A 69,953-nucleotide genomic window follows, 5' to 3' on the forward strand; every position below is an offset into this window, starting at 1 on the left:
TTCTGAGCACAGGATTGGTCCTAGAACAGAAGTGTGGCTGAGGCAGAGGTAGGGCACCATGACCATCATTGAGAAGTGATAAGGGAAGGAGGGACAAAAACCCAGTTGGAGCCTTACCCAGCCTTCTCCAAGAAGTTAGATGAAAGAATGGGCCAAAAACATCATTCATCCCAGGCCCCAAAGACATAAATTTCATATCACCTGCTTGTAAAGTGAAACCCTTGGATGAGGCTGGAAATTAATCAAGACAGAATGGGATAGAACAACCAGAAATTCTGGGATTTCATTTATTTTAAAGAAAATTTAGAGAAAAATTCAGTCTTATTTGGGGGCCCTGGGAACCATTTGGACATCTACAGACTTGGTCTTTAGCTTATGTCTCCACTAAAAATATGATCTTCATCCCCTTTGAGCTCACCACTCCTCTCTACCTACAACTCCATACTAAAATATTATATCCACACTAATAGCAGAAGATTCCCTCATGACCTCTGGCAAGAACTTAGGCACTCAACTCCTCTTAACTTTATTTCTGACACTCACTTGCTAGGTGATATTGAGTCAGCATCTTCACTTCTCTGGGCCATATGATCTCTATCTGTGATTTGAGGAAATGGGATTGATGGGCCTCCAGGGTCCTTCCACCTAAGTATTTGAGCGTTCCACTCCCCTGGGCTGAGTTTGGGAGAATGCAAGTAGTAGAATAAGAGGGACAATAGTGCTTAAGACATCTTGGTTGTTCATTAGAAATTCTGTTCCCTAGTCTCTTTGTGGGATCTAGTGAGATTGTGAAGTTGGTGGGAAAGGATTCTGTAGCATAAGCGCCTGACATTAAGCTTTTGATTGCTGAGGCATCCATTTCAAAGACATCCCTCTTGAATAAACAAATTGCCAGCTGTTTGACACAGCTACTAGCAAAAAAGCTAGACAAGGAACCGGGCTGTACCCATCTCTGAAGTTCCCCTTTTAGAAATCCCTGAGTAACTGAACTCGTGTACATGTCCCTGTGTCCTTGTCTTTTGAAGTAAAATGTTGACTCAAGGGTTAATGATTGGGAAATGTGAAGATGTAGAAACAAAGAATAACTGTTGGGCTGGGGAACTGGTAACAATTTAGACTATAATTCTGCCACATAGCAGAATCACCAAACTCCCAGGTCCCTAAAAGATATAAATAAAGGCCTGACACACATTCCTAAGTTGTTTTTATAGGGAGCAGACCCCCTCCAGATGAAAACTGCTGACCACAAGAACATAGACCCTAGACTGGTTGAAACCAGAAGGTTGTTGATGCTTGAAACTTCACCCTGATGCCAACCAATCCCAGAATTGTCCACAAGCTGATCACACCCTGCTCCTTGAACCCTGTAAAACTCCTCACTAGCCCCTCCAGGGTGGGTCACATAGTCTTGAGGGTATTAGCTCACTGTGGCCCCCTTTGCCTGGCAAAGAAATAAAAGCTACTCTTTTCTACTTCACCCAAAACTCTCTTTTATTTATTTATTTATTTGGTTGCACATGGTCTTAATTGCAGCACATGGGCTCCTTAGTTGCAGTTCGCCCGCTCCTTAGTTGTGGCAGGTGGGGTCCTTAGTTGTGGCATGTGAACTCTTAGTTGCAGCATGCATGTGGGATCTAGTTCCCCAACCAGGGATTGAACCTGGGCCCCCTGCATTGGGAGCGTGGAGTTTTATCCACTGCACCACCAGGGAAGTCCCGCAAAACTCTTGTCTCTGAGTTTCTATTCGGCACTGGCGAACAAAGGCCGAGTATCGGCAACAAAACCTAGATCAGCGGTCCCCAACCTTTTTGGCACCAGGGACCGGTTTTGTGGAAGACAGTTTTTCCACAGACGGACGGTGGGCGGGGGATGAGGATGGTTCATGCAGTGATGCTGGGGAGAGCTGGGGAGCGGCAGGTGAAGCTTTGCTCGCGCTCGCTCTCTGCTCACCTCCTGCTGTGCGGCCCAGTTTTTAACAGGCCGCGGACTGGTATCGGTCTGCGGCCCAGGGGTTGGGGACCCCTGAAGATGACTAACCACTTGAGTGACCCTGTTTCTCCCTTCCATGTCCTCATTCCCACTTTCATGCTTTAAACTCACCAATAAAGAGTGAACCCTTGAAACCCTAGACACTCCATGTTGAACACTAATAAAGGCAGAGCCCCAGATTTACACTTTCTTCTCTCTCTGCTTGTGACCTTACTGTGTGGCCCTTGGGCCTGCCATGTACCCTCTAGGACTTGTGAGTAATAAATCTTGTTCTGCAAAGTTCTGTTAAAATATAAAATTCAACTGAGTAAATTTGAAGATCGAATTGGCTTTATTAAATGATTGATGAATTGGGTAGCATCCCATTTTAATAACTAGAAGGCGATCTGAGGGGTTGTAAAAAATGGAAGGTTTTTATAGGAAGAAGAGTGGGGCAAGGGAGCTATTAGCAAGAGAAAAGAAAGGATTACTTTTAGGCCAGGATGTACTTTTTGGAGGGAAGAGAACCAAGGGTCTTATCATGCAGTTTGCCTCTTCTGGGGGGGCAGGGGGAGAATGGAGAAAGCCCATGTGACAGATTACCTCATTGGTGCTGACCTGAGAATTCCAGACTGATTGATTAATACTACATTTCTGGTGAAGGTCAAAACTGCAGTTGGGTTAGGTATTAAATCTAGGCTTGGTATCATGGGCTTTGGCATAAGTGATGCCATTTTGGGCCTGTGGTTTTTCTCTTTAACAGTTCCTTGAGGGTTTTGCAGAGATGGGTCCTGCAACCATCACAAGAACCACAAAGGCTGGTCCAGCCACAACATTGCCCTGGTGGTGGTGGAAGGAATGTCTGTGGGGCTCTGCATGAGTAAACATGGGCTGTGTGAGTGCCTCAGGCATTCCTAGCTAAGAATATTACTGTCAGTAGGATGACACCCACATGATAGATTCCATAGGGACTCTATCTGTGATCCTAAATTTTGTGACCATAGAGTCAGTCACTGATGATAAGGCTGGTTTTTGTCTGGCTTCTCCATCAGGTAAGACAGTTGGAGAATAAAGCTTTGCCCCAAAGTGCAGCATCTATTTAGGGAAGGAAATAGGGACCCTACAGATGACATTTACTCTTTGAAGAATGTCTCTACCTCAACCAGGACTGATTGGCTTGTGTCGTGGGTTCTGTGGCTGAAGGAAAGCTGCAAGTCCTCCAGCACTCTCTCACACTCTCTTTCCCACAGCCCCTCGTCTAGTCCAGTTAGAAACCAGAACGTCTGCTGTGTTATTGACCTTTATTGAATTGTAGTCTCTCAGGCAGGTCTCCTCCCTTCAGAGTTCCTCCTCAGACAACAGGGAGTTTGCACCAGATGGTAGACTCCCCCTGCAAGCTCTGACATTCTCTCCTGCTCTCAGAACAACACAACCTTGACAAACACTATCTGCAAGCTCTGCTATCAGCCTGCTTCCTCCACCCCACCTCACTCTGTGGCAGTATCTTTACTCTTGGGTCTTCGTTAAAGAATATGAGCGACCCAAAGAGAAAAGAAAGGGTGGGAGGCAAGCGTGGGAGAGGGAAAGAGACATAGGGACCATGGGAGACCCACAGAAACAAAGAGATACTAAGATATCAATAGGGACTTCCCTGGTGACTCAGTGATTAAGAATCCACCTGCCAGTGCAGGGGACACAGGTTCGATCCCTGGTCCAGGAAGATCTTACATGCCGCGGAGCAACTAAACCCATGCACCACAACTACTGAGCCTGTGCTCTAGAGCCCGTGAGCCACAACTACTGAGCCCACGTGCTACAACTACTGAAGCCCACGCGCCTAGAGCCTGTGCTGTGCAAAAAGAGAAGTCACCACAAGAAGCCCGCGCACCACAACAAAGAGTAGCTCCTGCTCGCCTCAACTAGAGAAAGCCCTCACGCAGCAACGAAGACCCAACACAACCATAAATAAATAAATAAATAAATTTATTAAAAAAATAAAAGATATCAATAGACACACATTGATCAAACAAACAAGAGTGGGTGTACCAGTTAAAATGGAAAATGGAGAATGAGGATATTCTACAACTCTCAAAGTTATCAAGATAGAGACCTCTGATGGTGACATTCACTCCTAAGGTAGCCTGGAAAGTGAGATAAGCTTTGCCCACTTTCCCTGGTTGACCAGAAAGCCCACCCCAGCTGAGGGGGCTAAGGATGAAGAGCCATCCAATAAGAGACCCTAGCCCAGGGCTGTGGGCTGTAGATGACAGCTAGTCACATTGATGATCTCAAGAACTCGGTGTTCCCATCAGGAAAGGAGGTGGCTGGCTTGACTCCAGCCCTCATATCCAAGATACTGACTGCTGAAGGACTAGGTTGGACAAAGGCAGCCAGACATTTTTACATTCTGGATCCACCGGACAAGACAGCTTTCCTTCAGAATGGAGTCTTCTGGACTTTTGAGCATCCTGGTGCTATCCATCCTTCTAGTGAATGTCCGGGGTCATGGTCTGACTGACTGGTTCTTTCACAGTAAGTACTGGGGCCTCAGCCCTTGCCCTGGAGCGAAGGAATATTGCTGGGAGGAAGAAACAAACACCTCAGGCTCGAGTTGCTTTCCACCACCTTAACCCTGGTCCTGGGTTGGGAGTGGAGGGAGATATTTGGGATATTTCTTCCTATTTCCCTCTCTGCGGAAGATCCCTTCCATGAATGCAAGACTCCGGACCTGGGGCAACACCTACCTTTAGCACCGTTGAAATGGAAGGTCTTTCTTGGTGGAGAGGGGGAAGAATCACAGGATCTAGCATTTTTGGGAGGGGCTATAGGAATCTGGGAAGCCTAAGGGACCTTCCCTTCACCCCACAACAAAAATAGAATCAACTCCTGATTCTTTCAAATGTAGTCCTATAAAGTGTCCCTGCCTCCCCAGGGGTTCCTTGACTTTGGGCTAACGGATAATATCCAGAAGTTCCTTTGAACTTAAGAAAGTAATACTCCATGACTATATAAAAATAATGATAATTGCTACCATTTACTGAACATTCAGAAAGTAGGGATTTAAAGAGAGGGATCTGGAGTCATACTTGGTGGGTCCAAATTCTGGTTCCACCACTTAGTAGTCAAGTTACTTAAGTTGCATGTGCTTCAGTTTCCTCATCTGCAAAATGGGGATATTAATAGAATTTACCTCGTTGAACAATTATGGGGATTAAATGAGATAATCCATTTAAAACGTTTAGAAGAGTGCTCGGCTTATGGTAGACACTTAACTATATATATATCTATAATGTTAGCTAATATTACTGCGCATCCGTGACAATGATTATAGCTTTACACACTTTGTCTTATTTCTTCCTCACCACTCTGTAAGGCTAAAATGATTTTACAAATGAAGAAAACAAAGTTCAGAGAGGGTAAGTGGTAAATCAAGAGTTAGAATAAAAAAACCCAACGATCTGACTGCTAGGGTGCACAATATTTATCACTGCACAATAGCGCCCCCCAGAGGAACTCCCAAACACTGTCTCCTCAACCAGCCCAAAATGACCCCACTGGCTTAGACCAGTGGCTTTCAATGGGCGATTTTGCCTTCCAGGGGGACACTTACAGCGTCTGGAGACCTTTTTGGTTGTTACAAGTGGGGAGTGCTACTGGCATCTAGTGGGTAGAGGCCAGGGATGCTGCTAAATGTCCTACAATTCACAGGACAGCTTCCACCACCCATCAAACAATTATCCGGCCCAAATGCCTCTAGTGCCTAGGTTGAGAAATCCTGCCTTAGGGGGTGGGACTAGGTAGAGAGTGAGAGGTAGTTAGAAGGGAGGATGGTGCAGGCAGTGCTGGGAAATAAATGAAAGTCCCTGAGGAAAAGGACTCCTGGGGATGAGCAAAGTGAAAGCAAACTTCCCTGACTCCCCGGCATCGCCTTGGGTCTGGAGAAGGGTGGGCACTGTGACTTGTAAGACTCATGGTTATAAGTCCCTTCCCTAGAGAGATGCCCCAGAATCCAAGATAACTGTGAATTCAAAGAAAGGGATGAATGTTCGAAGGACAAAAAATGTCCAAGACATGAGAAGTGTTGCTTCTTCAGCTGCGGAAGAAAATGCTTAAACCTCCAACAAGGTAAGGTTGAGAGTCTCAGAGTAACCAACCCCTCTCCCCATACCCTCAACTTCTGCCCCTCTGTGCTGGCATTGTCCCTGGTTCACTAAGGGCTGGTCTCTGAGCAAGATTGCTGGACTTGGGAAACTTGAAATTCAGATTGATCACCGCCCCTAATATGATGTATGACATTAGGGAGTATCTTCATCTTGTTTGGGCCTCAGTTTCCTTGAACAAAAGATAGGTGTAGGGCTGGGATTGAACCAGATAGCCTCTTGGCTCCTTTTCACTCTTATTATTATTTTTTTTCTTTTTTTTTTCACTCCTATGATTTTCTTAGTCCCCAGGGGGCCATTGCTGGCCCATCATATATCAACATTGTTGCTGCAAGTGATAATTAAGATATTTGTATTTCTAACAAATGCAAAAAATAGCTTTTTGCTCCAGATTGACTGCCTCTCTGCCTATACAAATCCAACTTAGCACTAGGAAAGCTTCCCTGACCACTCCAGACCAGAGGGTTCGTCCTTTGCTGATGCAATCTTAACTCCATGCCCATCTCCCTGGGCTCCAAAAAGACTATCAAAGATACTTTTTTTTTTTTTTAATTGTAGTTATTTACAATGTTTCAGGTGTACAACAAATTGATATATATATATATATATATATATATAATCTTTTTCAGTTTCTTTTCTATTATAGGTCATTACAAGATATTGAATATAGTTATATATGTGCTATGCAGTAAGTCCTTGTTGTTTATCTATTTTATATACAGTAGGGTGTATCTGTGAATCCCAAACTCCTAATTTATCCCTCCCCCTCCTTTCCCTTTTGGTGACCATAAGTTTGTATTCCATGTCTGTGAATCTATTAAGACTATCAAAGATTTTTTATTCATTCAGTTAAGTATTTGTCGATTGTCTCTGAGACCCATAATAGGATTTGACGAGTGTGGTCAGGGAGGTTGAGGAAATCTTCCTTGAGAAAGCAGACCTGGAGTTGAGTTCCGAAGGATGTAGCAAATTTCGGGAAAAAATGGGTGGAAGGGCTTTCCAGGCACAGGGAACGTACGTGTACAAAGGCTCGATGGTAGGGCCTAGGGACGCCAGAGAGCAAGAGCAAATATGAGCATGGTGCGAGGAAAAATGATTCTTGGTAGGTAGGGCCTGATGGGCGAGGGTCTCACCTTGATCTTAAGATCAGTGGACATTCATTGAGGCAGGTGGGGACATGGTGTGGCTTTTAGTATGCCAACAGAGCAGGAATGGAGTGGCTTAAAGGACTTCAGGATGAAAGAAAATGGTAACTTGGACTAGATAGGTAGCTGAGGGGATGGAGAAGAGTAGGATATGTTTGAGAGGCATTTAGGAGGTGAAGTAAACAGGACTTGACAATGGAGCAGAGTAGACAGGCAGGAGGATAGTAAGTTGTTCATTTGCCTATCATTGAGGAATTCTGAATCCAGACTTCCTGAGTTCAAATCTTAGCTCCAGCTTGTACCAGCCTATTTATCTTGGGCAAATTAACAACTTTCCCTTGCGATGCCTCATATAACAAAAAGACTAATGTCAAAGGTTATTTGAAAGATCAAATATGTTGATGCACGTGAAGTGCTCAGAGCAATGCCTGGCATGTAATAGCCACGTGATACATATTAGCTCACATTATTCATCGCCCATGACTGGGAGCTCCTATATAACAGAGGCCGTGCCTTTTCTTTGTCTCTTTAAGCATCTAGCACATAGTAGGTGCTCAATGAATAACTTATTCAGTTCAGTCAGGATGTATTTTGTTTTATCCTCAACATTTGCAAAATCCTATACTGTGTCCGATCACCTGCTGGGAATGGGGTTCCAAGATGAAATCAGACACAATCCCCGCTCACTAGAAGCTCACAACATCACAGATGAGACCAAAGATGTAAACAAATGACAAACATGCACACAAGACTCAGAAGCACGGTAGAAAAATGCAGGATTGATTTAGGCACTTGTGAGGGTGTGGTGTGTAGAATGGAGTCCGAGACACCACAGTGGAGTTGATGTCCGGGAAAGGTTTTGAAGGGAGAATAAGAGTGTCACTAATGAACAACAGAGGGGTGGCAGAGGGAATGTGGAGCCAATGGTGTGGAGGTGTGGGGTGGCATGGTGGGTTGAAGATTGTGGGAGCTTGTAGCTCAGAAGGGGACTGTGGTAGGGGAGGAGGCCAGAGCCCCAAATAGGAGCGATCATGAAGGGTCTGTGGGTCATGGAAGACTTGGTCATGAAGTCAAGGTCTTAGCTGTGTAATAACATGATCAGCTTTGTCTCAGATCTACCAGGTCCTTCTCTCTGGTGGGCGATATGAAGGATTGATTGGAACAGCCAAGGATTGAGGCAGGAAGATCAGTTTGAAGCTAACTCAACAGCCCAGGCATGAGCCACTGAGACTTAAGTTAAAGAGAGGGGCAGACAGGTGAGCTATGAGAAGGTAAAAATCAGCAGGACTTAACTATTTAGCTGTGGGGATTGACCCTTGTGGAACTTATAGTTTAGTTAGCACCTGTATTAGTTTGCTAGGGCTGCTGTAACAAAGCACCACAAACTGGGTGGCTTAAACAACAGAAATATATTGTCTCACAGTTCTGCAGGCTAGAAGTCCAAGGTCAAGTGTTGGTAAGGTTGGTTCTTTGTCAGGTGGTGAGGGAGAATCTGTTCCATGCCTCTCCCCTAACTTCTGGTAGTTTACTGGCAATCTTGGGCGCTCCCTGCTTTGGAGATCTCTCTCTCTCTCTTTTTTTAAAATTTATTTTATTTTTGGCTTGCGTTGGGTCTTCGTTGCTGCGTGCGGGCTTTCTCTAGGTGCGGCGAGCTGGGGCCACTCTTCTTTGCCGTGCATGGGCTTCTCATTGCGGTGGCTTCTCTTGTTGCAGAGCACGGACTCTAGGCTCGCGGGCTTCAGTAGTTGTGGCTCACGGGCTCTAGAGCTCAGGCTCAGTAGTTGTGGTGCACGGGCTTAGCTGCTCCGCGGCATGTGGGATCTTCCTGGACCAGGGCTCAAACCCGTGTCGCCTGCGTTGGCAGGTGGATTCTTAATCACTGCACCACCAGGGAAGCCCTGGAAATCTCTTATCTTCACGTTCACATGGTGTCCTCTCTGGGTTTGGGTGTCTGTGTCTGAATTTACCCTTTTTATTTTTTATTATGTTTTAAAATTTTTACTGGAGTATAGTTGATTTACAATGTTGTGTTAATTTCTCATGTACGGTAAAGTGAAACAGTTTTACATATACATATATCCACTATTTTTTAGCTTCTTTTTCCATATAGGTCATTACAGAATAGTGAGTAGATTTCCCTGTGCTATACAGTAGGTCCTTATTAGTTATCTATTTGACTTTATCCTTTTTAAAGGACACCAGTCATATTGGATTAGGGGCCCACCCCATTCCAGTATGACCTCATCTTAACTAATTACATCTGCCACAATTCTATTTCCAAATAGGGTCCCATTCTGAGGCACTGAGGGTTAGGACTTCAACATATGAACTTGAGGGGGAGGGGGACTCAACCCATAACAAGACAGAAGCTAACTGCAGGAAAAAAAGGGGCTTGACCATTTGAAAAACTACCCCCTGCCTTCCCTGCATGGACTTGCCTTTGGCTCTGATCCCATATTCTCTTTCCTTGGCATGGTTTGGAGGGCAGAGTAAGTGGCTTATAATTTGGCATTTTCAAGGCACTCCATATCTTTTATCCATTCAGGATGTATTTATTGAGCAGCTACTCTCCGCCAGGCACTGTGCTAGGAGCTGCACATTCAGATACAATCAAGGAACTCACAACTTAGAGGGCCACAAGGGTGGTCTTACTTGCACCTCAGGACAGCCCTGTGCAACAAGCAGGGTGGGATTTTGCATTCCCATTTTACAGAAGGGGAAGTCAAGGACAAGACGGGTAACGTGGGAGGTTGATGTGCACACACCAAATTAGGAACAGAGCCATGAAACCAGAGGCTCCTCACTCTCAGGGGAGACACTGAGTCCAGTGACCAGAAGGGAAGGGGGAGACTGATGTTCCCTGGGGATGCAGACACCCAAACAGCTCCACTTCGGGGTTTCCCTGCAAATGTGCAAATACATCAGTGGAGCTAGGCTCCCGAGATGTGAAAAGGTGAAAGGAGCCTGTTCAGTTTCATCTGGACAATAAAGGTTGCTTTTTTTTTTTTTTTTTTTGGCATGGGCACTCTAAATTCTCAACTCTGGGGTCTCCCTGCAGACATATGCAGTATGCCCAAAGAACCTGGCCCCTGCCTGGCATTTCTCCCTCGTTGGTGGTATGATAAGACAACTAATACCTGCTCCAGCTTCATCTATGGCGGCTGCAAAGGAAACAATAACAACTTCCAATCCCAAGCCATATGCCAGAGCACCTGTCCCCCAAAAAGGTGAGTCCCAGGGGCTCCAGTCTCCCATCCTCGCCAGGGCCACACTGGGGGGTCTGGGTGTTGCTTGGTCCATTCTGGGATGGTTACATCCTTGACAGACGAGGTACTGACAGGACCAGCTCCTATCAGGAGGTGAGAATGCACCTTGCAGAGGGTTGGACAGTGGCTTTCCAGGAACCGAGGTTGGGAAGGGACGTGGTTGTGAATAAATGCTGGCAAGTATGAGGGGTGGGGGAGGATGCAGACGTGGTGAAATCCCAGAGGCCAGCTTCAGAGAGGTCACAGGACATCCAGCCTAGTGCCAGAAAGGCTGACCAAGCACCCCTTCCAGGCCATCAGTTTCCTGTCACAATACTCTTCACCAGCAGCTCACTCCCATCTACATCCCATTTTTCCTTTAAGGAGATTTAGAGCTTCCCAGAGCAAACCCACTTCCTCTTAATCTCCTGTGAAAAGATGTACAAACATAACTTCAAGATTAGTTCTGAAGATGAGATGAGCCCAAGATGCTCAGCTGGTCCTGTCCTTCATTCTCAACAGGCTCTAATTTCTGAATGCGTAAGGATACCTTGGAGCCACGACCAGGATTTGGCTCAGGACCCAAGGCTCTCTCTGTGTCCCTGACAAACGCTCCAGGCTGGCTTCCACTCCTCCACTCCCAGTGTTCCAGGGCCTTAGCTCTTCCCCAGACCGAACCCTGGGATCTCTCTCCCCTTTCTCCATCTCAGCCTCTTTTTAGACATAATATCCTTCTGTTTTGATCCCATCTCTATGCTTCCTTCATGTCCAACTTCTAGAACCCCTTGTTTATACCTGTGTAGCTCCCATTCTCCCCAATAAAGCACTCTGTTTAGTCCTGTGCCTCTGAGACTGAATAATTCACATCTGTTGGCACATCACACTTTGCAGAGAGTAACGGGTCATTGAGGTTTCTGGTGACACCATTAAAGGGAGTGAAGACAATCAGAACCTTGAGAGTTGAGAGTTCCATGGATGTCGTTATCTTCCTCTGTTTCTTCAAAACATCGTAAGACCCTTTTAAGACAAGGGCCCATGGGTGTTGCTTTAGTTTGGATCCCTTAGAAAACAATCCTAGGAGAAGGGCGTGGGTGGAAGTATAATAGTTTATTTGGGAGATTTCTTAAGAAACACAAGTTGAGGAGTGGGATAAGTGATACAAGGAGGAGAGGAGTTGATTATGAGTTGGTTACCACGGTGGGAAACTGCAGCTTAATCCCACTGGGGACCGTCTAAAGAACCATGTAAAACATGTCTCCAAATTTTCTTCATCCATCTCCAGTGATGGGGAAGCCGAGGTGTTTAGCCATTGATTCCCATCCCCTACTGGATATGTGGGGTTGTTAAATCCCTTACTCTTCCAGACTGTTCTGCCCTCAAGCTGAGCAAGCTTCCCAGGGAGCCAGAGAAAACTCAGAGCAGAGAAGTAGAGACTCCGACACTTGAAGTGGGAAGCTATCAGTGTACACCGGATATTATTCAGCCATAAAAAGGAATGAAGCACTAATACATGCTACACTGTGGATGAACCTAAAAGACATTCCGCTAAGTGAAAGAAGCCACACACGAAAGGTCATATACTATAAGATTCCATATACACGAAATATCCAGAACAGGTAAATCCATAAAGATAAAAAGTAGAATAGTGGTTGCCAGGGGCTGGAATAGGCTGGGGGGTGTGTAGAGTGACTGCTATTGGTATGGGTTTTTCTTCAGGGGTGATGAAAACATTTTGCAATTAATAAAGTTGGAAGTTGCACAATATTATGAAGGTACTAAAAAGCCACTGAACTGTTCCTTTAAAGTGATTAATTTTATTTGATGTGAATTCCACCTCAATTTTAAAAAGTGGATTAGGAAAAGAAAATAATGCACTAGAACTGTCTCCTACAGCTGCAGGTAAAATCAGAGGTGAGCAAAGAGTATGTCCTACTGTTGCTGAAAGCCTTAAATTGGAAAGTTCAACAGAACAATCTTCAGGCCCCACTGCTGCAGCTAGCTCTGAGGTCGTAACTGACATTTATTTTTTCCCTCCTGCATCACCTATTCCAAATTTCACCCGGTGATAGAAGCTCTCCATTAGCTGTAACATTCTCTCCTGCTTTCAAATCACCACTATCTTGACAGGTACTCTCTGAAGATTTGGTTCAACCTCGAATCAACCTGTCTCCTCCCCCACTCATGGCAATACCTTTACTCTCTGACCTTGATTAAAGAAAAGGGGTGGGGCTTCCCTGGTGGCGCAGTGGTTGAGAGTCTGCCTGCCAATGCAGGGGACACGGGTTCGAGCCCTGGTCTGGGAAGATCCCACATGCCGCGGAGCAACTGGGCCCGTGAGCCACAACTACTGAGCCTGCGCGTCTGGAGACTGTGCTCCACAACGAGAGGCCGCGACAGTGAGAGGCCCGTGCACGGCGATGAAGAGTGGCCCCGCTCGCCGCAACTAGAGAAAGCCCTCGCACAGAAACGAAGACCCGACACAGCCATAAATAAATAAATAAATAAATAAATTTATAAAAAAAAAAAAAAAAAAAAAAAAAAGAAAAGGGGTGGCCCAAAAAGAAGGAGGAGAAAGACAGAAGGGAGATGAAGGGCAGGGAGAAAGAGACCCAGACAGAGGGAGACGCAAAGAAAAAGAGACAAAGACAGGCAGAGTAAAAGAAAGGCACTGAGAGAAGAAACAAAAACAAAAACAAAAACAGTGTGAGAAAAATAAGCAGACAGAAAAATAGATAGGTCAGGAAAAGAGTAAGATTGGAAAGAGAGAAGAGAACTAGGATCCTCTTGATCTCCAAACTCCCCCTGGAAAACAGAAGACCCTGGAATTGAATGTACCCTTCTGCTAAGGGGGTCTAGAACCCCCGGACAAGCTTTGCCCTTCTCCCTGGTGGACCAGAAAGCCAGAGAGCCTCGGTGAGCTGAGGATGGGGAGCCCGTCCCCACAAGGGTTGGCGCTGTGGGTGTCAGCTAGTCCCAGTGATGGCCTCTGGGACTTGGTGTTCCCCAGAAGAGGGAGTGTGGCTGGCTTGTCGTCAGTGATGTGTGGTTCCTGGAGTGGAACCACCAGGACAGCCAAAATTCAGAAGCAGGAACTGCTGAGCAGGAGTTCCTGGTTTTGGTGCCACCAGCCAGGCCAGTCCCTCCTAATATGGGGTTCTCTGGAGTTCTGCCAATCCTGGTACCATTCATCCTCCTGGGGTGTGTCCAGGAATGTGGGCTGGTGGAGGCGTTCTTTCACGGTAAGTACTGGGGACTCGGTCTTCCCAGTGGAGAAATGGAACTTGGCTGGGAGGAAGGAACAAAGAATGTTAAAGATGAGGGATGCTTTCCCCACCTCAGTCTGGGATCCTGGGTGGGAAAGAGGGGAGCTATCTGGAGTCCTTCTTTCAGCCCCTTTCCTCCTGATAAGATGCCCTTGGTGAATGCAGGAACATGAGTCTGTGGCCACTGACTCCCCACCATCATTATGAGAGGAATTCTTCCTGGAAGGGTTTAGACCTGGAGCTCATGAAACAGACTAAGGGAACAGGGAAACTTAAGGGCTTTCCCGTAAGAAAGGCCACTCCCCTTAGCACTACTTTCATCAAAGCTTTCAAAGCTTTCAAATCTTCCCATTGTAGCCCTCCAAAGTCTCCCCACACCCACACCCGCACCTACAGGGGATCCTTGTCTTTAGGGTAAAGAATGGTCTTTGAAACTCCCCTGAAATGCTGATATTTGAAGACCCGCATAATTAGCAGCTATGATAAACTGAGCCCTCAGACAGCAGGGAAGCCACACATTGCAAGGCCAAATCTTGCTCCACTCCCTAGCAGCCCTGTGAACTTGGCAAGTTCACATAACGTCTCTGTGCTTCAGATGCTTCTGTTTAGAAAATGTGAATGTCGATAGGACTTATCCATAGAGTTGTAATGAGGACTGAGGAGAAAAGAGCAGGTACACCGTAAGCACTTCATCAGTATTAGTTATAATGATGATGATGATGATGTCCCAGGCAGCTGGACAATGGCTTTACAAGGTTTGTCACATATATGAATCCTCAAAACAATCCTACAGGCAAATGAAGGAATCGAGGTTCAGAGATGGTTCCTGCCAGACCAAGGGTTGCACAGCATTCGAAAGCCCAGCCGTCTGACTCCAGAAATGGAAAGCTCAACCACTGAGAGCTATAGCATCCCTGCCCCCACCCAGGCAACATCCAAATACTGGAAGGCCAAGGGACCAGAATAGTCCTAGGGGAGAGCATCTTTCTCCCCGGAACCTTATGGGTGGTGGGTTTAGGGATCAGATGTTGAGTTGTTATGGGGCTGGGGGTGGGGACATCATCGTGAAAATCCTGAGCCCCCTGAAGGTCACTACCTTCTGGGGACAATGAAATGAAAACAAGCCTCCCTATTTCTGTGGTGGTGCCCTGGGCCTGAGAAGGGAGGGTTCCAGCCCCTTCAAGGCCCCAGAGGAGTATATCTTTCCATCCCTCGGGGATGTGTCCCCGAGTCAGAGTAAGATGTGAAATAGAAGAAAGAAACCTATGTACGAAGAGCAGACAATGTCCAGAGAAGATGAAGTGTTGCAGGTTTAGCTGTGGAAAAAAATGTGTAAATGTCAGACAAGGTAACTCACAAATCCCCTGAATTATTCCACACGCTCACCCCTCCCCCCACTTTCTGCCACCTGCGCTGGCATTGTTAGGCTCCTCCCCTGGAGGCTGATGGCTGGTCTCTGACCAAGAGATTGGGTGCATCTTCAACTTGGCACAAATCCTAGCAGTGCTGGGCTGGGGAGGGTGTTCAGAGACATGGGTTTTATTTCATTTCTGCCTCTATTTAGGTATGTGATGTAACATAATTTTTCCTTTAAGGGTCTTGGTCTCCCCATCTGCAAGAAAGATGTGAGTATTAGACCATATGGTCTCTCTCTTTTTTTAAAATAATTAATTAATTAATTTTTTTGGCTGCGTCAGGTCTAAGTTGTGGCATGCGGGATCTTCGTTGAGGCATGCGGGATCTTTCGTTGAGGCATGTGGGCTCTTCGTTGTGGGGCGTGGGCTCTCTCTAGTTGTGGTCTGTGGGTTTTCTCTCTATAGTTGTGGTGCGCAGGCTCCAGGGTGCATGGGCTCTGTAGTTTGAGGCGCGCGAGCTCAGTAGTTGTGGCACGGGCTTAGTTGCCCCGCGACATGTGGGATCTTAGTTCCCCGACCAGGGCTCGAACCCACGTCCCCTGCATTGGAAGGTGGATTCTCTACCACTGGACCACCAAGGAAGTCCCAACCATATGGTCTCTTGACTACTCTTCCGTGATCCTCTGAAATGCCAAGTAGCCACTGAAGTCTCATCAAATGCCAGCATGGTGGCAGGTGGCGTGATAGCTATAAAAGACAGGTATATGATTTGTATTTCCTGGCTTTTTTTCAGGCCTCTCTGTCTATAGACATCCGTGACGCCTTCCCTAGCCACCTTTGATCTCCTATGCTCTTTCCTCTCTGCCCATATCATTGAGCTCTAAAGAAGACCATCAAGGGCCATTCATTCATTCATTCATTCATTCAACAAACATTTACTGGTGCCCCTGACACCCATGATGGGCTCCACTTGCTCAGTGTAGCCGGGGAGGACAGGAAAGGCATTCCTGGGAAAGGGATCTATGATTTAAGATCTGAAAGATGGGTAGTAGGTAGGCAAAAATTGGAAGGAAGTGCCTTCCAGGCACAGGTAATAGCATGTGCAAAGGCCCTGTGAGGAGACACCATAATCAGGCTAGAAAGGCCAGAGAACAGAGATGGGCATGAACATAGTGAGAGATGAGAATGATGAAGCTGGAGTAGGTAGAGAAGGTTCTGACAAGGCAGGTCCTTGCCAGTCAGAGTAAAGGGTCTGGTCTTGATCTTAAGAGCAACAGACTATCTACATTCAAGTCCCTTACTATCTATATGTGACCTTAGGGGAGTTACTTAGCCTCTCTGAGCGTCAGTTTACTCATTTGAAAAATGAGGACAATAAGAGGACCTACGTGTTAATATATGAAAAGTACTAAGAACAGTGCCTGACCCTTTAATAATTGTGTCCTTGTTGCGCTTTAGACTATGAGGTTCTGAAGAACTCTATGTGTATCTCATAGCACTATGAACAAAACAGTTGTTCAGTAAAGGCTTCTTTAAGTTCAGGATACATTTGATTTTTTATTGTAAACATTCCTGAAGCATCCACTCAATTAGGAAAAGTTCTGCATCATGCTCTAAAACTCTCATGCCCTTACACACTCTCCCGTGCCTTTGCACATGCCTGGAAAGTTCTTTAGGGAAGCGGGCACCCGAACAGCCCTGCCCCTCAATCTCCCTGCAGACATATGCACTTTGCCAAAGGAGCCTGGCCCCTGCATGGCATACCTTCCACGCTGGTGGTATGATCAGGAAAATGAGGTCTGCTCCAAATTCATCTATGGCGGTTGCCAAGGGAACAATAACAACTTCCAATCTGAAGCTGTCTGCAGGGCTATCTGCCCCAAAAGGAGTAAGTCCCAGGGGCCCCGATCTCCATGCTCATCCAGGCCACTCTGGGAGGCCTGGGTGTTGGCTGGTCCACTCCAGAAACTTGGCAGGCTTGGGGCTGACAGAACCGGTCCAATCAGGAGGTAAGAATGCAGCGCACAGAAGGGTAAGTAGAGGATGTTTTGGGAAAGAGAGGGTGGTGAGGGGAGCAGTGGTCAAAGGGATGTGGGAGAATACGAAGTGAATGGGGGGTACAGAGAGAGTAAGCAGAAGTGGTGGCGTATCTGAGACCAAGGCAGAAGAAGGCCCAGTGGACCAGCCCAGCGCTGGGCACCCTGTACCAGCCAGTCGCTCCAGGCCTTAACTTCTCATCAAACCTCATCACCGATTCTTTTTCTTTTTCAAGGTGATTATAGCCAGGACAACCACATGTTTTATTGACCAAACCAAGGCACTTTTAAGAGTGAAAGGAGATGCCGTTCATTATTACACTGGGAACAACAGGCATAAACTGGGACTCTACTGGAAAAACCAGAACACATGATCACTCTATGAGTCCCTGAAGTCACTCCACTTCTGTTTTCTTTCCTTGTGAAAAGATATAAAAATGATCCCATCTCCTTTTTTCCATTAATTGCAAGGTACGGTCCCTAAGGCGAGCAGAGCCCCAGCAACTCACCAGGACATCATTTTTTTGTCCTGTTGTCTTGCAGAGTCAACTAGCTTGCTGGGATAAAGAAAGCTGGAACAACCTCCAGGATTTGGCTCGTAATCCAGGGATCTGTCCTAGGTGTGGCTGACAGGTGTTCCGTATTGGCTTCCACTGGCCAAATCTCAGCTGCCAAGACCTTGGCTGTTTCCCCGAGGACCCCCCATGATTCGCTGACTCCCTTTTCTCCAGCTCAGCTTCTCTTCAAACATAATGCCCTTCGCCCTTTGACCCCTTCTCAGCGTGTGACCCTATCTCTTCAACTTTCAGGGCCCCCATTTACCCTTTGGAAACCTTCAATTTCCCCTAATAAAATGCTCTGTGAGGTCTGAGATCTCTGAGGCTGAATAATTCACATCTGTTCCCTCTGTGCAGAGAACAAAAAGTCATTGGCTCTCCCAGTGACACCAAGAGGGGGCGAGATGAGTATGAAAATCCTGCAAACAGAATGCTGGAGATACTGTTGTCCTGGTAAAATTGTCGTTAAGATGCATAAGAATAGAACCCGAGCAGATCCCGGTTTTGTATGGGCTAAAGCTTATAAAGTCTGGGGGTTCCTTTAAAAAAGAATACAAATTAAATTTAAAAGTGAACATTATTTCAAATGAGAAAGGAAATTGCACCAATTGCAAAATTTAACAAGCTAACGAATACTACAGATTGCACAAAATCCATTTAGATTCATTATTAATTAATTTTTTAAATTTAAGACATCAATTCTGTAAAACTCAATTTCTCTTTTTTTAAATAATTAATTAATTAATTAATTAATTTTTGTCTGTGTTGGGTCTTCGTTTCTGTGCGAGGGCTTTCTCCAGTTGTGGCGAGCGGGGGCCACTCTTCATCGCCGTGCGCGGGCCTCTCACTGTCGCGGCCTCTCCCTTTGCGGAGCACAGGCTCCAGACGCGCAGGCTCAGTAGTTGTGGCGCACGGGCCCAGTTGCTCCGCGGCATGTGGGATCCTCCCGGACTGGGGCACGAACCCGTGTCCCCTGCATTGGCAGGTGGATTCCCAACCACTGCGCCACCAGGGAAGCCCTCAATTTCTTTTTTTAATGAATTTATTTATTTATATTTTGTTTTTGGCTGCGCTGGGTCTTCGTTGTTGCACGCAGGCTTTCTCTAGTTGTGGCGAGAGGGGGCTACTCTTCGTTGTGGTGCACGGGCTACTCAGTGCAGTGACTTCTCTTGTTGCAGAGCATGGGCTCTAGGCATGCAGGCTTCAGTAGTTGTGGCACACTGGCTCAGTAGTTGTGGCTCACAGGCTCTAGAGCGCAGACTAAGTAGTTGTGGCACACGGGCTTAGTTGCTCTGCGGCATGTGGGATTTTCCCAGACCAGGGCTCAAACCCGTGTCCCCTGCATTGGCAGGCGGATTCTTAACCACTGTGCCACCAGGGAAGTCCAAAACTCAATTTCTATAGAAAGATAATTCAGCCTTTTGTTTAACATGGCTGATCAAAAAATGATTATAGTTTGATTTTGATTATGGTTGGAGTGCATAAATGCACAGCCATATTTTATATTTGTAGTTCTCCTACAGGTGTGTGCCCTAAAAACTCAGGGATTTAATAAATTCTCTTTTGTATACTTCCATCAAAAAAGAAAGCAATGCAGGGTGTGTTTAAAATTGTACATGTTGCATTATCAGGTATATTCTTCCTAGTGAAGAATATCTGTTCTGAACAGGCTTCCATAAGAACTGATTTTTTTTCTATTTATAAATTTATATATCCGATATTCGGAAGAACTTTCTTTTCTTTTTTTTTAAAATAAATTTATTTATTTATTTTTGGCTGCGTTGGGTCTTCGTTGCTGCGCGTGGGCTTTCTCTAGTTGCAGCGAATGGGGGCTACTCTTCATTGCGGTGCACGGGCGCGGGCTTCTCATTGCGGTGGCTTCTCTTCTTGCGGAGCACGGGCTCTAGGCACGCAGGCCTCAGTAGTTGTGGCGCACGAGCTTAGTTGCTCCGTGGCATGTGGGATCTTCCCGGACCAGGGATCGAACCCGTGTCCCCTGATTGGCAGGCGGATTCTTAACCACTGCGCCACCAGGGAAGTCCCTGGAAGAACTTTCTGCAGAATGATTTTTCTGGCTCCATACATTTTAAACCTTGTTTTTCCTCTACTACCCACATTCTTCTAGGGCTAGGTACATTCTATTACAACACAACCTCTAGCTCCATGCCTTAGTGTCATGATGCCAGAGAGCTGGTCCAGTGAGTGGTAGGAATATCGCTTAGAGCCATTCTTACACCAGGACAGATGGCAGCAACTTATGATACATAGAAATAACTGAGAACTACCTAAATATACCCCATTAACTCCAAACTCAATGGATCCCCAACTCAACTTCCTTTTAGCTGGAGGCCAAAAATGCTAGCAGCCATTCCAATATCACCTGACCCAGGAGAAGAATGAGAGAGGGAAAGATGGAATGGAAAGAGGAAGCAGGCTGATTGATTATGGTTAGAAGATCTTGCTTTCACAGATGATACAAATCATTTGACCATGTGAACATATTACCTGGGCCACTCCCAGTGTCTCAAAAGGGGTCTGTTCAAGTGAGGGGTCCTGATGCTTGAGCTCCGTCAACTTTATGGTAGATCCATCTCTGAAACGGCTCTTGCAGCTGCCACGTGGGAGGACAAACTACTCTGAGACAATCATGCTAAAAAGGCCTGTGTAGATGCTCTAGTCCACAGCCCCAGAGAAGCTCTGCCTGAGAACCAGCATCAGTTTCCAGCCATGTGAATGAGCTCCCAATCCATCAGAGCCTCCAGATGACTGTGGCCCCAGCAGACATCTGACTGCAACCTTATGAAGACCCCAAGAGAGGACCACCAAGCTGGTCCTTCCCATTTCCTCACCCACAAAATGGTGAGAAAAATAAAATGGTTGTTTTATACTGCTAAGTTTGGGGAAATTTTATTTGCAGCAGTAGGTAGGTAATTGGAACAGCTGAGAAGGAAGTGGATGGAAGAGAAGAGGGAAGGAGGGGAGGGGAGGGGGAGAGGAAAGACATGGAGAAGTCTGGGGGAAGGAAAAAAGGAGTTCCCAAAAGACTGGGCAGGATAAGAGGGCACCAGGCTTGAGAAGGGAGCCCTACAGCAGGAGGAGCCCCATAGCACACCAAAACCTGGACACTGCTTTTGAATAAACTCATTGTTTGCTATGACTTCAATCAAAAGGTTCTAAAGAGAGTCTGGGATCCACTTACTGGTTGAGTAAGACCTTTCCTCTCCTCATCTCTCAGTTTCTCCCTCGTTAAAAAGGGCTGGTTAAACTGATAACTATTTCTGAAAATGCTGTTAGCAAACACCTACATTAGGGTCACTTATGGTCACTTAGGGTGGGGAGGGGCTTGTCTAAAATGTGGGTCCTCCAGGTCTAGGAAATTGCCATCTCTAGGAGTAAAGCCCAGGAATCTTCAAGTACCGCCAAGTGATTTTATCAGAACCTGAGGATTGAATGATATTTAAGAACCAATCCATCAGTGGGAAAAAAAAAAATTAGAGGCTTAACAAGTTTATTGGTGCCTGCTCCTGGTATAGAAGGACATCAGGAGAAAATGTTAGAATCATTGAAAGTTGGGGAGGATCAGGGCAGGGTTGGGCTGAAGACCCCCAAAACACTGCTAATTTGGCAGTTTTGCAGAGTGACCATCTAGCCAAGTGGCCCTCGTGTGTGGTGTCTCCCACATTCACATCGCTCTTGCCTCCACACCTCTGTCCTCCTGGGAAGCCTGTTCCAGTCCTGTGCATCCTTGTGATGCAGGCCAAATTACCAACAAGTCATCAATGGTGTGCATCCTGTGGGGAGAGCACTTCTCTGGGAATAAAGAGATTGAAATACGAGTCTCAACTTTGCCCCTGGTTGAGTGTATGACCTGATTGGGACAGGTTAGGGTGAAGGGATGCTCCTCTCAGGAGCTCAGTTTCCCATCCATATGAAGGTGGTGGCCTAATAATGTCAAAGAGTACTTCTAAATTTGAGAAAATATGGTAGCTCAGGAACACTGCCAAATCTGATAAGCAACTGGTTTGAGAGACACAGAGAGCCAACTATGGGACTTGAGCATCTGTGGATTTTTGTACCTGTGGGCCCCATGAATATCAAGGGATGACTGTATTTGAAAACAACTAGAGAAAAATGACTCATCACATACAGGAGACTAATAATACAATTAATGGCTGACCTCTCATCAGAAACAACAGAGGCCAGCAGGCATTGGAATAACATATTCAAAGCTCTGAAAGAAAAAAACCACAACTATCAAACAAGAATTCTATATTCAGAGAAATTGTCCTCCAAAAATAAAGGCAACCAACCATATATACAACACAAACTAGTATCTCTAATGTATAAAGAACTCTCAAAACCCAGCAGTTTATACAAACAATTCAATCAGAAAATGGGCAAAAGACATGAGCAAATATTTCTCCTAAAATTATACACAGGTGAAAAATAAACATATGAAGAGATGTTCAACATCATTGGCCATCAGGGAAATTAGAACTACAGTGAGACATCACTACACAGCTATTAAAATCGCTAAAATAATAAAAAGTGACAATAGCAAATGTTAACAAGGATGCAGAGAAACTGGGTCACTCATACAGTACTGTTGGGAATGTGAAATGGTACAGCTGCTATGGAAAACAGTTCGTCAGTTTCTCGTAAAACTAAACATGCAATTACCATAAAACCTAGAAATTGTACTCTTGGGCATTTAACCCAGAGAAATGAAAACTTATATTCACACAAGAACCTGTACATAAATGTTCATAGTAGTTTCATTCATAATAGCCAAACATAGCCCAGGTGTCCTTCAGCAGATGAATGGTTAAACAAACTGTGGTCCATCCACGGAGAAATACTCAGCAACACAAAGAAATGAACTAATGATGCATGTAACAACTTGGATGAATCTCCAGGGATTTATGGTGAGTTTAACAAGAGCCAATTCTAAAGGATTAAATATGTGTGATTTATATCCATTTATAACACATTTTGAAATGACAAAATTTTAGAAATGGAGAACAGATTAGTAGTTGCCAGGGGAAATGGATTGGGGGGCAGGAAGAGTTAGGAAGAAGAGAAGTGTGATATAAAAGGGCAACATTAGGGATCCTTATACTAATAGAACTGTGTGGTATTTTGACTGTAGTGGTGGATACACAAATCTACATGCGTGATAAAATCACATAGAACTAAGTACATGCGCGTGCACGCACACACACAAATGGGTACAAGTAAAACGAAAATCTGAATGAGATCAGTGGGTTGTTTCAAGTCAGTATCCCAGTTGTGATATTGTACTATTTTTTCAAAATATTACTATTGAGGGGAACTGGGTAAAGGGTAATATTTACAACTGCATGTGAATCTACAATTATCTCAATAAAAATTTCAGTTAAAGAAAATAAAGGCAGAGATTTCCCTGGTGGCGCAGTGGTTAAGAATCCGCCTGCCAATGCAGGGGACACGGGTTCAAGCCCTGGTCCGGGAAGATCCCACATGCCACGGAGCAACTAAGCCCGTGCACCACAACTACTGAGCCTGAGCTCTAGAGCCCACGCGCCACAACTACTGAAGCCCGCCCACATAGAGCCCAGATTCCGCAACAAAAGAAGCCACGGCGATGAGAAGCCCGTGCACCACAACTAGAGAAAGCCCACGCGCATCAGTGAAGACCCAACGCAGACAAATAAGTAAAATAAATAAATAAATAAATAAATTTATTAAAAGAACAGAAAGAAAATAAAGGTAAAATGATGACTTTCCCTTATAAATGGGAGAACTGAGAGAATTTGATGCTACCAGACCTGATCCTTAAGGCTGAAAGGAGGTGACACTACATGGGAATTTGGATCTGCAGAAAAGAATGAAGAATATCAGAATTGATAAATATGCAGGTAAATATAAAAGTGTGGGGGGCTTCCCTGGTGGTGCAGTGGTTGAGAATCCGCCTACCAATGCAGGGGACTCGGGTTCGAGCCCTGGTCCGGGAAGATCCCACATGCTGCAGAGCAACTAAGCCCGTGCGCCACAACTACTGAGCCTGTGCTCTAGAGCCCGTGAGCCACAACTACTGAGCCTGCGTGCCGCAACTACTGAAGCCTGCGCGCCTAGAGCCCGTGTTCCACAACGAGAGAAGCCACCGCAATGAGAAGCCCGCGCACTGCAACGAAGAGTAGCCCCCGCTTGCTGCAACTAGAGAAAGCCCGAGCGCAGTAACAAAGACCCAACACAGCCAAAAGTAAATTAAAAAAAAAAAAAGTGTGTATGTGCTCTTCTCTTAATTTCTTTAAAAAGGATAAGATTGTTAGAACACTGTATTGTTAGGTTTAAAACATACATAAATGTAAGATATATTGCAAAAGCACAAAAGATGGGAGCAGGAAATGGAGCTATACTGGTACAAAATTGCTATATTTTACCAGAATTAGGTCAATAGATACACATCCAATTCTATCTCTCACTCTAAGCCCAGGATCTCTAAGATCTCTCTGCCACCCCAAACACAACTCTATATTATGAGTTCCTTTCTTCCTCTACCAGACTCCATTTCCAGAAAGAATAAAGCCCAGAAGTGAACAGGCATTGAGTTCATGGAGAATTGATGGTCTCTCTGGGGTATGAAAAGTGATGGAGGGGAGTGTCCTCTCTGAGGGGCAGAGATCCTTGGCAGGGTAGTGGTAGAATGATACAGTATAATGGTTTAACAAAGGCTTGGGTCAGAGAAACGTAAGTTAAATCCCAGTCTGGCCAATTATGAACTAAATAAACTTGGGCATGTCTCATAACTTCCCTGGGTCATGGTTTCCTCATCTGTGAAAAAGGCAAAACAATAAAATCTGAGCCATAGAGTTTTTGTGAAGATCATACAAGATGATTTATGTAATGTGCATAGCACACTGCCTGGTATGTAAGAGACGTTTCATAAACAGAAAAGATTAGTATTAGAACAAACAGTGCAAAATGCAGGCCTTGCTTCATGATGTCAACTACTCAGATGCAAACCTTATAGGGTTACAGCTCCCAGGAAAAGTGTCAACCTGGAGCTGTGGCAATTTCTTATGTCTCATGGAGAATTTCAGGCTCCTGAGTTCTAGAGATATTTTCTCCCCTTCTCTGAAGACCCTATTTATAGTCAAGCTCTTTGGCAAAAAATACTAAAAATTATCCTCTGCTAAAAATTCCACTTGTCTTTCTGAAGACATAAATTGACTCTGCTCTTAAAAGTGATCAAGCTTGTTTTCCCCCTCTGGTCATTTATTTTGAACATAAATAAGGTGAAAATAGAAATAAACTCTCCTGGTATATGTGTGTTTATGGTAAACGTACTTGTTATACGTACAAGCGAGTCTTCTCTCTAAGTCCCCGTTTCTCTGTTTTGTTTATTATGTTGGGATGATAACAATATCTATCCCAAGGACTTTTCGTAAGAATGTAATGAGTCAAGGCAGAAAATTCCCTGACATGTAGCTGGTACTCAAGTGATGTTAGTCTCCTTCCACCTTCTAGAAAAGAGAAACATAATATGGAGGTTATAATCTGAATGGGGAGACTTTACTTTTTCAAAATTCCACCCTTATTTACTTCCCCTATCCCTACACTACCCAAAATCATCAGGTCTCAGTCAAAAGTAATTTAATTAATTATTTACACATGCACACACACACACACACATACACACAGTTGGCATAGGGTTCGTAAGACTCCTTTTTTATATTAGAGACAGATACCACCAAATATTTATTCAAAATAGTTGTAGAGATCCATGAAATGATAGGAAGTTAATATAAGATTTACTATGTCATCAGAAGTAATCAATTAATTTTTTTATTTTTTATTTTTATTCAAGTTGATTAGTAAGACTCCTTTGATGAGTATAAGTACTAGATAGCTAGCAAGAGCTTCCTGCTAGCTTCTCTAATGTGCTTTTAATAAATCTTACACTAGCCCTCCATCTTCTGGAATTATGGTAAGCATGACGCCCAAATCACCTGAGGAAGGGCCAAGTTACTGAGTCACAGCCAGAGATCTCCCAGGGCAACCTGGTACAGAGTGCCTGCTTGGGAAAGGCCAGTGCCTCGCACAAGGCTTGTTCAGCCAAGTAAGTGCAGGCACACCTCATTAAGCACCGCTCTCACTTTGTGGAGTTCATATCATGCTGCCAATGTTGGAAATATTTTTATAATTAAAAAGTGTTTATATTCATAACTCCTTTTTTTGGGGGGGACAGAAAAACAACATGGGTTTATTTTAAGGCAAGTACAACAATTAAGACCACACAGGTCTTAATTAAGACAAACACAGGTCAAGTTAAATTTTTAATGTGTTTTTTTTTTCTTTTAGGAATGCTGGGGGAGGAACCTACTATACAACACCATCACACTTTGTAAATAAAAAGTATCAGATACTTGACTTCTTTATCCGCCAACTTCAACAAAAAATAATTTTCTTGTTTTGTAAAAGACCTACAACTGGGAAAAGAATTATATCTCATAATTGTACAGGGGGGAAACCCCACATAGGTGTCTTGAATTTTCACTTTGGCAGTTAGAAATGGTCGGGCAAGATGAGAAATGATCCAGTGAACTCAACTTTAAATATTATATTAATGGCTCTGAAAAACAACAAAAAAATAGCCTGATTACAAATCCACACATTTGTACAGCACGGTTAGAGAAATTTAAAATGACACACAGCACATACATAATCTATAGAGACCCCCATAGGTCTATGGAGGTCTCTACGGAGAGTCATTACTGGGTCGCTACGGGATTTGGTCCATAAGTTATAATTTTTGAAACCCCGAGTGGAGCAGTGAGCACAGCCATCCTGGAAGGGGAGGGGGATTTTAAAATCATTATTCATTTCGTTGGGCCGCGTCCCTGTACTGGGGCCTCTTGGGATCTCAGAAACGGAGCGGCGAATTAAAGTCACCTGCAGCTTCGCAGAGGGCTGAGGCTGGCGCGCGCTCTCTCTGCTCCCGGGTCTGCGGAAAAAGCGGTGGGCAAGTTTGGGTTCTTTTTGCGTCTCTGCAGCCTGAACTGTTTGAGAGGGTCGCGTCTGCTAGGCGAAACCGGAGCGGGCCAGGGCAGAGGAGGGCCGGGGCAGCTGACAATTTCGTGCAGTCATAGGAATACGGAGCTGCGTGGCGGTAGAGAGAAGGCGTAGATCTGCAGGGCAGCGGACGGCTCGCGTCGCTGCTCACCTGGGGGGTTCCCCGAGGGTCGAGTTCTCAATCCCCAGCCGGTGGGAGTTGAACATCTCCCTGACGTTAGGGAAAGTCTGCTGCTGGGCTGCGAACGTGTGGCCGGAGAGGTGGTTCAGGTCCCCGCTGTGGTTCAGATACCAGGACGCCGCCTGGGCCGCGGGGCCGGCGGGGGCGGCGGCGCCTGCGGGTGGTGGTGGCCGCGATGCGGGTGGTGATGGCCGGCGGCGAGGTTGAGGGCGCTCAGGGGCGATGTGAGGCCGCTCGGGTGGTCCGAGAGGGCCTCGTCCAGCGCGGGCGGGACGCCCATGTGCGCCGGCCGCTCGGCCCCGGTGTACAGGCTCCTGGCGCGCACGCTGCACTGGTAGCCCCCGGCGCCCGCAGCCTCCAGGCCCTGCGCACACTGCCGGCCGTAGGCAGCGGGCGGCGCGGCGCGGCGCGGCGCGGCGCGGCGGCGTAGGGCAGAGCCAGCGGCGGCACCACCAGGCCCGCGCGCCCGGCCTATATTCGTAACCCTTACGCAGGGTTTCCTAACCTTGGCCCTATTGACATTTGAGGGCAGATAATTCTTTCTGGTGAGGATGTCCTGTGCATTGCAGAATGTTTAACAGCATCCCTGGCCTCTACCAGCAGGTGTCCCCCCTCTCCTAAGTTGTGTCACTCAAAAATGTCTCTAGACACTGTCCCTAGGGGGCCAGAATTGCTCCCACCCAGATGAAAACTGCTTTTCTGATATATATATATATATATTTTGGCCGGGCGGTGCTGCGTGTGTTCCTGACCAGGGATCGAACCCGGGCCTGTGGCAGTGAAAGCACAGAGTCCTAACCACTGGACCACCAGGGAACTCCCGAAATCTGCTTTTCCGAATTACGTATTAAAAGGCCAATTCTCACTCTAGAAGAGGGAGCACTGTAGTAAAGCTCTCAGCCAAGGGCACCCATAGGCAATCCTGCCTTTCTTCTGCCTGAATGGCAAATGTCAGTCTGTACTTCCTGGGAGCCTCCTTCTGCTATTATTTTGCTTTCTGATGGACTGATTTGACCTCCTAAGAGAGCTAAGGAAAGAATACCAGGAATAATGCTGGTAGACCCACCAAAGTGCAAAAGGAGATATACCCACAGAGATGTGGAAATGCAGGCTTTGGAGGAGCCTTCAAGGAAATAAAGTGAAAATCTGCAGGTGATGAGAGGGTTGACCAACCATTGTGTGAACTATAGTTGGGAGAAGCAGTGGCCAAGGAATGAGGATCGTGGCTGCAGGGGATTTAAAAAGAAGGAAGAGTTACCACTAATGTGCAAAGCTGGGTAACACATTTGTGTAGAGACCAAGTGTGGTGCTGATCCAGTTAACACTCCTGTTTCCAAAAAGGCATCATGCCACACACACACACACACACACACACACCTGCAAGTGGCATATGCCTGTTGCACATTTCCAATGTATAAAGCATTTGTTTATTCATTGAACACTTGCACCAGTTCTGGGAAATATGCTAAGCCAGCATAATTAATCTCAATTTATAGCTGAGAAAACTGAGGCTCAGAGAGGTTAAATGACTTGCCCACATCAGGAACACCTGGACTCAAAAGTACAACCTCAGACTTTGAATCTGAGGCTCACTAAAATCCCACCAAAGCATACTGGCTTTGTCTTCCAAAAGATCAGATCTCTGGATGATCCGAGAAAGCAGGTAGGTGGGGAATGTGCTGGACCCTGGTGATTGGGGTGATTCTCTAGACAGAATGATTCTCTAAACCAAAAAAAGTTGGGTCCTCCTTCTACACAGTAATGTGTGTGTTGTTCCCACAATTCTTTGGGAGCCCCCAGATGCCGGGGAGGCAGCATCTGAGACTATGCCTGGCATGCTGTGGGAACTCAGTAAGTGTTTGTTGAATGAATGAGTGGTACAAGGTTATTGGAGCTGAACAGACAAGGGTCCCAGTCCTGGTTCTGAAATTCACTATCCATGTGATAATGGTCAAGGTAGCTTAAACTCTCCTCACTTAAAAAATGGGGGTTCTAAGCCTTGCAGGGATCCTGTGTGGATTCAAGGGAGGTAATGAATGAAGAGTATTTTAAATGGTGCTTGGAAAGGTAGAGGCACTCAACAAATGGTAGCTGCCGTTTTATTATTGTTTAAGGGGCTCACACCATGAAGTGTAGTACAGTGGCCTTTGATAAATTCAGATCAGATAAGGCCAAAGGAGAAAGACAGAGCTGTGCTTTGGATGGACACTCTGTTCCAAGGGTGGACCAGCCTCATGAACAGCAGAAGTTAGGGATGAAAGAGCTGGATGTGGGATCAGGCTCCTCCTCCTCGGTCCCCTTTCTCCCTAAAATGCCAACCCCAGGCTGGGCCACTTGCTGGGTGGCACCATGCAGCTCTGGGTCTCTCTCTCACTTCTCCGGCTCTTCACCTTCTGCCAAGAGCTTCGATCAGAATTAAGACAAGGTTGGTATGGAACATGGGAGCTCCAAGAATAGCCTGGGAATAGGGCCAGGGGCCCAGCAGCACAAAGAAAGTCCTGGCCCAACACCTTCTAGCGTGACATTAGGAAAGGCATTTCACCTCTCTGACCTTAGTTTCTTCATGTAAAGTTGGAAGTCCTAATATCTACTTTGAAGAGTAATTGCAAGGAGAAAGCTATTCACATAACAGGTACATAAAAGGAGAGTTCAAGAAACTTGTAATCCTGCCTCAGAGGATCTCATGGCATTTTTTTCCCCATTAACAAATATTTACTGAGAACTCAGAGCCAGGCCCGTGTTAGGTATGTAGACTGCAGAAAAGAGTATGATGAGATCCCCGTTCTCAGGGTCTTCTTGGTGAAGGAAGGGAAAGAGTGATTGAGAGCAGCTCCTGTTTATTGATGCTTTTCTATTTATCAAGCTTTTCATTGGTTACCTCTCACCCTTCAGTAAGCCTAAAATGTGCATATTACATGCCCATTTACAGGGAAGGAAATTGAGTGCCAAAGATACAGGTGATTTGTCCAGGCTCACACAGCTAGAAAATGATGGAGTCAAGTTTCAACCCTGCTCTCAGATTCAAGTCAGTCCTCCTCTCACCATCGGATATCTACTCCAGAATGACAGTGAGACAGGGGGTGGAAGCCTGAGAGACCTTACTCATCAAATCCTAGACAATCAGATCTGGCAGTGTGCTCTGAGATGGTGGAGTTCAGCTCCCTCATTTTACATATGAAAAGATGGGAATTTGGAGAAGTTAAGTTGATACAACATCACACAGTAGTAAGTGGCAGGGCTAGGATTTGTATCCACTTGAGTTGGAGTCTCAACTCTCGGGTCTTCACCACATCAGGTTACTCCCAGAAGTGAAAATCTCAACTTCTGTGCAGATGGAGAAGGCCCTGGCTGGGTTGGCCAGGTGGGCTGGATGGGAAGAAATACACAGCTCAGCTAATATAATGGACAGCCTCGCATTTGTGGTCAGGGCCATCCCAGCCCCCTAGCATATGGGACTAACAAGCGGAAGGTGATGGGGCCTCTCTCAAACCACTTTGTCTCTTTAGGCAAAGCTGTCTCCGCAAATGTATGCAAACTTTCTTTGGAGAATGGCCTTTGTCGAGGCTCGATCCTGTGCTGATTTTACAACTGGAGAACTTATGAATGTGAGCTTTTTAAAAATTAATTAATTAATTAATTAATTAATTAATTAATTTATTTTTGCCTGTGTTAGGTCTTCGTTTCTGTGCGAGGGCTTTCTCTAGTTGCAGCGAGCGGGGGCCACTCTTCATCACGGTGCGCGGGCCTCTCACTGTTGCGGCCTGTCTTGTTGCGGAGCACAGGCTCCAGACGCGCAGGCTCAGTAGTTGTGGCTCACGGGCCTAGTTGCTCCGCGGCATATGGGATCTTCCCAGACCAGGGCTCGAACCCGTGTCCCCTGCATTGGCAGGAGGATTCTTAACCACTGCGCCACCAGGGAAGCCCGAATGTGAGCTTTTTTATTATGGCGGTTGTAATGGCAATGGCAACAACTTTTTGAGGAAAGAAGCATGTGAGAAAGCCTGCAACAACACCTGATTTTCTAATAAGAACACAGCCTTCCCTGGAGTCAGAGTTGCTCTAGGGCAATAGAAGTTATTTTTGTGAACAAGAGATGCATTCCTCCACTTCAAATTTATTCTCCCTGCCTTGTTCTTTAAATCACCCATCTCTGTGCCTGAAATTCTACAAATATCACCAACATGTTTAAAATCTCAAGACTTTATTTTTAAAATACGTACATACATACAAATATACTGGGGGAATTAATAGTTAAGAGTCATTCACACTTAGTATGAATTACTGCTTAGTGAATTGGAGGATAAAGGTTTTGGAAGAGGGAGGGTGAATTTGAAAACTTGGGGCATGTTATTGGAAGGGCCCACATTGAACAAGGAAGTAGACCTTTGGGGGTAAAAATTCAATTAAATTTTATCCATAGGGATAAGATTCAATTATCTTCTCAAAATAACATTCCTCTGCATATGCCTTTATTTACTTTCTCCCTCCCTCTCTCTCTATGTATGTGTGTGTTTGTGTGTGTGTGTGTATGTGTGTGTGTGTGTGTGTAAATTGTATAGTATTTTCTATCAGGATTTTTATGTAGCATTTTATTATAAACATTTAAACATTTTCCCAGATCAGTGAATATTCTTCAGTGTCATTGTTAATGGCTATATAATATTCTAAACTATTTACAAAGCACTGTAATTTACTTAGCCAATCATCTGTTGTTGAATGTGTGCTTCCAATTTTTCCTCATTGTAAAATAACACAAGGTTAAACATAAGCATGGTTTTTAAACACCTTTGAAAAATAACGTCCTGAGTGGCATCAGAAAGATGGCCGAATAAGATGTCCCTCTGCCTAATTATCTGGCATCCATCCATGGACAAAAATGCCTTTGTGGCAGCTTTGAGATCCAGCTAGGAGACTGTGAAATCCAGTGCAGTCCAAGACCCAGGAGAACCATTTGAGAAGGCAGGCCCGCACCCAGGTGGTTGACTCACCTATCATGGTCCCAACTATAGACCCAGAAACAGCTCCATACCCCTGAGGACTTGGCTACAGCCCCATTGAGCTTGGTCCTCTCCCCAGCACTATGTGCCAAGGGACGCATATGCATGACCGTATGTCATGCTCCCCCAGGCGTCAGGTTAACAGGCATAGAGAAGTCAGTGAGTGCTGAAATGGCTTGTGAACAGCCTCTAGCCCCTCTCAGCCGCTGCCTAGGAGCCCCTGGACGTAAGCCCACCAAACTAGCTCCGACTGTAAATTCTGAAAGTGCCCTGAAACGGGGTCTAGCTCATCCCACCCACAGTCCCCAGACAGTCCCGCTGGCACAGGGACCCGGCAGAAGGCACTCGCATCTGTGCCCCTGGCGATCCTGAAAGGCCTTAGACTGAGTTCCTGCCCCTTCCAGCCACAGATTTTGAGCAGTCTTGCCGGCACAGGGACCTGGCGGGAGACACATCTGTACTTTGGGAGATACAGAAAGGGCCCTAGACTTGGCTCCAGCCCTTCCAGGCACGGTCAGGGAGCAGTGCAGCCCAGCCAGGGACTTGGCAGGAGACACATTCATCCGTGCCTGCGGAACCAGGACTACAAACCTCAATCTTGGCTGTTGAAACTGAAATAGCTCTGGGGCTTCGTTCCAGTCCCTCTCAGCCACGATCCAGGGCCAGTCTCGCCCACCCAGGGACTCATCCTGTGATAAGGCGGTGGCCCTCCCAGGGACCTGGTGGGAGCCACACCTATTTTGCACCTGGTAATAGGCTCACTGACTGAGGACCTGACCTTGGACCCTGAAGCAGACCCCTGTCCCAGCACCTCCCTACTGAACAAGGTAGTAGAGGCAGTCCCACACACCCAGGGACCAGATGGAATCCATGCCCACCTGAGCCCCTGATAACAAGCATGTCAATCACAGACCCCATGGCAGACCCAGCAACAGCCTCAAAACCGGTTCCAATCCAGCACAACTGTGATTCTGGTGGTAGTCCTAGTAGCCTGGGGAGGTTGTAGAAAGTTCTTACATGCCAAAACCAGTCTTTCAAGACTGGAAGAGGAGTTTGCTCCTTCAAACGCACAGACACCAACACAGGGCCACATGAATCACGAAGAATCAGACAAACATGGCACGACCAAAAGAACTAATAAAGCTCCAGTAACCGGCTCCAAAGAAATGGAGATCTACAGTCTGCCTGCCAAAGATTTCAGAACAATCATCTTAAAGAAACTCATAGAAACACAAGAGAATATAGGTAGGAAAGTAACCAAAATCAGTGTCTTTTACAAGGATGCAATCTAGGTGTTGTCGACTGGCTGAAGCTGCATTGTCATCTGAGGTTCAACTGGGGAAAGATCCACTTCCGAGCTCACTCACATGGTTGTTGGCAGGATTTAGTTCCTCGAAGGCTATTGGCCAGGGGCCACCTTCAGTTCCTTGACAAGTGGGCCTCTCCAGGGGGCAGCTCACCACATGACAATGGGCTTCATCAGAGCAAGCAGTGGGAAGAACCAGGACGAGTGCTGGCAAGATAGAAGTCACAGTCTTTTGTACCTTAATCTTGGAAGTGACACCCCATCACTTTTCGCTACATCACTGCTCATTAGAGACAAGTCACTAGGTCCAGTCCACACTCAAGGAAGGGACTACAGAAGGACATGAATCCTAGGAAGTGGGGATCACTGGGCCACCTTAGCAGTCTGACTGCCACAGGGAGGAGCTTGGCCGGAGTCACCCAGCAGTGACTGCTTAAAGACTCGGTTCTTGGGTCTCCTTCCTCTCCCTCCCTCTTCCCTGATATTTGTTCACAGGTGAAAGCTGAAAGCTCATAGTGCCTGGTCCCTATGAGTACAAATACCCAAGAGGTCTTACATCACCAAATCTGGATTCTGAGAAATGTTGTGTTATAAAAGTTGCTTAGACGAAAAGATAAACAGATACTACCAGAAAGAAGAAACTACCAGAAGGCCAGTCGGTGCCAGATAAGCTACAGAAGCACTGGAAATACCACTCTTGACATAGTGTTGAGATCTCATTAAATTTCTTAATCCGTATATGCTGGAGGAAGATCTTCCAAATGAGCAAGCTCTTCAAGCCTTTAAATAACTTTCTGGGAATAATGAAAGTGAACAATTTAGGAGCATACATTAATACAGCTTTATAACCTGCTTTTACCAGTTAACAATATTGGGTGAAGATTTTCCTATATCATTAAATATTCTGCAACATAATTCTAAAAGGCGTAGAGCTTTCTGGGTATTGCTGGATCATAATTTATTTAAGCAAGTCTTCTCTGATTAAATGTTGAGATTGTTTATGGTTTCTCAATATAATAAGTAATGTTGCAAGTAAATGTGTGAGCATTTCCGACTGTTTAGTTAGGATAGATTATAAGAAGTGGAACCTCTAGGTCAAAGAGGACATGCATTTTACAAGCTTTCAATACATAATACCTTTTATTAAAATTCCCATAATTGCCACTTATGAAACACTTATGATATGCCAGGAACCAAGTTAAGTGCTTTACATACATGATCTCATTTAATATTTCCACCAGCCTAAAGAGGAAGATTCTATTAATATCTGTATCTTACAAATGAGGAAGTTGAAACTCAGGAAGAGAAATGACTGGCCCCAAATAGCAAACTGGCAAGGAGTGAAGCTGGTGTTTGAATCAAAGTGTGACTCTAGGACCCATATGCTTAATCAGTTTGCAATCATTAAAGTTCAGCTCTACTGAGCAGCCCAGTCTTAGCTTGACTCTCCATCTCATAAAATCCCCTGACATCTCCATATGGACTACACAGAGATGTTCTGGGCCTGCCTGCTTCTACCTTTTCATGGTCATATTTTGTGGGCTCTTGAAAGTTGGGATCTTGCCTTACACATTTCTACATCGAGCCAAGAAAAGTGATGTGTACAAAGTAAATACTCCACAAGTACCTGTTGAGTAGTTTCGTAGAAATTGCACCATGGAGGAAAGGAGGGACCCAGGATTTATTGGGTTGGCCAAAAAGTTCGTTCGGGTTATGTCCGATTACAGAAAACCTGAACGAACTTTTTGGCCAATCACTATTTTTCAGGTTTTTTTGTTTTCTGTTTTAAATTTTATTTATTTATCTATCTATCTATTTATTTATTCTTGGCTGCGTTGGGTCTTCATTGCTGTGTGCAGGCTTTCTCTAGTTGCGGTGAGCGGGGGCTACTCTTCGTTGCGGAGCACGGGCTCTAGGCGAGCGGGCTTCAGTAGTTGTGGCACTCGGGCTCAGTAGTTATGCCTCGTGGGCTCTAGAGCGCAGGCTCAGTAATTGTGGCACATGGGTTTAGCTGCTCCGAGGCATGTGGGATCTTCCCGAACCAGGGCTCGAACCCATGTCCCCTTCATTGGCAGGCGGATTCTTAACCACTGCGCCACCAGGGAAGTCCTGCGCTACTGTTTCTTGGCTGCTCCTCCCTTGTCTCTGTATCCCCTGCCTTCCCTGATTAGCAACTGTTTGAACCTGCCCTTTGGGTCTCAGGGAAGGTCATGGAGGCTGGAGTCTGTCCCCTACAAACAAGGAACGGGGGACACAGAGAGGCTTCCATGCCCAAGAGCCCCTACAGGGTCCTGCTCAGTTTCATTACATAGTGTGCACTCCCTATGGCATTTCAGGGAAGGCCATGGCAGCCACATGGCACCCACATTTTCATTTAGCCCTGTGCCCTATAAATTAGGTAGCCGGTCCTGTCTGTAGATTAGATAACAGCACAGTGTCAATGTTAATTTACTGAATTTGATTATTGTACTGTGGTTTTTTAAGAGAATGCCTTTATTTCAGGAACTTCACTGAAGTACCTAGGAGGTCTGCAACACACTTTCACATGCTTTAGAAAAACATAATATGTGGTGTGTGTGTGTGGAGAGAGACAGAGAAAGAAAGATGAAAGTAAATGTGGTAAAATGTAAGCATTTGATGAATGTGGGTAAAGAGTATGCAGGAAATCTTGGCACTATTCTTGCAACTTTTCTTTAAGTCTGAAGTCATGTCAAAATTAAAAGTTGAAAGAATAAATCAAGCATAAAAAAGGAAAAAGTCAAGGAGAAATCACTGCAACCACACCAGAGCTACTAGGAGAGTGGGATATGGTGTCCCATGAAACCATAGGCAAATGGAAAAGAAATAACAAGGAAACCTTACAAGTGCACCACAGCTGAACCAGCTGAGACCAATGGAGAACTGTCCTTGTGATAAGCATGAACATGCCTAACTTGTACACTCATATGTTGAGAGGTTAATGCTATTTCAAACCAGAGTCTCTGGCCCTACAACAGAGATCATGAGTGAGCCAATCTAGAAAATTCTACGCTCCCAATCACTCAGCCTGAACAGGCATCTGCCCTAGAGTCTGTGTATATTGCTACCTGGAGGTTGGTTAAAGGGGGTCCTGTGGGCACCATCCAGGCCACTTGGAGCTCTGCCTGTGAGTGAGGTACCAAGCTTCCATCAGTGTGGGGTTGTTGTTTTCAGATTGATCGCAAAGGGCAGCTGCCTTCCACTGTCTATTCCCCTGGTAGTGCCAAGAGTCTAACCATAATCCTAAGCCTAACCCTAGCCCATAATAAACCACAGACTTTGGATCGTTCATCTGGTGAAAAATCCCCAGAGGGCTGTCAAAGATGTGAGGGCTGCAAATAATGGGGTTTCAGTAGCTCTAGAGGGTCCCATCTTTTTATGTAATGAACTCACCCCAATAAACCTGGTTTGGCTGGGCCCTGGGCTTCTTTGGGGTTGATATCCCAGCCGTGGGGGGTATGCAGAGACTTCTGGGTCTAGGACCTCTATGCTCTGTGGGCAGGGCCTACTGATACTATGATGTTCTGTGGCTCAGGGGGGCGCTGCAACTCCCACCAAGTACCATCTTTAAGGGCTAAACAAACCAGACCCTCACCAGCAGACTGCAGCACTGAATGGAGAGCTAACGAGTTGTCAGTTGTCTCTGTTTTCCTCACCCTCACAGTTTTGCCATGAACTTGTAGTAGAATGATCAACTGGGTAAACGTGATCATGGGGCAAGAAGGGGAGTATTTGTTGTGTTTGCAGTATGATTATTTCACGAGTTAGTTTTTGGAAGCTGCATCAATGGACAGGACAAATGGAACCACACAGCAGTCACAGGAGCCATCATAGCTGGTGCAGTCCTAGCTCCCGGGGCATTAGGGCTGGCAGTTTGGGGGTCTATTAGTAGATGAAGAGGCAAAAAAAAGTCATTTCTCCTATGTCCTGTTGGGTAGCGTAACTCCTCTCCCTGCTCCACATTGCTCCCAGAGTCTATTCTTAATATAACCGCCAGAAGGATCTTTTCCAAACACAAGTCAGATGACATCATCGCTCTGCTCAAACCCCTCCTATGGCTCCTAAATTCCTCAGAATAAAAGGCAAAGTCCTTGTAGTGACCACAGGGCCCTCCATGATCTGTGCCCGCACGACTTCTCTGACTGCATCTCCCTTCGTGCTCCTGACCCCTCAGCACTCCAGCCATGATCCTCAAGCACTCTGACCTCAGGTCCTTAGCCCTAGAAGTTTCCTTGGTCTGGACAGCTCTTCCCATGGATTCTGTGTGGCTCATGTCCTTCTTCACTCAGCTCATGACTTGAATGACACCTTAGGAAAGACCTTCCCTGAATACCCTCTGCAAAGCAACAACCCCCTACCTCTTATCCCATCACCTGGACACACTAGTCCTCTTACCCAACTTTATAGTTTGCCATAATCTTTCTACCACCTGACACGTTAAACCCGTGTTGGTTCATTCATTTCGTGACTATTTCCCCCACCCTACACATGCGCACACACACACATACACACACACCTCCCTCCTTGATGTCAAATCCCCACCACCTAGAACAGAACACATAGTAAGTGCTCAAAAAAGGCTTCCTAAATGACGAATGCCTCTGCTTCCGCTGTTCCTCGGGCAGGGCTGTCCTCTACTGGTCTGGCTTTAGAACTTCATTTTTCAAGCTCCGGCTCCCTCATGTGTAACTTCCTATTATGCCTCCAATCACCAACCTGCAATTTGCTGAACAACAGATGTTTGTTTCTACGGGGTTTTACCGTACACAGTCCTCTGGACTGGAGATGGGGTTTAGAGGCAACAGTGAAGCAGCGTGTTGCTGGAGATGGGAGAAAGTAAGCTCAGGAAGAGACCCTGCCCTGAGCTCCGGAGAGGCAGCAGTTTACCAAGTTTCTGGCCCTGGGAGCCGTCCTTCTAGCCCAAACTAGCATGGCTGTGGTCTGGCTACAGAACACATAGCCCATCAAGATGCTGTCCGCACATAGGCTCCTGGAAAGGAGGAGAGCATTTTGTGGCATGGTGCTGATGGAAGAAATAGTGGCACGCATACAAAGGCATACCTGTGCCATCCCTGAGTTAGGCAAGGCCCTGCCCAGGGCTCTCTTTCAGAAGGCAGAGCTGGGGAAAGCAAGGAGAAAGTGGAAGGGGTGGTACCCACACATTTAGTCCCTAACGACTCTACCCAGCCTATCACTTTGTTTTTGCTTAGAAGGGTTGGGGAGACTGGAGCCTGGACAGGGAGAGATTGGAAAAGGGAAAGCTAGGAGAAAAGCGATCCTGCCACCCACCTACCTCCAAAGGCAGCCTTATGCAGTGAGCACCCCCATTCTCATACGGGAGACTCGTTCCCACGTACCCCCAGGGGGATGGATGGACAGCCAGGTTCTTTGCTGGCTCATGGCCTGGGGCAGAGACCCACAGGAGGATGAGAAAGATAAGGCTGGCCAAACACCAAGCCACCCAGCTTTCTGTCTCCACACAATCCCACTCAAGCTGCCTTGACCTCTCACGTTCCACGGCGGGTGGAGGAGCAGGGAAGGGCATAAACCATATCCTGGGGGGCCAGAGTCTCTGCCATTACTTCATTGCTTTACCTCCTCCTCACCCCAAAGGCTAGGCATCCCCTCCGCACCCCACCTCAGGGATTAACACGAAAAATCACTGCAGTAGAACCGGCATGGGACTCTGGTGTCATCAGATGACTCAGGTTCAAATCTAAGCCTGTAAAAGGTTGAAAGCAACCTAAATAGTCACCAGTGTAAGTGTGGTTAAATAAACTTCGTACATCCAAACAATGGAATACTATACAGCCAGAGAAATGAATGAAGAAACCTTTTATGCTGTGAGTGATCTTCAAGATATATGAAGTGAAAAAAGCCAAGTACAACACAATGTGTATAGTGTACTACAATTCTGTAAAAAGGTGGGATAGATGAGAATCTTATATTTACATGTCCCTGGAGAGATGGAGATAGATGATAGAGAGAAGAGGAATAGAGAGGAAGAAGGGCGGTGAGAAGGAGAGGGAGAGAAAAAATAGGCATAGAAAGAAGGGAGAGAAGGGGGGAATAAAGAGAGGGGATACAGAGAGAAGAAAGGATAGAGGGAGTGAGCTGGAGCTCTATCTTGGGAAGAAGACACAAGAAACTGATGGCATTCGTTTCCTCTGTAGAAAACAACTGAGTGGCTGCAGGTGCAGGAAGAGGGTCAAGGGTGAGAGATGTTTCACTGCGTACTCTTTTTTTACCTTTTGAATATTGATCCATGTGAATATTATTTATATAAAATAACGGTTTGATTTTTAAAAAGCAGCTACAACGAAGGACCCTGGCTTTGCCACCTTCTTTCTGTGTGGCCCCAAGCAAGTAACTTGGTGGAGTCCCAGTCTGTAACACAGGACTGTCATCAACTAATCTGAGCGTTGTTTTGGGGATCCAGAAGATCTCACAAGCGAATCTCCCAGCCCTGTGTCTGGCACACAGTACGTGCTGCTGCTGTTGTCAGAACCCCCAGCAACGAATCCCAGTGACTTTAGAAGGATTCCAGCATCTCTCTGAGCCCCAGTTCTCTCCTCCAAAACCCTGGGAGAATAACCAACAACCGCATAGGGCTGGTGGGCGGATTCACCCAGGGAAGTGCCAGCGCACACAGATGAGCCCTGAGTTTATGTTCATTGTGTCAGAGCTGATCTCAGACTTTGTGCCTGGATGATCTGGTTGCACCCCGCACCCCCATGCCCCCACCTCCACCCAGAGTCGCGGGAGGAATGAGCCAGAATAATAAGAACAGAGGCCACAGCCCCATTGGTGCTGGAAGTGGTCACTTTATTGGTTGGAAAAGAAGCAGCTGTGGCCGCTCAGGAGGGAGCACAGAGGCCAGGAAGGGAGGAGGGCAGCTGGGCTGGAGCCAGACAGGGCCAGGCAGACACTTCCACTCCCCCACTCCTCAGGCTGGTGGCTGGAGGTGGAGGAAGAAAATCACAATAATACCGTCAACAACAGTATCCATGATACTGGACAAGAGTGCCTGCAGCTTAAATTCTGGGCCAAATCTCCCCCTACCCCATCACATCCCCCCCTTAGCTCCCTACCCCCGGCCCCAGGAAAGCCTCACCGTCTTGAGGCCCTGGGACTCTGCCTGCACTTTTCGGAAGGTCCTAGACTCATCTCTTCTGCTTCTGACCATCCCTGGACACACCTGGGTATACCATGGTCCCCACTGACCATTGTGACCTTCCTGAGGGGCCACTGTCATTTATGTCCCTAAGAATCCTTCCACCACTAGGAAGTTCCACCATGCCCCTATTCCTTTGGTTAAGCTGGGTTAGCTGATCAAAAAGATCTTATTTATCCCATTTTGTAAGCAAAATATTTGCAGTTCAGGGAGGTGAAAAAGGCTAGTTAAGTGTCAGAGCTGAAATCTGAACCCAGGTCTTCCTAACTGCAAAGCCAGCCCATGCAGCTGACACTGATGGAGGCAAGAGGCAGAGAGCTCTGGTCCCTGGGGAGACCGTGGTTCTCTCTCAGGCACTGAATTAACAACCCTGGGGCCTTGGGCACGTCCTCCCCTCTCTCTGGGTCTCAGTCTTCACATCTGGGCAATAGGTTTCATCACTGACCTGCCAGTCCCTTGGCTGAGAGCTTATCAAAAGTATTGCACGATCAACAATGAGATTTCAACCAAAGGGCCCTTCCAGGTTCTTGCTTGTCCGGGTCCCTCTGTCTGAAACAGCCTCCCCACTGCTGTACTTCACCAGACTACCGACCTTTCATTCATCCTTCAGGATTGGCTCAGGGTCCCTTCTGGGAAGCCTGCTCCCTCCTTCCCCCACCCCAACCTGGGTGAGGCTTTCCTCTTCTATGTCCCCGTCACACCCAGCCCTTCCCTCCATTGCAGCACTGACTACAGGCACTGGGGGCGTCTGTCCATCTGTCTGCCTCAGCCACTGGGCTGCAAGCTCGGTGAGGAAGGGCAGTGGTCACCTTCCGTCCCAGAACCTGGCACAGAGCTGGTGGCACAGTGCTGGATCCTGCAATGGCCTGACGATGCACGTTCTTGGTTTTGCTTCTCTTTATTTTCTTACACTTGCTTTATGACTTAATATTGTTTTATTTTTAATTATATGTGGGGAAAGAGAGGCTCCACAATCTTTTCCTTCCAGCATCAGAGCCCCTCGAGGTGGCTGAATGTAGCCCTGCCTGCCACAGAGTAAGTGCTAACATACTTGAAAGGGGCATTTGAGAAACTGAACTGAAATTAACTGATCTCCACCAGCTCTGTCCTGAAAAGCCAAGCTTTTTGGCAAGAGTACAGATCAATTCTTCTGCCTCGCACTGGCCTATGCGAAGAGCTTCCTACTTCCCCAACCCATCCAGCCACCGCCCACCCTCCCAGGACACAGCTGCCCCTCCAGCCGCTGACTTATTTACGTGGGTGTTAAGGGGAAAAGGAGTAAATCTTCTCACAGCCCAATTCATCAGCAAACATTGTCCCATCCACCTTTACATAGGTCCCAAACGCAGCCACTTATGTCACCTGGTCCATCATCTCCCACCTGGCCTCTTGCAGGATCCTCCTCGCTGGTTTCCCTGCTTCTGTCACTGCCCCCTAGGGCCTCCACACAGCACCCTCAGCAATCTTTGCATATCTAAGTCAGAGCGTGTCCATCCCCAAGGGCCCGACATCTCTGGGTCAAGACCATGGGTCAAGACCAAAGTCCTTACATGGTCTATCAGGTCCCTCCGCTTACCGCCTGCCTCTCGGACCCTCTCCTTGATCACCAGGCTCCAGCCTTCTGGCTTTTCCTGAAACTCGCCAGGGAGGCTACTGCATTACACCTGCTGCCCCCTCGGCCTGTAACATTCTCCCTGATATGCTCGCGGCCCCCTCCATCATTTCCATCAAGTCTGTTCATATGCTGCCTTCTGGGAGGTCCCATGAAAAAATTGCAGTACTGCTCCCTGCCGCCCCCCATCCCCACTCCTTATCACCACTCTGTTTTCTTTTTCTCCAGGCCACTTATTTCCTGCTAACATTTCACAGAGTATACTTGCATATTTATTTTATTTATCATTCACTAGCGTATAAAACCATCAGAGAGAAATTTGTGTCCTATTTGTGCACACATGGAGCATCTCCAGCACCTAGAGCAGTGCTTGGCACGTGATGGACGCTCAGTGAATCTGTTGAGTGGATGAAAGTAAATCAAAGGACAGAGAAGGGAACAGCAGTGTGTTAGCTCAGGTTCTCCTTTTCAACCTCCTGCAGGTGTCATCACATCTGGGCATCAATGCACCCCTCCCCCCAGGCCACCTACCTCAGAAGACAGGTGTGACACAGGACACCTTCCCGCAACCATTGTGGCAGCATTTCAACAGACCAGGACACTGGCTGTCCACCTGGCACTGGTCCAGGCAGAGGCCGAGCTGGGGGAAGGCGATGTCCACCTGAGGGCAGGAACCCTTCTTTTCTGGGTGGAAAAAGGGGTGGGGGGGTGGGCAGAGGGGAAGCAGGGAGCTGAACACGGCTCCACAGCACGACCACCCACCTGGATTCACAAACAAGAGAGCTGCCTGCCTAAGTGGATCTTGGGGGCTGGAGTGGATCTCAGGGGACCTTGGGAGATCACCTGCAACCTCCCTTCCTTCAGCTCTCTCCCTGAGTGGTTTGGGATCATAGGGCCCTAGTTTGAGTCCCAGATCTGCCTTTTCCTAACTTTGTGACCTGGGGCCAGAGATCTCCCAGAGCCCCGTGTCTTCAGGTGTCACATGAGATCCGTGCTGCCCACGTCGTGGGGCTGCTGTGGAAGCAGTGGAGGCAACAGACATAAATTCCTTCTCCCTGCACAGCCAAAGTCCTTGTAATAAGAATAATAATGAGTAAGGACAGCAGTTAACACTTAGCTGCTTCTGTGTGCCAGGCATTATCCTAAGCATTTGACGTATATTAACTCATCTAATTCTCACAATAATCCTAAAACAGGGTGCGAGGAACTGTTACTATTTCCTCATGTTGCAGATGAGGAAACTGAGGTACCAAGAAGTTAACTAACTTGCCTAAGGTCATACAGGGTAGAGACAGGATTTGAACCCAGGAATCTGGCTTCAGGTCTGTGTACCATGCACTCTGCTGCTTTGTAAGCTGTAAAGTGCAGTGCACGTGTGAGGGATTACACACCCACAATCTCTTCACTCACTCCCATCTATTCACTCCCAGTTACCACCAACTAGCACCAAGGCTCCCATACAACCTCACTCATCCACACCCAGACAAGCGTTCTTCCACTAACACACACACACACAGATAACACCACAGAGATGTGCTGATTACAAAGCCCTTAGTGTAAATTCATTTTCTCCTTTAAACCTCCACATCAACTCTCTCTTCTGTAGGGGATATTTCTACCCTGCTCCTACTACAGAGGAGGAAAATTAGACCCAGAGATGTGAAGGCATCACCCAACAGCACACTGCTGATCATAAGTAAAACCAAGACCTGAGCCCAACCTTCCAATGTCCACACACACACACACACACACACACACACACCCTGGGCTCCACTTCCAGGGTCAAGGAGAAGGGAGCTGGCTCAATGCCCAGAAGCCCCAGGAGCAAGCCCAGCCAAATGTCAAAGGGGCACACAGCTGGGTGATGAGCTGCAGGGGACGGGAGGGGCTGCCTTCCTGGCACAAAGTCACCCTTTCCCTTGAGAAGGGCAGGAGCTCTCAGTACCGAGCTGCCCCCGGACAGAAGGGCATCGGGAGCGGGATACTCACAAAACAAGCCACTGTGTGTGAAGGGTCTACTCTCTCCTGAGACATTTCACATGTATGATTTCATTTAGCCTCATGTCGACCCTACAACATCTGGGATTCTCATCCCATTTTGCCAGCGAGAAAGCAGAGGCTCAGAGAGGTGAAGCGACTTGCTCAGGACCCACAACCAGCTGATGGCACAACTGGGATTCTAGCTCAGGAGGCCCTCTGGTCCTGCCCCTCTTGCTGCCTCAGTCTGTCCATCTGAGACCAGGGAGCAGCAGAGACCCCCCTAACGGCAGAGACTCCTCTTTTCTCCCCCCTCCTCTCTCAGCTGCCTGTCTGCCATCCTCCTTTCTCTCCCAGTGTCCTCCTCTCCTTCCGGTCCTCCTCCCTCTGGTCCAGATTAGAGGCCCCTAGACCCAGAAGCCCCCTGATGGGCCTGTCCTCCCTCCACCTCCCACCTCCCTGCTCACGAGTGACTGAATCTCCAATTACAAACCTTCCCGGCCCCTGTGGGCAACTTCAGAGAAATCACAAGGTGGGAGCATCACAGAGGTTTTTTTTCTGGATAAAGACAAGTGATCCCAGCACCTTGGGATCCAAGTCATAACCCTTCTTCTAGTCCTCAGTCTTTCCCTCTGAAAAATGAGAAGCTTGGATTCCACAGCTTCCTGCTCTGATAGGAGCCCCCATGGCCTGCTGGACAGTCTTGAGCTCCAGCAAGTACTTTTTATGACAGGCCAGCTTCACACACTTTCTCTCTCTCACTCAATACTTAGAGTGGAAGAGAGTGTTTTAAAGATGAAGAAGTGGGAGGGGTGCTCTGGGAGGGGTCCTGACATTCTTCAAACCACTCAGGCAGAAAGGAAGCCCCTGTGTTATGACTCCTGCCCAGCCAGAGATGGCAATGTGACCTTGGACAAGAACCCTTCTCTCTTGTGTAGCCCACATCCACATCTTTAAGATGGGCTGGGTGCTCTCCTAAACCTGGAAAGTCTCCATCTGGACAGAGGAATTCGGGGAGTCCTGCCAGCAGGCGTCCCAAGTCCTTCCTCCTGGGTTGGGGGGGCCCCAGGGTAGGGACTCTGATAGGGAGAAGCGCCCCAGACCTTGGGGCCCAGCCCATCGGGCAGCCCTGGGCTTCCCCGCGGCTAAACCCAGCCAGGAGGAAAATCCGACCCAGCTCCCCTGATCTCAGAGAACAATGTTCCGGAACAACGGCCCCCGCGGTGCGTCCCGGAAGTCCGTCATGCCCCAGAGCATTGAATCCGGCTAGAAGTGGGGGACCTCCCTTCCCCCTGGCTGCACTTCAGCGACGCCTAGGTCTCACCCGAGCCACGGGAAGGAGAGCACGGGCTGATCTGGTTCCATCCGCCTCGACCTGGTCGGGGACCCCTAAGTCGGTCGCGCCCCAGATTCCGGAACAGAACAGGGCACTCCCTCCTCCTCCCAACCCGCTGCCCCGCCCCGCCCCGCGTGGGTCCCCCGGGGTTACCATTGGGCATCTGGCAGACAGTGGCGCAGCCGGCCCGGCAGCACTTGAGATTGTCCGCGCATTCCCCATCCGAGAGGCACTCCTGCGTGCAATTCAGGTCCATCTCCAGCGCGGGGCACACGCCTGATTTCTCTGCTCCTGTGCCTGGGAGGCGGACGCGCAGTGGGGGACTCAGTCCCGCTCTCAGAGGATGCCCGCCTCCCGTCTGACGGCCCCAAATCTCAGTCTCCCGGAAATTCTGAGTCTCAGTCCCTGCTCCCCACACCCCACTGCAGCCTCGAGAGAGCCCCACCTCCAGGGCCGGGGTCCCCGATACCTGGGACGACAGGAGTGACCAAACTCTTGGCCTCCGAGCCCTCAATTCTTAGGGGACCCCCGCACAACTAAGCGTCTAGGAGCTTCCCATGTCCAGGCAGAGGGTCCCCGCCTCCGGCCACTGAGTCTCCACTGTCATCGAAGAGTCTCCCCATCTCCCCCCGCGCATATGTCAGCCTTCAGTGTCTCCCCACCTCCAGCACATTGGACCCCACATCTAAAGCTCCAAGGGTCACCACTTTTAGGCACCAGGGATCCCCGCATTTTAGTCTCCATGGGACTCCCCACTTCCACCCCTGGAATCCTCACTTCTCTGTCCTCAGGCTAGGCTTCTGCCGGGCTCCTTCCCGGCGCTCCTGGTTCGGCCCCTTTGGGCGCCAGGCCTCTCCCCGCCCCACTCACCTGTGACCGGGGGGAGGCCCAGCATCAGGCCAAGGAGGAGGGCAGCGACGAGCAGACCGAGGCGGCAGCTAGGCATGGTGCTTGCCTGGGCGGGAGTGAGGCGCCGCCCGGAAGGGGGGATTTAACCGCTCTCCTGGGGGGCGTGGGGTAGGGGCGGGGCCGAAGCCGTGCGGATAGAGGGCTCAGCGGACAAGGCAGGCGGGCCGGCTGCAGCCTCTTGCCATTTCACAATGCCCCAGGATCAGGTGTCACTCTGGCCCCAGTGGGAACCAGGAACCTAAGCTGCTTCCAGGCCGGTGCAGCTCGACCAGCTGCAGCTGGACCCTTGTCCACTCCTCCTTCCCCACCTCCCTCCTGGGGCCCGTGGGCAGGGCAGCAGGAGGCCGAAGGCTAGATCCAGGACTCCGGGGTTCCCATTCCCGGTAATGCCTGCTGCCGGTAAAGGAGGGGGAAAGGGCAGGACCCACAGGGAGGAAGGAGCCTGCGGATCAAGTGGTTGGATTCGGGGTCAGCAGGTCAGAGTGCAGATTGCTCTTTAGAGATTCATGGTGGAGCTGCTGTGTAGGGATACAGAGCACATAGTAGGAGCTGCAGGAAAAATTATTCATGAATGAACCGACTGGACACAAGAAACTGAGGCCAAAGAAGGTGAAACACCTATTAACATCTAGAGCCATTTCATGTGTGTTTCTCCCTCCCTCTCTTTTCCACACCGACACTCTCTCAGGGCTCACTGTGTGCAGCTCTGTGTTCAATGTCTCACGGAGTCATGGCTCTTCCCAGACACCTGTGAACAGACGGATATTGTTGTCATCAGCTGTGCCTGACGGATGGGCTGGATGTGCAGAGGGGGTACCCTCCCACCCAAGGTCCCATGAGAAGCTGTAGAGACAAGGTTTGATCCCAAGTCTCCATCCCTCCAAGCCCTCATTTTTTCCATTCCATCATAAGTGTACGTTCTTCGTGACACATCTAGGGCACACAGTTGGTGTAGAGAAAGTCATTAAAGGAGCCTTCGGCCCTGGCCTTGGGGTGACAGGGTCTGGGTTTGACTCCCACCCACTTCCACCATCTGCCAGCTGAGGGACCTTGAATGAATCACTTCCCTGTTCTGAGCTGCCACATTGTCATCTCCAAAGATCTGTGAGTGGTCCAAAGATGGTGTCTCCTGTTAGAAAGGAGACTGCTGAGTATACACCAAGCTTTAACATGCAGGCTGATAAATGCCAAAACACAGTTACCCAGCAAGAAGTACCTTCAAACATCCTTCCTGATCCAAAATCTGAGGTCAGTAAGCTCCAGGAGGTCTTTGCTGCTGGAGGGCAGAAGGGGTCGGGGGCAGTGACCAGTGGGATGACAGGTGAGTAGGAGCTGGTGACAGAAGTACATCCAGCCACTGTCCCCACAGATGGGTCCCAGGGGAAAGAGGCTGAGAATGCCTCCCCAGTTCCCATGTTCAGCCTGGGGACTGGAGACAGGTCCTGGTTGAGAGGGGCCAGGGCTGTTTACTCTGGGCACAGGGAACAGTCAACAGCCATGACGCAGGAGCCAGGTAGGGGCGCAGCCCAGGGCAGCTCCTGGAACTCAATCTAGGGCAGCAGAGGACACTTTGACGAGCAAATGGTCTTAGCCTGTGGACCCAGCTGCCTACTGGACCTTCAGCCTCAGGCACTGCTCGCCACAGCCTTCTTCTGGCACCTAGCCAGCTCCCCAAGCCAGGAAACTACCCGACCTCACCCCTCCCCAGCCCTCTTGGGCTTTCCTGGAGATTGACTCTCTCTGACAGAAATGGGGATTAGTCTGAGGCCAAGAGGATGGGGCGGGGCACACGGATGGAGGATAAAGTTTCATAGGCCAATGATGTTTAGAAAGTTTCATAGGCCAATGATGTTTAGCTTTTGTGATGCTAGGCTGTGCGCTAGGTATATTCATATAGTTTGCTTCTACATAAAATGTAAAAAGGGCAGAGGCTTTAAAACCAAATACATTCAGATCCAAATCAGGGGTTGGCTACTTCCTGGCTATGTGACCTATAACAGCACCTCACATTTTGGACCTACATCTTCTTCTTCCTTAAAAGGGGTATCATGAGGGAATTCCCTGGAGGTCCAGTTGTTAGGACCTCCGTGCTTTCACTGCTGAGGGCCCAGGTTCAATCCCTAGTCAGGGAACTAAGATCCTACAAGCTGCGCAGCGAGGCCAGAAAAAGGGGCGGGGAGGAGTATCATGAGAAGTGTTTTGTAGGGTTATTTTAAGGTTTAAAGGGAAAAACATAAACCGGAGGTTGCAAACCTGGCTAGAATATTGTATTGTTAGCCCACACAGTACATTTTTAAAGTTTGAATTAGTTGCTAAATTTAAGAGTGGGGGATTTCACATGAAAGTAAAACTCTAGCATCTTTCAGAGAAAAGAAACGATCTGGGAACACCGTCTTGCAACATTCCATGGCAACCGTCTCCTAGAACAGTGGGCCTCAAACCTGAGCAAGCATCAGAATCACTTAGACGACTTGTTCAAACACAGCTTTGAGAGCTCTACCTCCAGAGTTTTGATTCAGTAGGAGGGGGGAGGAGCGTGAGAATCTGCAACTAACAGGTTTCCAGGGCTGCTGTTGCTGCTGCTGAAGGGACCACGCTTTGAAAACCATGAATAAGCTAAGCAGAGCTGCTCTCTTGTTATGAGAGAAGCGATCTCTCCAGTTTCCATAATCCCCACCATCCCCACCATTGTCTCCCCTGTCCCCACTCCCACTCCAAATACTTCCATCCACATCACTCGCCTGGCCTGGAAGGGATTTAAAATTGTGACCTCTCGGGTGGGCTCACAGTAGGTGTTCAGTAAAAGGTAACTTGTTTTTATTTAACAATCTTATAACAATCTTAATAATTAGGTATTATTCTCATTTTACAGGTGAGGAAACTGAAGTGCAGCTAAGGGAAAGTGACTTGCTGAAGGAAACAGCAGTAAATCAGAAGGAAGACGCTTGCAAAGCCTTTTAGTTGTGTGGCTGCAGTTATTTCAATGTTACACACACACACACACACACACACACACACACAACTCTATCTGAGGTTAGCATAGATGATGCATCAAAAAATTTGAACGTGACTTCATGAGTGTAAAATCATATTTATCAAGGAAGAAAGGAAAGAAGAAAAGGTTGAAACAGGAGGTGATATGAGTCAGCTGCAGACATGCCTGCTCTTAGATGACTGTAAACAAGTGAACATTGAAGATTTGAGAAATTCCCAGGAACGAACAGGGTGTCTTTAACCATACAATGGGGCTTTGTCCTCTTGGACTGTTGGACCCATTCAAACTTCCTTCACTCCAAGGAAACCTCTCTCTCTGAGTGTATTGGCTATTTTGTTGTTTTGTCAGCTAGCATTCTTTTGTCCTTTTTCTCATAACAGTAGCCTGATTTTGATTTGGGAAATGACTCTTCCTCCACCCATGACAGGTGGGGTTGGAGGGGACTGCCATTCAGAGTTCCTGCCCTACCCCCAGACCAAGAGTGGCCAATCAGATGCTCTCCCTGGAATTTTAATCTTGACCAATGAGTGACAAAAGTTCTGAAAATGTATGGCACTCATTCAAAAGTGGCCTGAGAAGACCTTGGTTCTGTCTTGTTTACCATCCTTTCCAAACATGGTTCTTTTAGCATTACCTTCAGTTTCGTGAGCTAAACTAAATCCGCGCTATAGGTCGCCAACAGAAGATTCCAGTGGGATGTAACTTAAGGGTACAGTTAGGAAGGGAGAATGCTTTCCTACACACCTTTTCTGGAAATGGCAGTTCATTTCCAGTCTCAGTGTGAAGAGATTCTTCTCCTTCTTTGGAAATATTTTTCCAGTGTGATTTATATTCAAGGTTTGTTATCCCTTCCTGTCCTTTCAGCATGTGAGGGTATATGAGTGAATATATTTTCTAAACTGAAAAGCACTAGACAAATGGAAGGACCCTTTATTTTATTTTATTTTTAATATTTATTATTTTATTTTAATTTTTTTTTGGCTGTGTCAGGACTTAGTTGCAGCATGCGGGCTCCTTGTTGAGGCACACGGGCTTCTCTCTAGTTGTGGCGTGCGGGCACAGTAGTTGCAGCGTGCGGGCACCAGAGCACATAGGCTCTGTAGTTGTGGCACATGGGTTCTCTAGTTGTGGCCCACGTGCTCAGTAGTTGCGGCACATGGGCTTAGTTGCCCCACGGCATGTGGGATCTTAGTTCCCCAACCAGGGATTAAACCCACATCCCCTGCATTGGAAGGTGGATTCTTAGCCACTGGACCACCAGGGAAGTCCCAGAAGGACACTTTATGATCACTTGCTGAGACAGACACTCTTCTTTCTGCATCCCTCATCCAAGAAAGAATTTTAAGGAGAACTTAATTAACACATCACTTTAATGAAGATTTATAGCTTCCCTTGCTGCTACCAATGAAAGAAGATGCCTTCAACAACTAGTATTAAGTTTATATAACTAAAGCATTTGTATAGCATATTGATCTAATTTTAAGTCTGGTTCAAAATTGGCATATGTGCTCCTCTCATTAAATAAGATAAGCCTCAAAGCTCTTGCATATCTCTTTGTTTTTTCATTCTCAACTTTAGCCCATCTTTCCCCCGTGGTTTTTCAGAATCGTTTCCATTCTATGGAAATCTCCAGAACCACACTTGGCTTCTACCTTAGCCAATGACCTGATCTCCTTCAGTCCCTTCCATGGAAATTTCTTCCAAATTCGATCCTTGTCAGTGAGTATATTTCTGAGGGAACCTTGTGACGAGGAGAATCCCTTCTTTTCCAAGGCTGACTCTTCTACCAGGGGTTCCATTCCTTCCCATACTCCCTGTCTTCTCATTCCCCTTCATCGTCATGTGTTCCCTCTCCATGGGATGGAAGTCTCCGTTATCTCTAAGGAAGAAATAAAAATAAACCGGAAACAAACAAACAAACAATCAAAAAAAGGAAGGGAGAATGGGTGACCACTACATCCCCACACTGTTCTCACAAATTCCTTCTCTGCCTCCAATAGCCAGACTCAGTTTCTGTTGCTCACAACCAGCGAGATCTGATGCCTTTACCAGGGTCACCTTCAAATTCCTCATTTCCAACTCCAATGGCCTTATCGCAGCCCTCATCCTCCTCTAACTCACAGGTAAGGTCCTCATGGCATAAATCCAAATCAAATTCTTTATACAAAAAATTTTTTTCTGCATCATCTAACTATAAAAACTATGAACAGCAGAGCTTTCCTATTTGAGTACTTTGAGTCCCACCTCTTGAATCACCAGGGCCTTAGAGGACACAGCTTTCAAACCTCTTTTAGAGGACAGTCTTTGAAGTCAGAGAGTCTTGGGTTCAAATCCCACTCCTGCCAGTATTGGTTATGTGATCTTGGAGGAGAGGTTAATCCCAGATCTATCATTTCCCAGCTCTGTGACCTTGGCAAAGTCATTTAACCCTTCCAAGCTTCAGTTTCTTCATTTATAACACGAAATAGTACTTCTAGCCTCATAAGGTCAACATGAACTAAGATAATTTTTTTAAAAAGCAACCAAGATAGCACCAACACATGATCAATAGCTGTTTTCAAAATGCCCCGTAGATGCTCTGAGCTCTGTCTACCTGGCCCTGCTTCATCCTGGTGGCTGCAAGGATGTCATCTACCTTCATGCTCTGACAGCTCAGGTTCTGGACCAAAGACACTTTGTGCCTGCACTCCCAGCAGTTCAGGGTGCCTGAAAGTATTTTGTCTTTGCCTGGGAAAGTCAGGCATTATGGTTTCTCTGCCTGGTCTCCACGGGGAGAGAAACTGTAACAGACTCTCCCAGGTATCTACCCAACGGCCTTTCCTCTTTCTTCCTTCCTAAGAAAGAAAGCTCGATGTTGTGTGTGGCAACAAATTCTCTCCTAAAAATAGCCATTAAATATATATGTGAGAAATCTGTCAGTATAAGGCTATCTATGTGCTCTTAGGATGGAGAGCAATAATAAATATTTAGCACTTTAAGAGTAAACAAAGTAAGAATCAAACATGAAATTCTAGGAAACTGACAAATGATTCCAATGAAATCTGATAATGAGTAATAAAGAGCATATGCTAAAACACAGAGTTAAAAGAAACATATAATCCATGATGTAAAGTAGTTGAAAGAAAGAAAAAAAGAGAAATGAAGGAAAGAAAGAAAAAAAGAGAAATGAAGGAAAGAAAGAAAAAAAGAGAAATGAAGGAAAGAAAGAAAAAAAGAGAAATGAAGGAAAGAAAGAACCTCCCTCTTTCTCCCTTCAACATCCCTTCCCAGGGTTTATCTAATCTCATCCTCCATATAGTCATGAGCGGTGGGCAGAGTAGACTTCATCATGCCCACTTTATAGAGGAGAAAACGGAGGCTGAATTGGCATCCCGAGTCCAGGGAGCACAATACAGGACAGGCAGGGGCAAAGTGCACACACAGCCAGTATGTACTCCAAGAATTAGTGTGGAATGCTTCGTAGAATTGTGTAAGGAAGGAGCATCCATGTAAACCAGATTTTTACAGTGGTTGTTATTCATCTGCATTATTACACAGTACCAGGCACCAGCCTCCCTTGTAAATGGACCCACCTCCAGGGTCGACCCACCTCCAGGGTCGACCCACCTCCAGGGTCACATGGGGAGGCAAGAGCAGAGCTGTATTCTCCCTATTATTATTATTCTGCACACTCCCTGGTTACATCATCCACTCTTCTTATACCATTTTCCATTAGGTGAATAATCTCAGATCTCCATCTCCAACATGGACCTCTCTCCATTCTTAGTGTGTTACATTCTCTCCTGTTGGCCAGTGGCCTTTTAAAAATTAAATCAGATCATGATATTCCCCTGCTCCAAGTCCTCTAGAGGATTCCCACTGCACCTGGAATCACAATCTAGATGCCCTACAATGGCCTGTGAACAAATCCCTGCCTACTTCCCTCATACTTTCTCCTACTGCACAGGCCTTTCTGTTCCCCACCTCATCGAGCTTGTTCCTACCCTGGTGCCTTTGCACTCACTCTTCTTTCTGCATCCCCTGGCCACTCACATGGCTCCTTCCCTCCCTCCATTCACAACCACCTGCCTTAAGTAGCCCTGCTTTGCTTCGCCCTGGACTCTGCATGATTTTCTGCGTAGCAGTGATTTCTATGTGAAACGTGTCTTGTTCATCACCATTGAGTGTGTATCCACCATCTACAATGTCAGTTCCCACAGAGCGGGGAGCTGTGTGTTCACCGCTGTGACCCAAAGCCTAGGACAGTGCCTGTCACACACGGCAGGCACTCAAATAGGACATGGTTACTCAGTCCTTCCTGGGTGCAGGCACTATTCTAAAGTCTTTACATGGAGTCACCCCCTTGGTCCTTACTACTGACCAAAGAGGTAGGTGCCGTTATTACGACTCTCATTGTGCAGAGGACTCAGACGATGACAGAAGTGAGGTGACTTGGCCACATGGCTAGGAAGTTGGCAGAGCCAGAGTTTGAAGCCACGAAGTCTGGTCTGAGCTTTCGATCACCACATATTCTATCCCTAATCAGGGTTTCCTTAATGTGTGCCTGGATAAGTCAATGTCTACTCAACATTCTTCCCATAAATGTTCTACAGGCACCATGGACTCAGTGATGACCAAACTGAACTCTTCGTCCTTCCCACAAGGATTTGCTTCGCCTCACTTCTCCCAGGAAGCTGCCTGCTGTCTGTGCTTCTTCCCTTTCCTCACCCCCGGGAACAATCTCATAGCAAAGCCTGTTGGTTGTTCCTCCTCACTGTCTCTTCTGCAGCCTCTGCCCTCTGCTGAGTCCAGGCCACTCCTGTCTCCCCTCTGGACACTTGTCACTGAAACAGGAGGAAAGGGGGCTGGGTACAACCTTTAAAAGAATGACATAGTCATAGGACATGACAAAAACTGGTTAGACCCGACTAGGTCCAAGATGGCAGAAGATTTGACTTCCGGTAGACCTTGAGCCTCATTATACGCTCATTGTAATACATTAGCATTTGCCAAATGACACACCCACCAGCTCCATGACAGTTCCAAGGCCGACCATCAAAGGTCAAAAAGTGGGCGGTGGCCCAATTCCTGGAAATCTCTGCCCCTTCCCCCAAATAGTTGGAATAATCCTCCCACTTTGAAATTACCCAGCCCATAAAAACTAACCACCCCATATTTCGGGGCCTTTTGCCTCCTGAGATGACCCACACTCTGTCTGTAGAGTGTGTTTCTCCCAAGGCCGTTCTCGCATTTTGAAATAGACCGCATTCTGTCTATGGAATGTGTGTCTCTCTAAATAAATCCATTTCTTATCTATCACTTTGTCTCTCACTGAATTCTTTCTCTGATGAGACTTAAAGAAACTGAGCTTCATTAAGTCCTGAGACCAGGTGTGTGATTTCAATTAAAAGACCATGGGTTCAAGTCCCAATCTGGGTCACACGGTTTCATCACGACCCCACTGCCTCGGCCCCGCCCCTCCTCTCCCTCCTCCACCAGGGTCTCCTAAGATGTCCAGGTCCTTCCTGTGGCCTCGGGTAAAGCCCAAAACTCTTAGCTCATCTCACAAGGCTCCTCAGGTCTGGTCCTTCAAGTCTACACCCAGTGCCATCTCGTCCCATCCTCCCACACATTCTCACACACCTTCTCCTCCTCCTCATTCATCTCTTGCTTTTCCATGTGCTGAGAACACTTTCCCTACCTTCCTTTCAGGACTCTTGCTCATCCCTCAGGTCTCAGCTGAAAGTTCACTTCCTCAGGGCGCCCCTCCATTCTACTCCCACCACCTCCACGCTTGTCCAGTCCCCTGCTAACCCTCCCTTCACACCCCGTGCAGTGCATCACATTCCTTAGTAATCACTTGTTCAATATCTCACATAATTTCCTGCTAGAAAATAGGCTATAAGAGAGCAGAGACTGTGTCTGTCCTGTGTACTTTAGTAGCTCAGTAAATATTTTCTAGTAATTATTCATATTAACTGATGATTTATAAACCCACTTTGTGTACACACACACACACACACACACACACACACGCACACACACAGATTCTTTTAAAAACCAGGTACCGGGACGTCCCTGGCGGTCCAGTGGTTAACATCCATGCTTCTAGTGCAGGGGATGTGGATTCGATCCCTGGTCAGGGAACTAAGATCCCACATGCCATCCTGCATGGCCTAAATAAACAAACAAATAAATAAATTTTTAAAAACCAGGTACCAAAAGAGTGGGGAGGGTTTGTTGGGATTCAGGAAGAGGCCACTGGGGGCAGATGGTGCCTTCCTTAAAGAGTGGTTCCTAATGGCTGGTTCCTTGGGGCTTTAATCCCAAGGAGAACCAGCAGAAGCCCCCAAGTTTCCCCTACATTTCTGAGAGACCAGAGGGTCATATAAAGGGCTGGGTGGGGTGGGCATGAGGCTGGATCTGGGTGACGCCTATCACTGAAGCAAGAGGGATTTAGATTAAGTGGGAGGAAGAATGGGACAAATTTGGAAGAGGTCTTTGACGTTCCTTGGACAATGGGGGATATTCCTGAGGACGGACTTCTAGAGGATGACACTACCCAAAAAAATGGTTTTTGTTCCTTTCTTTAATGCAGCTGACAGCACATTTAAAAAGCAGTCAGGAGCCAAGAAAACTAAAACTCTATGTATTTCTATACAATTCGCTTTGGTCTGTGGTATTCAAAGCACTTCAGCATCATAATCAACGTAGCTCTTAAAAATACCCAAAGGAGTGAATTTCTTAAGGCAGATACCATAACCCTATTTTGCAAAGAAACTGTGGCTCAGAGAGGTGAAGGGACTTGCCCAAGGTCACACAGCGACATTCAGAACGACTGAAGCCAATCACTATTTAGAACGAAGTACTTTTCCATTACACTGCAATTAATTAATATTTATTAATTATAATTAAACAACTTATTTTTAATAGTATTTTTATTACCCTTATCAGAGCTGCCATTCATTGAAGCATTACTCTGCCAGGCACTTACACAAGCATTCTACTAATATTATATCCTTAATTCTCACCATAATTCTATGAGAAGTTTTGAGAAAGAGAAAAGCAGCCCCTGAAATCTGGAAGCCCACTTGGCACTCACAGTTGGCCTTACGTTCCCTTGCTGAACATAGGTATTTCACAGAATATCAACATCAGGCAAGGCCATTCTGTGTCAGTGATGGATCAAGACAAAGATAGGATACTCTGTAATCATGTTTGAATACAGAAAAAATGAACTAAATTATACAAGTCACCAAAAGACCAAGCATCCCCTATCCTGCCTAATATAAGTGACTGCTGCTTCTTTACCCAATACAGCTCTAACCTCTATCTAGTTCTCCCTTCTTAGATTAAGATACCAATTCATAGAACTGCCCCACTTCCTGACAGCATCCATTCAGAGCAAAGCCATCTTCCCGAAACCCTCCCTAAAATCACCTAACACAAGCCCACATCCTGTAAGTCCTTTCTAACATCCTCGTAGTGAGAGCCATATGGTTCCCCAAGGTGGGGGAGTTCTCCCTTGCTGCAGTGAGTAATAAACCCAACTTGTTCAGCTAGGAACGGAGGTGTTTCTAGTGGTCTGTTGTTGGAAACATTAACAAGTATAAGCATTATCCTTATTTGATATTTAAAGAAAGTAAAACTCGGAGATGTTGAGAAATTGTCCCAAGACCATCAGGTAGTAAGTAACAGAATCAGTTCTGCCTTCTTATTTAACTACCTCTGCTGTTTAGGGTCTCTATGCCTCAATTTCCTCATCTGAGGCAGTGAGGCAGTTAGGCTCTGCTCTTCAAAGGCCCATCCATCCCATATCTTCCTAGAGGCAGGGGCATGAAAACACTGTCAAAGTGGCTCTACCTGGGACAGCTGGGACCTCCTTTTGACTGGGGACCCAGTGGATTCTGAACAAGTCATTCCCACAATGCCTGGCAGCTGAGAAGGTCTAATAATGAACTTGAAGTGCGGTGCATCCTGGGAAATACCTCCATAAGCCTTGGATTCCTGCCCCCCCTACATCCTACCCCCTCCTCTCAGCCACCCTCATTCACTTGTTCATATTTTCATATTATCGGATTATCACTGCTCTTGACTTACTGGGAAAAGCAAGAGAGGAGGGTGACTTAACCCTACTGACCATCCTCTTATCCTTACACCAACTTCTCTCCTCCAGCCCGGTGAAGGGGCACCTCCTGAGGGTGGCTAACATCCTATCAGCCTCTGCGTCAATTGTAGGGAGCTGAACCAAAAGGATTTCCACAACTTTGAGGCCTGAGAATCTGAAAGCTGCTAGAGGGGACTTAGCAAATGTTGCAAAAGAAGCTAAAAGACACTTTGTGGGAGAGGGGGTGGGGGGGTACTTCCCTGACAGCCATCTCCCAATATCTGTAGGACTGTCTCAGGACAAAGACAGCAGAATAGGTCAGTAGGTTTCTTGGGAGCAGAGTCAGGACCAATGTGAATGTCAGGGCCAGATGGGAGGGGGACTCATTTGTTCAATGGGACAAAAGAGTTTCTACTGATGAATGCTGCCAGCTGGCATGTGCTGTCCAAGGAAGTGAGCTCTCCATAGGAGGAGGTATAAAAGCTGAGGCTGGTTGAGTATTTACCAGCTAAATGTTCTAGCATTTAATTATTCAGAAGCCTTCCCCAATTTTGCTTCCACCACCAATCCCTCCTTCATTCCAACATCCACTCACCTATGTCACTCGCCTCTGATGGGTCTCTTTCTTCGGGACGATAAAGGCGGCTGCCTCACTCCCTTCAGGAGCTGGGACTCGCAGAAGGGACCAGGAGACTCGAGCTTTAGGACAAGGGCTCTCATGCAAATGAGGTGCTTCCCTCATGTCTCCTGGGTATCTCCTCTTCCTCTGCTCTCTAGCGAGGGGACTCCCAGGTCCGTCTATGTTCAGTGTTGAGTGAACTTCGACGAACACTTTGGGGTCTCCTCATTATGCTCAACAGCAACTTGGAAACCAGTACAGACTCCAGTCTGGGAAATGGATGAAAGTAGAATCTTTGTTCTCATCTCTGCCTCTTTGTCTTACCCCAGAGTTCATGTTTCTCCTCTTGTCTCTACCTGATAGAATCCAATTCACCCTTCCAAACTCAGCTCAAACCTTGCCTCTTCTGGGAGGCTGGCCTTGACCTCTCAGGTGACAGCCAGGGACTCCACCTTGGCTTCCACAGCATGTATGTTTCTGAAACTCTATGTCTGCCTTCTAGGCTGGGCAGGGAGCCCTTTGCAGGTCAAGACTGTCCTGGTCCAGAGATGCTCTAAGTGGGGTGCACTGGGAGACAGGAGAAAACATCTACAAATTTCTGCTTATTTCTCTCTAGCCTACCCTTTATTAAAATTTATATTATTGGGACTTCCCTGATGGTCCAGTGGTTAGGACTCCGCACTTCCACTTCCAGGGGCATGGGTTCGATCCCTGGTTGGGGAACTAAGATTCCACATGCCGTGTGGTGTGGCCAAAAAAAAAAAAAAAAATCTATATTGTTGAATACTTCATGTGTACATACTAGTGCAACAGGGTGCATATAATTATAATATAGAGATGGGATTTGCACACTCAGAATATTTACTGATGTGGGTGTGAGTAATCACATAGATTTGGAAGCTACTCACAGAGATTTGGTCATTACTGTTTCCCTGGTTCCTATCACAAAACAGACACTAAATATCAGTACATGTTAGAGTGATGAATGAACGAAGGAATGAGCGATATTGCCTGGGTTTAGTCTCTTATAATGTCTCATAGTTGTTAGCTGGGTGACACTGGGCAAGATACTTCCCTTTCTTAGGCCCTAAATTCCTCACCTATGAAATAAGGACTTTGGATCAGTCTCTGTGCCACATGCCTTCCAGCATTAATTCTTCTAGGTGAGGTTGGAGTCACTCCTCCAGTGGAGGACAGCATAGTTTAGTCAGTAATTATCCTAGCAAGTGTTTAAATTGCACTAATTACATGCCAGGCTCTCTGGTCTAAGGGCTCAGCATGTCCTAATTCATTTGTCCTCACAACAACCCCATGTAGGAAGAAGACAGGTGCAGAGAGGTTAAGTACCTTGTTCAAAGCCACATAGTGTGGCAGATGTGCCCCCACCCGACCACTGACCACTGCCACCCTCAGTGTTGTTGCCTGACTTCCAACTGCCAGTATCTGCAGCTCTTTGCCTGAGGGATTTCTTGGAGCCACACAAGAAGCCTGTGCACGGAGGAAGCCAGAAGTCCCCAACCAATGAATGACAGGGAGTTGGTATGTCAATGCTCTTTTACCTCTTGGGGGAGGCAACCACAAGCAAGGTGTTGACCCCATCTGGCCCATCCCCCATGGGAACTCATCACTAACGGTGCCAATGGGCTTGCTCACTCTATGTTCGTTGGCTGCCTTTCCTGCCCTTTCTTACCCGCCCCCATCTTATCCAACAAACTACTTTCCCTCTGCTTCTTAGGAACTGCAAATTAAGGCAGATCCAGGCTCTGGATCTTTACAGACTCGCTGGGGAGTTGGGCTCTTAACTATCTTCCTCCCTGCAAAGGACGAAAGCTTTGGGGCAGTCTGCTAGGCTGTCATGGTTAGGGTCCTGCCATTTATTCACTGTGATGGGTTCAACTGTGTCCCCCACCAAAAAAGAGATGTTGCAGTCCTAACCCCAGGAACTCAGGATGCGAGCTTATTTGGAAATAGGATCTTTAGTGCGGTGATTAAGTTAAGAGTTCATTAGGGTGGGCCCCCATCCAATATGACTGGTGTCCTGATAAAAAGGGCAAAGTAGGTCACAGACAGGGAGAATGCCATGTGAAGCCTGGACTTAGGCTGCCACAAGCCAGGCCTTCCAGGAGCTGGGAGAATGGCCTGGAATAGATCATTCTCTAGAGCCTTCAGAGGGAGCATTTCCCTGCTGACATTCTGATCTCAGACTTCTAGCCTCCAGAAGTGGGAGAGAATAAAAATAAATAAATAAACCACTCAGTTCATGGTGCTTTGTTACAGTAACTCCAGGAAACCAACTCACATCTCCATACCTCCATTTCATCTTCAAAGGATTCTCGGAAGATTAAATGAAATAACGTCAGACAGATGCTAAGCACAGAGCCTGGCACATGGCAAGCACTCACTAAATGGGTAGATGCTTTTCTTTAACTGAAGTGGCAATCCCCACCCTACCACAGGACCTCAGGGAAGGAGGTTCCTTGGGCAAGTGGACAGTTGAGTCTCATGCTCCTTCCTTTCTCCTTCTGAGAGTCCGGGAGGACAACCTGCCCCCAAATTTGACCTGGTCCAAGAAGCGAAGAACGAAAGCTTTCATGTTGAGGTGTCTCTCACCCGGGTTTTTGTGTAGCTTGGGGTGGCCATTCAGAGGTAAATGGTGCTGTAATGAGTTTGCTTCCTATACCTGGTAGGGCCCAGTCTGAGGACAGGAAAAGGGGTGGTGCCCACTGCTCTACAGAATAATGAGAAGGACCAGCATCTCCATGGACCCTAGTGGTGAAGGTTCTTACTTGCAAACAACAGAATCCACTCCAGTTAGTCTAATTAGGAAAAGAATTTATTAAATATAAGATTTAAGCCACAGGCAGATAAATATTCAACATCACTGTGGGGAAAAGGGGTTTCTTTATTGAAAAATCCTCTGCCACCACTGACGCTCAGAACTGGATGCCAGAACTTCCATCGCTGCCCCCTCCAAGGAGTGCAGTGATGGTGGAGAGTGGGATGAAGGTGAGGAAAGAGGCAGGGTTCTGCTGAAGAGGGTAGGTCTGAGAAGGAAGCAGAGGAAGAGGCTCAACTCTTTCAGAAGCCAGAGCCCAGCCCTGTGTGGGGCCTCCTAGGACGTCACCATCTCAGGGGAGCCCAGCTGCCCGGCTCTCTGCAAGAAGAAAGGAACTTGTTGATTGTCATCACTGAAGTCCCTGACCTTGATAGTCTACACCCTGACAGAGCCTTGACCGTCGCAGAAATGAGCCAGCACAGTACTCCTGACACTAGGATGACCAACAAGAAAAAAACCAGTTTGCCAAGCCTAGGTGGGGCACTCAGGAGCACTGCAGACCCACTGTGCAGCGTGGCTGCCTCAGTGTTCCCATCTGAAAAAGGAGAAGAGATGAGTGGCTTAGATTATCTAGAGGGCGATTCCAGTTGTGACCTTCTGCCAAGCTGGTCCATGGAGGATGTGCTGAGTGTGTAGTTTCACAGGACACTGCAGCCACTTCTCCTGGGCAGCAGTGAGGGGGAAAAGACACTGTGCAGGTGTGAATGGTGTGTGGCCCCCTGAGCTCCACCTCTTTCCCCAGACCTTCCCCTCCCACCCTGCCCTGCCCCCTTTCTTACCCTAGGGCCCTGTTGCGGCCACCACAGGTGCTGATGCAGTCCTCCTTATCCAGGAAGTTGTTCTGTTTCCTTCTGCACCCACCGTAAGCAAAGGTCTCGCAGAGCCCAGACTTGGCGTTGTAGAAGTATCTGATGAACAGGGCCCGGCAGGGACCCGTGTAGGGAGGCTCCAGGCAGAAGGCAGGGCGCAGGGCTGCAGGGACTGGGAGGGGCTCTGGGTCAGTTATGAGAATGGTGATCACAGCTCGGTCTACAGGGTCAGCAACTGAAACCACCAGTGTCTTGAAATAGAGAATGATGGGGCTGGGGGTGGGGCATTAGCAGAGCTTGAAATGTGAAACCTCCATTTAATGGTCTGCATTCTGAGGCATTATTATTACTGTTGTTAGGTGTGAGGATGACATGGTGATGATGTAAAAAACCATACACCCTTCAGGAAGTATTTATGGAATGATTGGCATGATGCCTTAGATTAGCTTTAAAAAAACTCTGGGGGAAAAAAAGGACATACATAAACAATATTCTCCATATGTTGATAATTGCTGAAAGTGAACAATGTGTACATCGGGTTTATTATATAATTTTCTGTACTTTTGAGTATGGTTGAAATTTTCCACTATTAAAAAAAGTATGAAAGAATCATGCTATAATGGAGAAAGGCTCCACATACAGTGTATTTACTTTGGCTATCTCATGGGGGTGGGAATACTAGAATTTTGAGAGGTGTGATATGGTGATTTATAATAAGAAATATATATTTGGTCTTCGTTCCATCCTGGCACAGAGCTTCTAAAACACTTGGAATTTCCTAAGTGAGGAGAGCAATAAAAGTGTCTTCAGTTATGTGAAGAGGGTGACTTTTGGAAAACCCCTAGGTAACCCAAGGATGGGGGCTGGTTGCCAGGGGAAACAAGTGCCTGATCAGATGGTTGAACTTTCACCCCGACACCCCAAAGCGCCTACCTCCAGGGAGAAGAGAGTGGGTGGAAGTTTATCAATCACCAACGGTTAATGATTTAATCAATCATGACTATGTAATGAAGCCTCCCACAGAACGCAAAAGCATTAAATTTGGAGAGTTTCCTGGTTGGCAAACAGGAGCAGATTTGGGGGGTGTGTACTGATGAGAGAGAGCGTGGAAGCTCCGTGCCCTTTCCCCTTACCTTGCCTTATGCAGCCCTTCCATATGGTTGTCCTGAGCTATCTCCTTTTATGATAAACTGTTAATCTTGTAAGTAAAACGTTTCCCTGAGTCTGTGTCGCTCTAGCAAATTAATTTAACTCCACGGTGGTCGTGGGAACCTCTGATATGTAGTTGTTGGTCAGAAGCATGAGTGACAAGCTGGACTTGTAATTGGCCTCTGAAGATGGAAGGAGACCTGTGGGACACAGTCCTTAACCTGTGGAATCTGACACTATTTCCAGGTTCCTAGCCTTAGAACTGGTATGATGGTAGGAAAGCCAGTCAGTGTTCCCTGAGAATTCGAGAATTGCTTGGTGGTTTGGAAAAACAAACACATAGCAAGAAGAGGAGTCTTAAAACTTTCCTTACACATCTTTATATCCTCTCAAGTTCTTATGAGCATATATTCCTTTTTCAATTATGAAAGAAGAAATATTTAAAATAAAATGTACCGCAATTTTTATAATGAGTAAATTTATATTGTAGAAGAATATGTATTGACATCAGAAAATGGTTGCAGGGCTTCCCTGGTGGCGCAGTGGTTGAGAATCTGCCTGCCAATGCAGGGGACACGGGTTCGAGCCCCGGTCTGGGAAGATCCCACATGCCGCGGAGCAACTAGGCCCGTGAGCCACAACTACTGAGCCTGCGCGTCTGGAGCCTGTGCTCCACAACAAGAGAGGCCGCGATAGTGAGAGGCCCGCGCACCGCGATGAAGAGTGGCCCCCGCTTGCCACAACTGGAGAAAGCCCTCGCACAGAAACGAAGACCCAACACAGCCAAAAATAAATAAATAAATAAATAAAAAATTAAAAAAAAAAAAAAGAAAATGGTTGCAGCATATTGTGGAGTAAAAGAAGCACTCCATCCAGTGACATATTAGTTTTGTAAAGCTTAAAACTCCTGCCGTGAAGATATGAGTGTCAATCCCTTTTTTAGCAACAGATCCCTTCTTTCAAAGGAAAACTTATTAAAAGAAACCTGGGTGTTGGGTTGGAACCCCATCCTCAGCCCTCTCACTACCTACCCCCAGCCATTCTCTCACCCCTTCCTACCCGAGTACCCCCAGGTCTCAAGGAACATCTAGTGCAAATCCCTGGACTATATTCTTTAGGGTCTTAGAGGACCCACTCTTTGGCTGTGTGACCTGAGGGAAGACAAGTAACCACTCTGAGCCACAGCATCCTAATCATACAAATGAGCATAATAATCCCAACCTTACAGACTTGTTGAGAGGATTACAGATGATATCCGTCAAGTAACTGGCAATCGATCAATACTCAATAAATATTAGTTATTAGAGTAATTGTTAGATGCACTCATTCAATTTTAATTTAATATTCCAGGGCAGTGTCCAAGCTAAAAATCACCTGTGGACACAATTAAAGCCCTTCAACCCACCCACACCAATGCAGAACAGACGAGTCCCCAGGGACCACCCTGGACATCAACACAGTCAGGTTTTCCATCATTGGGACACATGATGCTTCTTTTCTGGGGCCTCAGATTAAGTAAATGGCTTCCTTTTAGAATTGTAGTATATCAAGAACACATTTATTCTACGTAATGTTTTAAAATGTGTATTGGTCAGAAATTGGAAAAATAATTATATATTTTAGACATAAGTTGTCAAAATGTAAAATATCTTGATGAACATTTAAGATAGGAACTCAAATTCTCTGAATTATTCAATGTGTCTATTCAGCCACAGACTTCTCAATCCCTTCAATTAACCAAAAAGAAAATCCTGTGAAACACAGGCTAATCACATAAATGTCCAGAGAGCAGAGGGAAAGCTCTCATTTATGAGAAAACCTTGGCATCGATTGGAAAGTTGCTTTCTTAAACATAAGGAATGGCAATTCTCTATTTAAAAGAAGAGTTTCCTCTTTGAAGCAGAAAATTACATCTGATAGAAGATAATATTTTCACTTGAACTTGCAATCAGGAATGAGGCATATTCAGGTCTCAATGTAAAGCTCTTGGTCTCAGCCGAGCAGGGCCAGGATTAGAGTGAAGCAAACAGGCAGGTCAAGCAAGTGCAGGGTCACATCCTGTCTTTATTTAAAACATTCACATTGAGTGCATGGTGGATTTTTGCATTAATATTTGATTTTTTACACTATTGCAATCAATTATGATTTATCTGCATTATAAGTTTTTTTAGCTTCCCTTTAAATTCTGGGCTTGAGGTGAGTGCCTCTCACCTCACCCTAGTCCCAGCCCAGCCACGGAGGTGGAGCATGTTCTCTCTGGAGGCTGAGGAGGTGAGGAAAGGGCAGGCTGCGCTTCCAGAGGACACGGGGTTGCACTGTTCCCTCCTCATCTCTGGATGAGCAAGTCAATTAGTGTCTGTACATGAGGACCTCAGAGTAGAAGGATGTATCCGTAATCTTTGGGTTGCGGGATTTGGAAATCTTGATTTACTTTTTTATGTTTTTCTTTATTGTCTAAGTTTTAGATAATGAACACATACTACTGCATTTATGTATCAGGAAACAGCAAAGGAAAGATAATTAATTGTTTAATTAAGGAACAGAATTATCCTCTACAGAGCAACTCAGTCATGTTATTCAAGAGAACTGGGATCCACCCAGGGAACAACATAGGTACACACTCCATCATGGCTCACCTGGACCACAGCAGCAGCCTGCCCATGGGCCTCTGTCTCTGCCCCTCGCCCCCTAGAGGCCACTCTGCGCACTGCAGCCACAGAGACCCTGATACAACCCTGAGTCCTATCCCATTGCTCCCGTGACCAATCCCTCAGTGACTCCCCATCTCTCTCAGAGTCAAATTCTGATTCTTATAAAGTCCTACAAAGCTGGTCAGGACCTGCCCCCATGGCCTCTCTGCCTCATCTCCTTCCACTCCCTCCCCTTCACCCACTCAGCTCCAGCCACCCTGGTCCTGGCTGCTGCTCAAACACACCAGGCACGTTCTTGCTGCAGCCTCTGCTCAACGCCTCCTTATCACAGAGGGTTTCACTGACCAGTCTACAGAAGGAGCACAGCCTCCTTTACCCCCATCACTCTCTACCTTCAACACACTTGCCATGACCTGGTATACTATTTCCACCTACTCAATTGTCTGTCTTCCTCCTAGAGGGCACTGGTTCTTGTGCTATGTTTTATTCACAGCTGCGCCCCCATACCAAGAACAGTGGCTTGTAGGGGCTTGATAAATATTTGTCAAATGAATGAATCTCCCATTTCGTACTCATGCCAAGTGCACAGTCATTGAGTAGAATGAATATAATTAAATTCTTGTTAGTTAAATGTCTATTTGATGAGGGGGCACTGAAACTGAGCAGGACCCTGTGGGGTTCTGGGCACAAAAGTCTTTCTGTGTTGCCCTCCACCTCCATTTCTTATTTGCAGGAAAAAGGCTTCAGCCTCCTAGACCTTCCAGAACACCAAACGGCAGATTCAAACAGTTGCTAATCAGGGATGTGAGGGAATGCAGAAACAAAGGAGAAGCAGTCAAGAAACAATAGTGTCCAGGTTCCTCCAGAAGGAATATACTTATCAACATCTTTGAGTTCTTCTGCAGGAACTAAGTCCCCCGCCCAGGTGGAGGATGGTAACTTCTGGCTGAGCACAAGATTCCTGGAACACTGCCCTGTTACCTCACCGCCAACCAATCAGAAGAAAGTCACACACCCTGCAGCTCTCATCCCAAATTTTGCCTATAAAAACTTCTCCCTCCCTGAAAACCATGGGGGAGTTTGGGGTTTTTAAGGCATGAGCCAGCCTAGTCTCCTTGCATGGCCCTGCAATAAACCTTTCTCTGCTTCAAGCTCACACGTTTCGGTTTGTTTGCCCTCACTGTGCGTCAGGCACACAAATGTGCATTCGGTAACAGCACGCCAGGATAATTATGAATCTAGCTCTAATATTCTGTATCCTGAGAGGATAATAAAATAATAGTCAGACATGGGGGTGAGGGGAAGGGCCTTGAGTTTTTACTAATATTCTAACAGCCTGGGAGAAGCACAGCCTTGACCCCAAGAGCAAAGTCACAGAAGTGTTGCATTTCTTGCAATAATAATGGAGAAATAATGTCATTATTGACCCCTAAATATTTTTTCTTGAAGGAAGGAGTTAGGTAGACAAATTTTTTCAGACTAAGACATCTTGGTGGAAAAAGGACATTATTGGGCATGAAACGTGAAAAAACTCTATATTCATGATGGATAATCCCTTGTAAGAACTTGTTTGGTAGTTATGTCTTGTACAGGTGGGGAAACTGCAGAAAAGTGACTGACCTCAGGTCACAGAGCAAGTGAGTAGTAAGGTCAGGTCAGTATATGATCCTGTTACAACCCATTTGATGAAGCACCTGACATCTGCAGGGAACTCTTAAAATATAGATAACTGGTAAGAATTTCTGGGAGCACTGCCCCCCACTTTTACTCCCCTGTACCTGAGCCTCATCCCAGCCACCAAAGCCCAGGGATGTATGAGTCTGGATTTCTTCCCTGACACCAAATATGTGGTGTCTCTACCAACACCCACCAATTCTCCAACGCCAACTGGGTGGCCCCCAAGTCAACTCACTTCAGACACTAAATCCGCGGAGTTAACGCCGACCCCAGCGGTTGAAGGCTCAATGCCGTCAGATAGCCACCACTTCAAATGACAGCTACATGTCCCTGGGTCACACATACTTCTGACCAACTGGCTATAAATCTGGGGGCTCTGGGACCCCACTTTCAACTTTCAATAACGTACTAGAATGACTCATAGAACTCAGGAAAGTCCTTTACTGACAGTTCTGGGTTATTATTGATAGAAAGGATAAAACTCAGGGATAGTTGAATGTAGGAGACGCATAGGGCAAAGGGGGGTTGAGGGGTGCCGAGCCTCCATGCCCCCTCAGGACAGTCCCCCCTCACATCACCTCGAATGTTCACCACCCTGGAAGCTCTCCGATTCCCAAAGTTTAGGGTTTTTTTTATTGAGGTTTCAATAGGTAAGCAATTTGATTGAATCATTGGCCACTGATGGCTGAACTCTCCCTCAGTACCCTCCCCTTTCCCCAGAGTTGCTGGGGGTTGAGGGTTCTAACTCCCCAATCACCAAATGGGATTTTCTGGAGTCCAGCCCCATCCTGAAGCTATCTGAGGTCACTTTCATTACCATACAAAAGACAGTAAATTCCAAGGGTTTCAGGAGGCCTGGGCTTGGAACCAGGACAAAGATCAAATATTGACCTTTTTATTACACTACAGTGAGGTTCAGGGACACAGCAGAGACCAGGAATAGAGAGTTTCAGAGATGGGGTCCCCGGTCTTGTAGAGTTAGGCAGGATAATTTGTTTTAAAGCTGAAAGCGTAATGATTTCTTTTTTAGAGTCACGAAATGTCCCTGGAGTTTAAGTTGCCCAACTTCCTGGGAGAAATCCAGAGAGGGCTGTCAGCACCCACCCCACCCCTGCTCCCCAGCGCCTTCCACGGACTCCCCTCATTCCCCCCTCCCCCCAGCCTGTAGAGGAGAGGTGGGTCAGGACTTACCTTGGGCCTGGTTGCTGGTTTCACCCTCCGGGGTGCCGGCCACTAGGGTGCCCAGGAGGACGAGAAGGGATGCAGAGAGGCAGAGGCGGCTCATGTTCGTGGCCTTGCAGGAGGGCTTCTGAGGAAAGCTGGGGGCTGACAGAGCTTTTCCCACCCCAGCTGAGGGGCGGGACAGGCAATGAGGAGGGGAGTGAGGAAGGGGAGGAGCTGGGCTCAGTCCTGTACATTGCGTAATCTCCCCACCTCCCCTGGTCCTGCTTCTGCCTGCTGGGGCCAAATGCTCAGTAACAGTGCTTCTCAGACTTGACTCTGCCCGTGGGTCCGTGGAAGTAAATACACATTCTGATCCCCCAGGTCTGGGTGAGGCCTGAGAAGCTGCATTCCTAACAGGCTCACCGTTACAGGTGTGTCCCCAACACATTTCCTCTTCTGTAAAATGGTCCTCAGAACCACGCTTTGAAAGCAAGCCTGGAGGAGACTCACCGGGGTGGAGGAGAAGGGCAGCAGGCACAGAGAAAAGCTGCCTTTCCCATGCACCTTGGGAAAGCGGCAGAGGAGCCAAGATCGGGAAGAGCTGAATCTCAGAAAGCCCCACATTCTCTCCCACTGATCTGCGTCCCTTCCTAATTCTCTGCCTTTACCTTAATTCTTTGGAATGATCACACACTGGTAGCCTACGACAAGTACAAGTCACTGGACTCCTTTTGCAGAAACAAACGTGAGTCTCTCCCCATCCCCTGAGGATGAAGTGATAGATTAGATTTCCACGTGCTGGCACCACACCACGCTGTGTGCACAAGTTGTAGGCTCGGAACGACCATGTTGCCCCCGCCCAGTTACCACTGAGACCCTCGGGTCTGGATGTGAGTGAAGTACCAGGACCCTCAAACCAGTGGCAAACACCCTTGGGAGAGGAAAACCTCGATTCCTATCTTATGCTGGAGACAGACTTACCTGGGATGTCGGACCCCATGGCATTATAACTGCATGTTTCACCATGAGCAGGAACAGATTACGTGCTCCCCCTCAAAATATACCACATGGCGTGTTGGTTATTTTGAGCTGAAGACATTCAAGGCCCAAAAGACTCAGGAAGAGATGATTACTATTCCCTTAACTGCCTAAAGGATTTAGATAGAGGGCCTGTATCAGGAAGAGAGCTAATCCCAGATAGCTTTTAGTATCAGTAACACTTATCTACCTGCCCAGCATGGCAAACATTTGTTAATCAGATATCTGCTTTTCTTATCTTCCTGGAATTTATCTTCCTCCCCTTGGAGCCCCAATCCTCACTTCCTTCTCCTTTACTCAGGATGGCATATAAGCCTCAATTGCCTGACCGTCTTTGGGTCCCAGGTCTTTGGGGATGCTGTACGTGTGAAATTTGTTTTTCTCCTGTTCATCTGTCTTATGTCTAGTTTGTCTTACCAAACCAGTCAAGGAACCTAGAAGGGAAGCAAGGAAAGGTTTCCTCCCCAACAACAGTAGGAGGACCTGGGTTTGGCAAATTACTTTGTGTTCCTGGGCCTTGGTGCCCTCATCTGTAAAATGGGATTGTTTATAAAATCAACTCCATTTCTTTGGGATGCTGTGAACGCATTTGAGACTAATGAATAGAGAATGCTCAGCTCTGTGCCCCTGGGTGGT

General features: G+C 47.0%; 5 protein-coding genes across 8 annotated transcripts in view; 3 read left to right on the top strand and 2 right to left on the bottom strand.

The window, feature by feature from the left end:
• The first annotated feature begins 4,409 nt into the window (after positions 1–4,409).
• Positions 4,410–11,195, top strand: LOC133103397 (eppin-like). Its single transcript, XM_061208790.1, has 4 exons — positions 4,410–4,500; positions 5,962–6,093; positions 10,332–10,500; positions 11,041–11,195. Exons 1-4 carry the CDS (start codon positions 4,410–4,412, stop codon positions 11,045–11,047), a joined length of 399 nt encoding a protein of 132 aa, XP_061064773.1. The 3' UTR covers positions 11,048–11,195.
• Positions 11,196–13,666: 2,471 nt separating this feature from the next.
• WFDC6 (WAP four-disulfide core domain 6) lies at positions 13,667–16,632 on the top strand. The gene is made up of 3 exons (XM_061209804.1): positions 13,667–13,746; positions 14,978–15,129; positions 16,595–16,632. Exons 1-3 carry the CDS (start codon positions 13,667–13,669, stop codon positions 16,630–16,632), a joined length of 270 nt encoding a protein of 89 aa, XP_061065787.1.
• Positions 16,633–29,313: 12,681 nt separating this feature from the next.
• Positions 29,314–30,981, top strand: LOC133104128 (kunitz-type protease inhibitor 3-like). Its single transcript, XM_061209805.1, has 2 exons — positions 29,314–29,389; positions 30,881–30,981. The coding sequence occupies exons 1-2, from the start codon at positions 29,314–29,316 to the stop codon at positions 30,979–30,981; spliced, it is 177 nt and encodes a 58-aa protein (XP_061065788.1).
• Positions 30,982–40,089: 9,108 nt separating this feature from the next.
• On the bottom strand, positions 40,090–46,502 carry WFDC2 (WAP four-disulfide core domain 2). Its single transcript, XM_061209018.1, has 4 exons — positions 46,255–46,502; positions 45,538–45,681; positions 42,603–42,755; positions 40,090–40,243 (listed from the first exon to the last, which is right to left on the bottom strand). Exons 1-3 carry the CDS (start codon positions 46,328–46,330, stop codon positions 42,604–42,606), a joined length of 372 nt encoding a protein of 123 aa, XP_061065001.1. The 5' UTR covers positions 46,331–46,502; the 3' UTR covers positions 40,090–40,243; position 42,603.
• Positions 46,503–60,808: 14,306 nt separating this feature from the next.
• LOC133102915 (serum basic protease inhibitor-like) overlaps positions 60,809–69,953 on the bottom strand; it is a 13,263-nt gene continuing 4,118 nt past the window's right edge. For 2 of the 4 annotated variants that reach the window (XM_061208045.1, XM_061208044.1), the window contains exons 3-5: positions 68,307–68,465; positions 61,609–61,822; positions 60,809–61,147 (exon numbers count right to left, since the gene is read on the bottom strand). In XM_061208045.1, coding sequence (XP_061064028.1) covers positions 61,114–61,147; positions 61,609–61,822; positions 68,307–68,400 — 342 coding nt within the window. In that variant the 5' untranslated portion in view covers positions 68,401–68,465 and the 3' untranslated portion in view covers positions 60,809–61,113. Of the gene's footprint in view, positions 61,148–61,608; positions 61,823–68,306; positions 68,733–69,953 lie in introns of those variants that run through there. The other 2 variants (XM_061208043.1, XM_061208042.1) reach the window with 2 other exon arrangements.

This window comes from Eubalaena glacialis, chromosome 13 (assembly GCF_028564815.1).
Source record: "Eubalaena glacialis isolate mEubGla1 chromosome 13, mEubGla1.1.hap2.+ XY, whole genome shotgun sequence".
NCBI lineage: Eukaryota > Metazoa > Chordata > Mammalia > Artiodactyla > Balaenidae > Eubalaena > Eubalaena glacialis.

Excerpts from the sequence above, each read along its gene's own strand:
- WFDC6 (XM_061209804.1), top strand. The coding sequence starts at position 13,667 with ATGGGGTTCTCTGGAGTTCTGCCAATCCTGGTACCATTCATCCTCCTG. Across the intron at positions 13,747-14,977 it reads GAATGTGGGCTGGTGGAGGC|TATATCTTTCCATCCCTCGG; the intron begins GTTCTTTCACGG and ends GCCCCAGAGGAG. Across the intron at positions 15,130-16,594 it reads ATGTGTAAATGTCAGACAAG|ACTATGAGGTTCTGAAGAAC; the intron begins GTAACTCACAAA and ends GTTGCGCTTTAG.
- LOC133104128 (XM_061209805.1), top strand. The coding sequence starts at position 29,314 with ATGCAGCTCTGGGTCTCTCTCTCACTTCTCCGGCTCTTCACCTTCTGC. Across the intron at positions 29,390-30,880 it reads TCGATCAGAATTAAGACAAG|GGAAGCCCGAATGTGAGCTT; the intron begins GTTGGTATGGAA and ends CTGCGCCACCAG.
- WFDC2 (XM_061209018.1), bottom strand. The coding sequence starts at position 46,330 with ATGCCTAGCTGCCGCCTCGGTCTGCTCGTCGCTGCCCTCCTCCTTGGC. Across the intron at positions 45,682-46,254 it reads GGGCCTCCCCCCGGTCACAG|GCACAGGAGCAGAGAAATCA; the intron begins GTGAGTGGGGCG and ends TCCGCCTCCCAG. Across the intron at positions 42,756-45,537 it reads TGTCTGCCAGATGCCCAATG|AAAAGAAGGGTTCCTGCCCT; the intron begins GTAACCCCGGGG and ends TTTTCCACCCAG.
- LOC133103397 (XM_061208790.1), top strand. The coding sequence starts at position 4,410 with ATGGAGTCTTCTGGACTTTTGAGCATCCTGGTGCTATCCATCCTTCTA. Across the intron at positions 4,501-5,961 it reads GACTGACTGGTTCTTTCACA|AGAGATGCCCCAGAATCCAA; the intron begins GTAAGTACTGGG and ends TCCCTTCCCTAG. Across the intron at positions 6,094-10,331 it reads ATGCTTAAACCTCCAACAAG|ACATATGCAGTATGCCCAAA; the intron begins GTAAGGTTGAGA and ends GTCTCCCTGCAG.